The sequence below is a fragment of the Coregonus clupeaformis genome, chromosome 34, assembly GCF_020615455.1.
Source record: "Coregonus clupeaformis isolate EN_2021a chromosome 34, ASM2061545v1, whole genome shotgun sequence".
Lineage (NCBI taxonomy): Eukaryota > Metazoa > Chordata > Actinopteri > Salmoniformes > Salmonidae > Coregonus > Coregonus clupeaformis.
Window position 1 is genome coordinate 19,477,891 of NC_059225.1, and position 72,089 is coordinate 19,549,979.

General features: G+C 44.6%; 3 protein-coding genes and 1 pseudogene across 7 annotated transcripts; 3 read left to right on the forward strand and 1 right to left on the reverse strand.

The window, feature by feature from the left end:
- Positions 1–211: 211 nt before the first annotated feature.
- On the reverse strand, positions 212–17,302 carry LOC121549754 (myotubularin-related protein 6). The gene is given in 15 exon segments (XM_041861617.2): positions 212–831; positions 833–865; positions 3,984–4,110; positions 5,631–5,765; positions 5,843–5,949; positions 6,067–6,210; positions 6,332–6,457; positions 9,895–10,004; positions 10,096–10,228; positions 10,337–10,471; positions 11,031–11,159; positions 11,256–11,413; positions 11,969–12,131; positions 14,998–15,126; positions 16,838–17,302. Coding segments are annotated over 15 exon segments (1,935 nt in total). The 5' UTR covers positions 16,862–17,302; the 3' UTR covers positions 212–549.
- Positions 17,303–18,791: 1,489 nt separating this feature from the next.
- On the forward strand, positions 18,792–30,222 carry LOC121549753 (nucleoporin p58/p45-like). 5 transcript variants are annotated; one of them, XM_045210497.1, is made up of 15 exons: positions 18,792–19,226; positions 19,668–19,825; positions 19,993–20,025; positions 20,221–20,487; positions 20,747–20,788; positions 20,876–21,035; positions 22,557–22,622; positions 22,757–22,931; positions 23,048–23,127; positions 24,482–24,600; positions 24,703–24,785; positions 24,901–25,102; positions 28,445–28,528; positions 28,970–29,068; positions 29,300–30,222. In XM_045210497.1, the coding sequence occupies exons 1-15, from the start codon at positions 19,147–19,149 to the stop codon at positions 29,467–29,469; spliced, it is 1,818 nt and encodes a 605-aa protein (XP_045066432.1). In that variant the 5' UTR covers positions 18,792–19,146; the 3' UTR covers positions 29,470–30,222. The 5 variants fall into 5 exon arrangements, with proteins under 5 accessions (XP_045066432.1, XP_045066433.1, XP_041717550.2 ...); XM_045210498.1 differs by lacking the exon at positions 28,445–28,528; XM_041861616.2 differs by lacking the exon at positions 20,747–20,788.
- A 501-nt stretch (positions 30,223–30,723) lies between these two features.
- LOC121549454 lies at positions 30,724–33,646 on the forward strand (annotated as a pseudogene).
- Positions 33,647–41,436: 7,790 nt separating this feature from the next.
- On the forward strand, positions 41,437–52,564 carry LOC121549752 (ankyrin repeat domain-containing protein 33B-like). Its single transcript, XM_041861615.2, has 6 exons — positions 41,437–42,724; positions 49,952–50,081; positions 50,215–50,355; positions 50,557–50,698; positions 51,175–51,373; positions 51,514–52,564. Exons 1-6 carry the CDS (start codon positions 42,299–42,301, stop codon positions 52,063–52,065), a joined length of 1,590 nt encoding a protein of 529 aa, XP_041717549.2. The 5' UTR covers positions 41,437–42,298; the 3' UTR covers positions 52,066–52,564.
- The last annotated feature ends 19,525 nt before the right edge of the window (positions 52,565–72,089 follow it).

The window sequence follows — 72,089 nt, forward strand, 5'->3', positions numbered from 1 at the left end:
CCCTGTTTGGAGGATCTCAATATTGAGAACATTAAATATGGGATGTTCATAACGAAATCGGCTAGATGTTGGATTAAGGGGAACATCTGATGGTTTGAACATCAAGAGATCAGAGCAGATAGTCTGATGATGTCTGAAACTGGAACTGTCCTGTTTTCACAAATACAGTTGTATTGAGTTGAATAACATAGGCAGACAGAACACGCAGATCTTCATGATTCATAGTCATTTATTCTCTTTAGTGCTTTTCAACATTCATAAAAACAAGACTTTAAGTGCAGTAAATGCCGCTTTCCACAAAGATTTACAATACAGACATACAGTACCCCTTCATCTGCCTACATAGGAATAGGCTAAACACAACACACACACGCTTTCACACCTACACACATTCACACCAACACACACAAACGCACGCACGCAGGCACACACACACACACACTCACACACTCACTCATCCTTTAGTGACCCCATCTCTCACCCTCTTTCCATCCCTCCTCCCTCCATTCCAGTCCAATCACCCCTCCTCCTCCAGTATCCCACAATGCCTCAGCAGGTCATGCGGGCCACTCCAAACTCCAGGCTGACCACAGCTGGCTCGGCCTTGGCCCCGTATGTCCCCTGCAGGTCGCCGTAGCTCTCCTTGCGCTCTGTACCGCTGCTGCCCTCTACTGTCCGCTCTGTGTCACTGCAGCACTCGGTCACCTCCTCTCCCACCTCCTCCTGCTGCGGTCGCTGCACCTCCTTCCGGCTGAGGGGGGCTCCCAGGATGAGGGAGTGGGGGCGTGTGGGGAGGGTGCGTTGGTCTCTAGGGGGGGCCTGGGGGTCCGGGGGTGGGGGGGCTGATGCCATGCTTCTGTAGCCTCTGGAGGAACACAGAGAAGGACACATATGGTTAGATTTAGTAACGAGAGAAAGAGGGAGAGAGAACCCCACCCATAAACACACATTGCGTACCACCACTACCTCCACACAATCACCTGTTGATTTAGGAATCCTGTTGTGCTGACTGATGTCATGTGTTGTTTCAATACAATCCACCACATTACAACCGTACCGCTAACCCCTCCTCTCCAGCCATAGACAGCCCCCTGAGCCACCATACCTCCTGAAACGTTGCCACAGTTAATCATTTTATTAAATTCAAACCTAAGGCCCGGTTCGTCCTAGTTAGCCATATGGCCAACTTGGCCTGGCCAAACAAACAGTTCAGCAAAACACATTTTACCTTTTCACTACTTGAATAGCTCAGCCCCATCACAAAAGACAGTAACAGCATTATCCTGGCACACACAGAAAAAACATGATGAACAGTCTCAGTCACTGCACAAAACGGATACCCCTCCCCAACTCCGGGTCAACCCTATAGCTATTGGTGGCAAGGGCTCCATGTAATACCCTCCACTGGAGGTCCTCTGACCTTTTTGGCACTGGGAGTTTATAGAGCACCCTCAAACCTATACCCTACCATGCTCTCGGACCCCACAACTCCCTGCCACTGATGCCCCTTCACTCAGAGTAAGCTCCTGATGGGCCCAACCTTGGCACTGAGGGTGTACAGTACCTTACCCCCCACCTCCGCAAACTCCCACAGGCTCAGAGTGCTAAATGTCAGTACATTCTCTGGACCCTCCTGCCAGTCCCCAGTCTCTGCTGTCACTTGCAGTGGTGGAAACAGTGGTGGCCCCTCCTCCAGAGGCTGCTCCAGCCCCCTCCTCACTGGCTCAGGCAGAGCCTCCTGGACCTCCCCATGACTCTCTCCAGCAACTTAAGAGACGTTAGTCCAGCCTGTTGTGCCAACTCTAGAGGGGTTTTAACCTCCAGCCCTCCTCAACAGAGCACATGCTGGTTCCCTCCAGCCCTCCTCAACAGAGCACATGCTGCTTCCCTCCAGCCCTCCTCAACAGAACACATGCTGGTTCCCTCCAGCCCTCCTCAACAGAACACATGCTGGTTCCCTCCAGCCCTCCTCAACAGAGCACATGCTGGTACCCTCCAGCCCTCCTCAACAGAGCACATGCTGGTTCCCTCCAGCTAACATCAGTGTGCTATAGTAGCCTCTGTGCTGCTTTGAGTCAGCCTGCTCTCCGAATCTTGCGTCCATGAGCTTGCGCTGGGGGGGGGGGGTTTGAGAACATCTCCCTCATCGCCCATCAGACAACGTAAACAATGGATTTTCTTGGTTTCCCCACTCTGTTTTTCCAACCCAAAGAAGAAAGAGCTGTGAGCATCCATCTCTCTCAACATGGAAAATCAGGCTCTTACCAGTGCTCCTTTCGCTTTGATCAGATAAGGAGCCCCATGTCCCAGTGTAGTTGAGATAGATTATCTTGCAGCCCCCACCCTACCCTGCCGCACCAACCTCCCCAAGTACTCTCCTGGACTCTGAAGAGGAAAAAGCTGTATACTGCTGACTGAAAACCCCAATCTGGGCTTTTCCTACGTCCCACCACTGACTGAGAGACTCAAACTCCCATTTCTGCTGTCCCCACCTCTCCCAAAAGCCTTGGAAGCTTGAGCAAAAAGTGGCATCTTGTAAGAGCTTTACATTTAATTTCCAATAGGACACCTGGCAGGGCCCTGGTGAAACAGAGAACTGAGCCATGGCAATATGGCTCAATAACACTCTAGTCACCCAAGTCATAGACTGTTCTCTCTGCTACTGCACGGCAAGCGGTACCGGAGCGCCAAGTCTAGGACCAAAAGGCTCCTTAACAGCTTCTTCCCCCAAGCCATAAGACTGCTGAGCAATGAATCAAATGGCCATCCGGACTATTTACATTAACTCTATTTCTTGATCTGCATTGTTGGTTAAGGACTTCTAAGTAAGCATTTCACGGTAAGGTCTACACCTGTTGTATTCGGCACATGTGACAAATAACATTTGATTTCATTTGATATGGTGGTCTGAAAACCCAACTGGGAGAATGGAGGCCCTCACTAGCCTATTGCTCAGATTCTTGAATGTATAGATCAGCACCTGCGCCCCCTTCCACCAGACCCCCAATCCACTTCAATCTTCACATCACTGCGTGTCTCTTGTAAAAAAAAATGTTTTGTTTTGTTTTACATGCTCCTCTCCCCCCAGTCTCTGCCGTGTTCATGTTAAGGGAGCCTTACTGTAAAATATCCAGGTGGGGGGGAAAACACCACAATCAGAAACCAGTAGAGAAGCCCATAAAGCCGCCGTGCCAGAAAATACCTATCCATTTACACAGAGTCTGTAGACATGCCCTTACACACCGATGTGACCCACTTTCTTAGCCTATACTGCTTCCTGGGTGAGGACACTAAACCCCTCATTCTTCATCACGTGTTGTACTGACCTTACAAACCTTTCAGAAGCAGGAAAATAACACTCCAGCGGAACCTTCTTTTCCCCTTTAGTCTCCCTCAGGAAGCTAGACCGTATGTATAGGGCCCTCCGCCTGACAGCTCTGGATCCATTAAGCAGTCTGAAAACAAGGCCTCCTCGTCCTCCTTTCCCTCTGACTCACCCCCCTCTTCCTCCTCCATTGGCACGGTAACGTCCTCCCCCGTCTGCCCACCCTGCACCTCCCGTCCTCCCCAATGACAGTTGAGCCCACCATGCCCAGCCCCCCTCTTTTCTTCTTCTGTGTGGCAGCTTCCTCAGCCCCACCAGCATGCTTGCCGTTCCCCACAGACCCACTACTCACCTCCTCCACCATCAGAGTCTCCGTTGCTATAGCAACCTGCCTCTGCTCATTTTGCCCATTTATACCTCCCTCCCTCCCTCCCTCCCTGCTTCTTCTCCACTTGGCTGAGACCACCATGCTGCCCAACCCCCAAACCAACTTCACCTACTCCCCCCCCAATAAATAAACAATGCGTTAACCCTGCACCATGGAAAAATATAATAAATAAAAGAAAATAAGCAAGAAACAAAATTAAAGGACAGAAAAAGGATAGTAGCCCTCAACACAACCCATCAACCCAGTCCCCAGCAAGAGAGAAGTACTCACAGCCTCCAGTTCTTTTATTGTGTCTTCCAGTTGGCAGTTGCTCTCCTTCAAGGTGAGAACATTCTTCAGGACAGACTGACGGGGGTGCATGGACCGATCAAACTGGTGGTACATATTCCTCCAAAACCTGACACACACAGAGAATTAGGGAAAAGAAGGAATAACAGGGTAGGGTTGATGAGAGATAGAGGGACGGAGAGGATGAGGAGAGAGAGAGAGAGATCAAAATAAAATTGTATTTGTCACGTTTCGTAAACAACAGGTGTAAACTAACAGTGAAATGCTTAATTACGGAACCTTCCAAACAATGCAGAGAATTTATTTATTTTTAACGTTTATTTTTTGTAAATATAGAAAAATTATAACACAATAAATAAATACACAATGAGTAACGATAACTTGGCTATATACACGGGGTACCAGTACCGAGTCGATGTGCAGTGGTATGAGGTAATTGAGGTAGATATGTACATATAGGTAGAGATAAAGGGACTAGGCAACAGGATAGATAATAAAACAGTAACAGCAGCGTATGTGATGAGTCAAAAGAAAATAGTGCAAAAAGGGTTGATACAGATATTCCAGATAGCTATTGGTTAACTATTTAGCGGTCTTATGGCTTGGGGGAAGAAGCTGTTCAGGGTCCTGTTAGTTCCAGACTTGGTGCATTGGTACCTCTTGCCGTGCGGTAGCAGAGAGAACAGTCCATGACTTGGGTGGCTGAAGTCTTTGACAATTTTTAGGGTCTTCCTCTGACACCGCCTGGTATAGAGGTCCTGGATGGCAGGGAGCTTGGCCCCAGTGATGTACTGGGCCGTACGCACTACCCTCTGTAGTTCCTTGCGGTCGGAGGCCGAGCAGTTGCCATACCAAGCGGTGATACAGCCAGTCAAGATGCTCTCAATGGTGCAACTGTAGAACTTTGAGGAGCCGAGGGCCAATGCCAAATCTTTTCAGCCTCCTGAGGGGGAAGAGGCGTTGTCGTGCCCTCTTCAAGACTGTGTTGATGTGTGGACCATGATAGTTCCTTTGTGATGTGGACACCAAGGAACTTGAAGCTCTAGACCTGCTCCACAACAGCCCTGTCGATGTGGATGGGGGAGTGCTCGGCCCTCCATTTCCTGTAGTCCACGATCAGCTCCTTTGTCTTACTCACGTTGAGGGAGAGGTTGTTGTCCTGGCACCACACTGCCAGGTCTCTGACCTCCTCCCTATAGGCTGTCTCATCGTCGTCGGTGATCAGGCCTACCACCGTCTGCAGACTTAATGATGGTGTTGGAGTCGTGCGCGGCCACGCAGCCATGGGTGAACAGGAGGGGACTAAGCACGTATCCCCGAGGGGCCCCTGTGTTGAGGGTCAGCGTGGCGGATGTGTTGTTGCAGAGGGAGGTGTTTAATACCAGGGTCCTTAGCTTAGTGATGAGCTTGGAGGTCACTATGGTGTTGAACGCAGAGCTGTAGTCAATGAACAGCACTCTCACCTAAGTGTTCCTTTTGTCCAGGTGGGAAAGGGCAGTGTGGCGTGAAATAGAGATTAGGAAGATGAGGAAAGGATAGAGAAAAGATATGAGTAAATCTTAGAGTAGAGTGGATGAGGGGTGGAGAGGAGAGAGAGAGAGAGAGATGAGGTAAAGGACTAGTTCTTACTTGAAGTGGCAGGGCAGGGTGGAGGGTTCGAGGACGGGGTGTGTCTCTGCATAAGCGGGGCAGTAGGCGGGGTTTAGGTAGTTCTGCTGCTCACTCAACAGAAACGCCCACAGAGAGTGAGTTCTGTCTCTAAGTCTGGCAGGAGAGAGAGAGAAGATCGAGTGAGTGAGAGGGAGAGAGTTGGAAAGCGTGCATGTTTGTGTTTTACTCACTGCAGCTCTTCTCTCAGTCTCTGGTTGTTAGCCAGGAAGTTTCCGTACTGACAGGAGTGAACATGTTCATGGATCTGCAGCAGCAGCCACTCACTGAACTCAAATGCCTAAGGAAGAGTAGGTATCATCACTGTCATCATCCTCACAATCAATCCTCAGTCTTCCACTGTAATGGCTGCTATGTGGTGAGTATAGTGGAAACACGCAGATGCGCGCAGACACACCTGGGGAAACTGCTCGGTGAGCTGCCACACACACTCCAGGAACTGTGTGAAGACGGGGGACACCTCCTTGGGGTCTCCATCCAACTGGTCACACCTGTCTGCAAACTTGTGTCCAAATGAGATCCAGTCTTTCTCTATGAGGACCTGAAACACAGAGAGAGCAGAGTTTCCTTTCCTCTACGTATGTCTACAGGCATAGGGAAGTTGTGTTGTGTCCTACCATGAAGCCTTTTGATGGTGCGGTAGTACACACACACAGCCTTACCATGAAGCCTTTGATGGTGCGGTAGTAGGGGTCCATGAGCAGGGCTCCCAGAGAGCAGACTTGGGCTGTCCGATCCCAGCCGTCTGAACAGTGGACCAGCACACTGGCTCCTTCTACTGTCACTGCCTATGGAGGAGGGGGACTGAAGTTAAATCGCTGCCATTGCTATTATTATAACTTGTAAATAATGTTTTTATTGTCACACACACCGGAAAGGTGCAGTGAAATGTGTTGTTTTACAGGGTCAACCATGGAAGTATGTCACCCCTGAAGCAAATTAGGATTTAAGTGCCTTGCTCAAGGGCACAGACAGATTTTTCGGCTCGGGTAGTCAAACCAGCGACCTTTCAGTTACTGCCCCAATGCTCTAAGTGCTAGGCTACCTGCCGCCCTAACAGTTGTTGGGTGAAGTCTGCTTTAGACATGACTGTCTGTAGGGATGTGACAAATGGGGAAAAAAAATCACCATTTAAACTGCAAAATATTTTTTACCATTAAAACACTAAGAATTTCATACAATTCCAGCTGCACGGCTGCCAGCAACGGTTTGGGTGTCAAGGTGCGTCCCTTTCAGATGGTTAAGCAAATGGTACTACCATTTCTGTACCTCAATTCCACCTGGCAAAATGTGCATTTCCTTCTCATTTAACTTCTTAAAGTATTGCCATACAGGACTTCACTGCTGTCACTTGCCTTTCTCTGACATTTTTCCAACTGTTACCGACAGTGACGTAGTGGTGGAGAGTCGACTCCAAAATAATTGATTCCTCGACTCCTTGCACGTCGACTCCCGGCGTCGACTCCCATTTATGAATGTCAAGATTAGATTCCGCTTGGAATCAACTCCGCTTGGAACGGAGGAGACTGATTAGTTGCCGTACTTCCGAGAACACAAACACTTTTTCATAGCGAGCTAGCGAGGGACGGAGAGAGAGGGGAGGGGCACAGTATAGGCAGGTCTGCCACCAAGCAGACAGTCAGAACCATGCACTAGACCCATCTATCAGTATAGGCAGGTCTGCCACCAGGCAGACAGTCAGAACCATGCACTAGACCCATCTATCAGTATAGGCAGGTCTGCCACCAGGCAGACAGTCAGAACCATGCACTAGACCCATCTATCAGTATAGGCAGGTCTGCCACCAGGCAGACAGTCAGAACCATGCACTAGACCCATCTATCAGTATAGGCAGGTCTGCCACCAAGCAGACAGTCAGAACTGTGCACTAGACCCATCTATCAGTATAGGCAGGTCTGCCACCAAGCAGACAGTCAGAACTGTGCACTAGACCCATCTATCAGTATAGGCAGGTCTGCCACCAGGCAGACAGTCAGAACCGTACACTAGGCCTACAGTGGGGAAAAAAAGTATTTAGTCAGCCACCAATTGTGCAAGTTCTCCCACATTAAAAAGATGAGAGAGGCCTGTAATTTTCATCATAGGTACACGTCAACTATGACAGACAAAATGAGGAAAAGAAATCCAGAAAATCACATTGTAGGATTTTTAATGAATTTATTTGCAAATTATGGTGGAAAATAAGTATTTGGTCAATAACAAAAGTTTCTCAATACTTTGTTATATACCCTTTGTTGGCAATGACACAGGTCAAACGTTTTCTGTAAGTCTTCACAAGGTTTTCACGCACTGTTGCTGGTATTTTGGCCCATTCCTCCATGCATATATCCTCTAGAGCAGTGATGTTTTGGGGCTGTCGCTGGGCAACACAGACTTTCAACTCCCTCCAAAGATGTTCTATGGGGTTGAGATCTGGAGACTGGCTAGGCCACTCCAGGACCTTGAAATGCTTCTTACGAAGCCACTCCTTCGTTGCCCGGGCTGTGTGTTTGGGATCATTGTCATGCTGAAAGACCCAGCCACGTTTCATCTTCAATGCCCTTGCTGATGGAAGGAGGTTTTCACTCAAAATCTCACGATACATGGCCCCATTCATTCTTTTCCTTTACACGGATCAGTCGTCCTGGTCCCTTTGCAGAAAAACAGCCCCAAAGCATGATGTTTCCACCCCCATGCTTCACAGTAGGTATGGTGTTCTTTGGATGCAACTCAGCATTCTTTGTCCTCCAAACACGACGAGTTGAGTTTTTACCAAAAAGTTCTATTTTGGTTTCATCTGACCATATGACATTCTCCCAATCCTCTTCTGGATCATCCAAATGCACTCTAGCAAACTTCAGACGGGCCTGGACATGTACTGGCTTAAGCAGGGGGACACGTCTGGCACTGCAGGATTTGAGTCCCTGACGGCGTAGTGTGTTACTGATGGTAGGCTTTGTTACTTTGGTCCCAGCTCTCTGCAGGTCATTCACTAGGTCCCCCCATGTGGTTCTGGGATTTTTGCTCACCGTTCTTGTGATCATTTTGACCCCACGGGGTGAGATCTTGCGTGGAGCCCCAGATCGAGGGAGATTATCAGTGGTCTTGTATGTCTTCCATTTCCTAATAATTGCTCCCACAGTTGATTTCTTCAAACCAAGCTGCTTACCTATTGCAGATTCAGTCTTCCCAGCCTGGTGCAGGTCTACAATTTTGTTTCTGGTGTCCTTTGACAGCTCTTTGGTCTTGGCCATAGTGGAGTTTATAGTGTGACTGTTTGAGGTTGTGGACAGGTGTCTTTTATACTGATAACAAGTTCAAACAGGTGCCATTAATACAGGTAACGAGTGGAGGACAGAGGAGCCTCTTAAAGAAGAAGTTACAGGTCTGTGAGAGCCAGACATCTTGCTTGTTTGTAGGTGACCAAATACTTATTTTCCACCATAATTTGCAAATAAATTCATTAAAAATCCTACAATGTCATTTTCTGGAAAGAATATTCTCAATTTGTCTGTCATAGTTGACGTGTACCTATGATGAAAATTACAGGCCTCTCTCATCTTTTTAAGTGGGAGAACTTGCACAATAGGTGGCTGACTAAATACTTTTCTTCCCCACTGTATCTATCGACAATCAAAAGCTGTATCTCGCAATGGAATGCTGTATCTCACAATTTCTTTCCTTGCAATGTCTCGCAACTTCAGTAAAGCAGGGCCTATTATCAATGAATAGGCTAGGATATTCTACACGCAACAGACCGAAGACACACTCGGTGTTATGATCATTAGGTCAAATGAAGCGAAGCGTTTTGCAACTAAAACGAGAGATTCTATGGACAAATGCAGGTAGGTCTCTCCCCGTTTTGTCCGTTTAAGAAACATTTTGCAACAGAATCCGCGGAATGAATACGCCCCAGGCGAGCCAGCGTGAGGGAGAGAGGAGGGGGTAGGCTCAAGTTCGCCTCTTCCTCTCTGGTTTTATTTAAATGACACAACTTTCCCCAGACCTTTATAGCCTATCGTCTAGTTAGGCTATAACATGGAAAATAATGTTGTGATAACTGCACTGCTACATTGTTTTTCGGTTTGGGATTTTTCTTGAAACGTTAAGGATCCCAATTTTGTTTTAACGTTTAAAACGTTCATACCCCTAACTGTCTGCAATCACATTGTGACTATACTGAAGTAGAAAGCAGAAAGGGATTGGAGAAGGGACATGGCCTTACCTTGGTGAGGAAGATGGCTGCATCTACCACAGCTTTGACGTGCCGTAGCCAACCACAGCTCTCCAAGCCCAGCAGGTAGTCATTCACTGACAGAAAACGACTTCCCACCACTGAGAGAGATGGAGGGAGAGAAGTAAATAGTGCATGTGTGATGTACATGTGTGATGTACATGTGTGAGTGAGTGAGTGTGCCCGTCTGACCTTCCAGTAGTTTCTGTAGGCTGGTCCTCATCACGTGGATGTTCTCAATGCCCACAAACTGGAAGCGGATGTTGGAGTAGTTATCTTCATTCTCATAGCCTTTACCTGCTGCTCTGTTAGCCATGGCATTCAACTGGAGAGAGGGAGGGAGATAAACAGATAGAAAAAGAAAGAGAAGGAAGGGACTGAGAATGTCCACATTCTGTGGGAAGAGCTAGCTCACTGTGTTGTGATTGGGTACCTTGGGCCTGGTATCCATGACATAGACAAATCGGCTGTTGTGATTGGCTTTGCTGATGGCCTGCAACATGCTCTCGTCCTCCAGGCATCGTGCACTGAACCCAGAGAGAGGCTGGCTGCACCGACATACTGCTGCCTGCAGGGGACAGGGACGAGCACAGAGCACACGGATTAGGCCACATATACCTAACCTGACGATTTACAGAGACTTGTTAGGTTAGGAATATTGCATTGGGGTGAAATGGTAGAGGTAAAGGTACAGGTTAGGTTTAGATTATGACTGTTGTTGGGATCAGTGGTAAAATGTTAGGGCAGGGATCATCAACTAGATTCAGCTGCAGACAGATTTTCTCTTGAGCGGATGGTCGGGTGGCCGGAACATAATTACAAATAATTTGTAGACTGCAAATTGACTGCAAGAAGCCCAAACAGATATAATATTTGACTAGCGCATAATCATTTCAAACCTTAAGTATGTTTACGATCATTTATCTCTATATTATGTGTGGGAATACCTGGGAACATATTACTTAAATTAAAATCACTTGGAGATGATTTCCTGGTGTTTTTATCGTCTTTTATGTCCAACAATTAAAATTCAAAAAAAAAAGGATCGGTTTTGGTTAGGATGAAGCTGGGTAAGGTATGTGTTAATCGTTAAGATGAAGATAGGTAAGGGTGGGGTAAGGTGTTACCTTCTTCTCCTGGTAGAAGTATGTGAGGACAGGAAAGCGTCCTTTGCTCCTGAACTTGGAGCTGCCAACGATGATGGGCTTACTGGCTGTAATGGGCACATACAGGTCCCTGGGATACGTCTCACATATCTACAACAGGAAACATTGCATCATGGTAATTGTTGCCAAATACTGAACCAATCTTATTCCATTACATCCTGAATCCTATTGGAATGCTCTGCCCACCTTGTAGTCCCTGTTGACGTCAGTGAGCTGCCATCGGTCGCAGGGTACGCCCATCCTCTCAAACTCCGCCCCCAGATCGATGAGCTGCCAGCCCTCCTCTCGCTGCTGCTCGTTCTGCTTGGGGTTGTAGGAGAACGCATAGAGCTCCTCATAGGATACTAGGGTGGGAGAGATGGAGAGAGAGACGGAGAAGAGAGAGGGAGAGAATGTCAACATTCTTTTGAAACTTCACTCGACTCAAGCGTCCTGCACACACTCAAAGTAGGGCTCAATCATCTAACCGACGATTATGAATGAAGACTGTCATGAAAATAAAAGAACAGTCATAACTGTTTTGTTTTTGTTTTTTGGGGGGTGGAACGAACGGCTGACTGAAGACGGGACAGCAGAGCATTCTTGCGGTTGAGTCCAATTCCACAGTAACATAGACTCTTTACAATGTGATGAAACTGTTGCTCTTTGCTGAAACAAGCAAGGTGGTGTAGCAAACAAGTCTTTGGTTGCCTCGGCAACACCCCCTCCCTGCAGCAGCAGCACATGCAGTCAGGAGCGGAGGAGAGGAGAAAATGTGTGTCTTAAAGAAAATACACAAAAATGCTATTCTAACGATTATAACAGTGACCACGGTCATTTGGCTGACCAATAACCATCACCAAAATTCCATGACCGTCCCAGCCCTAACTCAAAGACACACACACAGGTACAGTAGGTACCTGGTCGTAGCAATCTGAGCAGTGAGCTGTAGACGTCGTGACAGTCTCTCTCTCTCTGGACTACAAAGTGGACCACTCTGAAGTTACGACACTGGATGACCAGAGGACAACCGCTGGTGGTCAACGACAGCTTCTCCACTGACGCTATGTGGTGGTGTAGGATCTGGAGTGGAACACAAAACAGTCATGACATATTTTCTTAATATGACACTACAGGACATACTGTAGGGGAAGCAGGTAGCTTAGCGGTTAGAGATAAGAGCCAGCAACGGGAGGTTGCCAGTTTGAATCCCGGGTCTGACGGGGAAAATATGTTGGGAAGTGAGCTGGCAACCGGAGAGTCGCTGGTATCAAATCCTAGATGCGATTGCCTGCCTTTGTGCCCTTGAGCAAGGCACTTAAACTCCCACAACAACTGTTTCACGGGTGCCCAGTGTAGCAGCCCCCTGCTCCAACTTATGTACAGTTGAAGTCGGAAGTTTACATACAACTTAGACAAATACATTTAAGCTCAGTTTCACAATTCCTGACCTTTAATCCTAGTAAAAATTCCCTGTCTTAGGTCAGTTAGGATCACCACTTTATTTTAAGAATGTGAAATGTCACAGAAATGGCTTCTTCCTTGCTGAGCGGCCTTTCAGGTTTTGTCGATATAGGACTCGTTTTACTGTGGATATAGATACTTTTGTACCTGTTTCCTCCAGCATCTTCACAAGGTCCTTTGCTGTTGTTCTGGGATTTATTTGCACTTTTCACACCAAGGTACGTTAATCTCTAGGAGACAGAACACGTCTCCTTCCTGAGCGGTATGATGGCTGCGTGGTCCCATGGTGTTTATACTTGCGTACTATTGTTTGTACAGATGAACGTTTGGAAATTGCTCCCAAGGATGAACCAGACTTGTGGAGGTCTACCATTTTTTTTCTGGGATCTTGGCTGATTTCTTTTGATTTTCCCAAAATGTCAAGCAAAGAGGCACTGAGTTTGAAGGTAGGCCTTGAAATACATCCACAGGTACACCTCCAATTGAGTCAAATGATGTCAATTAGCCTATCAGAAGCTTCTAAAGCCATGACATCAATTTCTGGAATTTTCCAAGCTGTTTAAAGGCACCGTCAACTTAGTGTATGTAAACTTCTGACCCACTGGAATTGTGATACAGTGAATTATAAGTGAAATAATCTGTCTGTAAACATTTGTTTGAAAAATTACTTGTGTCATGCACAAAGTAGATGTCCTAACCGACTTGTCAAAACTATAGTTTTTAATAAGAAATTTGTGGAGTGGTTAAAAAACGAGTTAATGAATCCAACCTAAGTGTATGTAAACTTTCGACTTCAACTGTATGTGTGTCTTTCGGAGGGGTTGGGATAAAAGCGGAATTCAAATTTCGGTTGGACCTTTGGTACAATTGACAAATAAAGTGATCTTAATCTAGAGGTACAGAAAAAAAAAAATCACCATCTATCAAACATTTAACACAGGGAGATAACGTGCACTCACACACACACACGCTCATTGCAATCATCATACCTCATCACATCTTTCTATCTGCCAGGAGTGTGTGAATGAGGTTAACAATTCATTAAAGCATTTTCATGACCATCAAAACAGAAAGAAAGAAAGAAAGAAAGAAAGAAAGAAAGAAAGAAAGAAAGAAAGAAAGAAAGAAAGAAAGAAAGAAAGAAAGAAAGAAAGAAAGAAAGAAAGAAAGAAAGAAAGAAAGAAAGAAAGAAAGAAAGAAAGAAAGAAAGAAAGAAAGAAAGAAAGAAAGAAAGAAAGAAAGAAAGAAAGAAAGAAAGAAAGAAAGAAAGAAAGAAAGAAAGAAAGAAAGAAAGAAAGAAAGAAAGAAAACACACTTAAAATGCTGATCTCTTAATGACTTGGAGAAGATCTGCAAAGAGGAGTGGGACAAAATCCCTCCTGAGATGCGTGCAAACCTGGTGGCCAACTACAAGAAACGTCTGACCTCTGTGATTGCCAACAAGGGTTTTGCCACCAAGTACTAAGTCATGTTTTGCAGAGGGGTCAAATACTTATTTCCCTCATTAAAATGCAAATCAATTTATAACATTTTTTACATGCGTTTTTCTGGATTTTTTTGTTGTTATTCTGTCTCTCACTGTTCAAATAAACCTACCATTAAAATTATAGACTGATCATTTCTTTGTCAGTGGGCAAACTTACAAAATCAGCAGGGTACTTTTTTCCCCTCACTGTAACTATTAAGTTAACTGTCAAAATGTGCTAAATGCTCTGCAGTTGTGCATTTTGTTTGCTAATTTAGTAGCTAGTTAGCGATCTAATTAAGTGGTTAGCTTGGTAACAGAAGAATCCCCTCTGGATCAAGAGCCTTGCTGTCTAATGTTTGTTTTGTGTGTGCAGCAAACTGTGAGTAGCATTTTGGAGTTACTTGTATACCTTTATGAGCGGTATGTCTGTCCTGCAAATGCTTTAGGTCAGAGACTGTATAAAATATTCCCAATGACGTCGTTAACATTTAGTTAGCATTGTCTATGGGATTTTACATGTACTTGTTAGCATTGCTAACCTTCGGAGTAGAATAGCGCACCTTGTGTTCTGTACCGGATTTACCGAATATCCCGGTATTATGCCCTGGAGGCACATTTTGCCTGTCTACACACACTCAGACTCTCTGACTGAGTGCTAGCTACCAAATGTAGACACACTTTTCCCCGTGCTCAGCAGTAGGAGAAGGAAGGAAGTGTGTAGGAAGCCTGGCAGCAGTGTCTTTGTTAAAATCACACTGTAGACTAACTCCATAAACCAGAGATCTGACTCCAACCCTGGCCCTGGAGCTACACAGTTTACAGATTTCTGTTACAGACTCCAGCTCAGCCAGCACTAACTAACACACCTGATTCAGCTTATCAAGTCAAGTAGGCCTAATAAGAGCTTACTCTCTTCCCTCATTCCTACTCATTAAAGAACACTAATGGGGTGTCAGGCATTAGCTGAAGCAAGTCCTACATTCTGAATTTAGAGTGCTGTATAGAGGTACTCCTTACCCAGATCTCCTGTGCAGTGTTGGTGGCAGCGGCATTGCTCTCCACAAAGATGAGATGTGTGGCGGTCAGGTGCAGCGTCCCGCTGGTGGACTTGTTACTGAAGCGGTCCAACAGACGCACCTGCTCCACCTGCACAGGTACAATTATGATTACGGTGACACCTGTCAAACCTGTCTCCTAGCAACATTATGTAAAGATATTTGGACTACCTCTCTCCCTCTCCCCCCCTCTCTTTCCCTTGTTCACTCAAACAAGCACAAAAACACACAGATCACATGTAGTGAAAAGGTTTTGCCCTACTACCATGTCCTCACTAACACTGCCACATACTGACTGCCACAGCATGAATGTCAGTAGAACATTGACCGAGTCCGTGGAACCAGAGTTGATCATTTCCTGACTGGATGTTGTTTTGACACATTCCTGGTTCACTGACTCTCACCTTCGTCTTCACACCCTGTAGGTTTTATCACTTTAATGACATTTAGAACACTTGACTGAATAGACTTCATCTGCACTTTTCTAATCTGTGATTAACAAATAGGCTAGCCTATTCTCTCTATTTGAAAGAGTCTCTCTCTGTCTCCCAGCAACCAGTGTGGTGCTAGGCAACTCCACAGGATGGCGATCAGTGAGCTCAGTCAAGGCCTGGCAGCGTACTGAAGAGTGTGTGTGTGTGTAGACTGACACACACACACACACACAGAGGAGGAAGGAAGAGGTTGCTGACGGGCCTTAAGTCAAGCTGATGACTGTCCTGTTTGCCAACTGCATTGCAGTTCCACAGTCCCTAGGCCTATTTCCCTGATCCGGTTTGGATATTGGCATGATCCAGTTTAGTGCACCCATGGCCACTGCAAATATCAGGAGTTGACTGTCTGTATGTTTAAATTAAGAGTTCAAACAGGGTCCTGGGGGCAGAGCCTAAAATACTGCAGATGTGTAACACCCTTTCTTTCACATGAACAAAACAAAACACACACTACAAGTGTCAGTTACACAGACACACTCCTTCAGGCGGCACTTCACTGATAACAAAATTACAAAAGGACTTTGAGGTGGCTCTTCAAACCGGCTTTTTAAGCTATACCAGAAATACCCTTTGACTGCAGTGCCACCAACATGAAAGCTTTGAGCCTTCTGAGAAAACAGTGGCTGTGATGACGTCTGTCACTCACTATAGCGAATAATTGTATAACTAGCTCATTGTTCTATCTGCGACTATAGCATGAATAAAAAATAATCCACTTTGCTCCTTTGACGTAGTGGTGTCCCCATGATCTGTCACACTAAATGCATTATCAGGAAACATCCAGCTAGTCTCCTAAATCTAATATCGTGTTTGTGCCAAGGAGGACAAGCAGCTAGCGAGAAAAACAGGTCACTTGCACACAGCACATCAGGCTACACCAAGAAGGCAGTCGCCACCTATATTATGTGATAGTGTCTTATCTAGCTAGCTATGTCCACAGTGGCTTCCCCGAGTCTCTCGCTCTATCATGTTCTAAATCACCACCCAAAGCGAGAGCCAACTTGCCCATTCTAAATGGCCATTCATACAGCCGTGCAGCAGAATCCGCTTCTCTTGGAACCAAAACAAGAATGAGCATATTAACAAGTTAGCTAACTAATTGGCCCTGTATTTAGCAGGCCTAACGTTAGCTTTTGGGGCACCATTGTCAACGCACCAGACGTTGTTGTAATTGCATAGCAAGTTATTATAGTTAGCTAGTTAACTAGCTAGCTACATTACATGCATTTGAAATGTTTTGCTGGGTGGTAAAAAAAGAAAAAGAAAAAAAAAAGCAGCGACGTGAATGGCGCTAGCTAGCTTTCTTACCTTTGGCGTTCGGATATGTTCCATTTCGCTGACAGCTGTCAGTGCATGCAACGATTCAACCGGTTGGCAGGTGATGTGGCTCGCACATCGATTATCAAGGTGAAGCAAGCTGACGTTATTTGATCGCTTGTTTTACTTTGGTACCGACATTAGTTGAGCGTTCACGATTGTGTATTTTTTTCAGTAGATGCTCGCTAGCTATCAGTCGTTCACTGTCGTCAGCACAGCCACAAAGTCATAAACCCCACCCATTTCTAAAAAGTATCTTCTTAATGTGATTTTAAACCTAACCTTAACCACACTACTAACTTGATGACTAACCTTAAATTAAGACCAAAAATCTAATTTTAGTTTTCAAGAATTTCTACGATATAGCCCATTTTGACTTTGTGGCTGTGGTAACTAGTGGAAACTGTAATCCACTACACTACATCGCTTCCCGCTTGGGCGACGTCAATGGGCGTACTACCTACCTCTCCGCCACGTACTTCTTCTTCTGTGGGGTTTATCGGCGGTTGGCATCCAACGTTATGGTGCATTACCGCCACCTACTGTACCGGAGTGTGGGCCAGAGACAGGGAGAAACGAAGTCCTACCTGCCAGCCCCATTGCTCTTAAAAAAGATAACAAAATATTTGAGACTATATCTAATGACGTTCTACTCAATATACTCTTTAAACTAATTTCCTGTATCCCCTTCTCCCTCATACTAGATCTCATCCTCTCTTTCCCTCTGATACTGCCCACACTGAAGCAATACATGCTCCACGGTCTCTGTTTCCTGACAATAATCATACTTTCCTGTTGGATGCTTTCCTATCACATTTAATGTCTTATTCAACTGGCTGTGTCCCACCCTTAATCTTGTAAAAATAGCCTCCTCTCTTCTGTCCCTTCCTGCCATCCTCCCCGACTTTCCTCTGTACTTGAAATAAATGCCTTCCCTTATTATCTCTATTCCACTGCTCCTGCCATCTCTGCACCATCACTGTATATATCAGTATTTTTGCCTCTGCCTTGCTCATTGAAACTTCAACGTCAACATCCCCACTACTAAGTGCTTGTTTAGCCAGTTAATCTACTGCCTCGTTCCCCTCCACCCCCACATGGGCTGGGACCCAAGTAAATCTTATCTGTTTACCCATCTGTTTAATCCTGCCATGGGTTTGTAGCACCTCATAAAGCATGTCTTGTCTGCTACGTGAGCTAAAGGACTGGAGACTCATTAACACTGCACATGAATCTGAGCAAATAACTACTCTGTCTTGTTTGACTTCCTCCACCCACTGCAAGGCCAACAGTATGGCCATCAGCTCCGGTGTATATACAGCCAGATGATCTGTAATACGTTTCCTGACTTCCACCCCACATTCCTGCACTACAAATGCTAACTCAGTACGTCCTGTCCTTGGATCTTTTGAACCATCTGTGTAAATGGCCACAAAATCCTGATACACAGTATCCATACATCTCTTAAAGAAATCAGATGGATTAACACCCTCCCTATCTTTTTGTAGTCTCTCCAACACTTCTAGATCAACTACTGGAGGCGGGAGTAGCCATGGTGGATTTACAGGAATAACTGTCTTCGCTCATACTCCCAACATGACTGTAAAATCCCTTTCACAGGATGAGACACCCCATGTCCTTGTAGGTTGACCCTCTGCCACATACTACAGCTTTCAGGCATTATGGGACATGTTTCAACCCACAAATCAGTCATTGAATTCAAGTCAGAGTAGAGGATATTCTTGTTAGGCATTACTTCACCACCTATTACTATTTCCACATATTCTGTAATCTTTCCATCCTGACACATGCATGTATTTAAAACCCGTTCTCAAACTGACAAATAATCAAAACACCTTTTTACTTCTTCAACAACGTGATAGCAACCGCTAGATGTCCCCATATGACGGTCCAATCTGCCAAGTCCTCCAGTATCCCAGCAGGCCACAATAACCGAAAAATACATTGGGGGTAAAGCGCGGATTCAGAAAAACAGTTTTGAGAAGGAAGTTAACATTTTAGTGCTGTTTAACTATATGCATAACGGATTACTTACGTTTCAGATCTCTGTAAAGGTGTATACGTTACTAAGCGTGTGAGTTTAAATAAGTAGTATGTTGTTTTTATTTTCTTTCACGTTACCATGATTTCTTAGCAACAGTGTTAGAGTCACACTGGCCTCCACGCGGGCGTTCTTATCTTTCAAAGCTAGCTAGCTAGTTGCTAGCTGACAGCTAGCGAACAGTCTGTTAGATAACGTTTGATTAACTAGAAACGTGGTTGTTTGTTGCTGTTAAAATATGTCAGGCTTTAATTTCGGATCCGGGGCTATTGGTTCCACCAACACTGGCGGAGGGTTTTCGTTTGGAGCCGCTGCCAGGTAAGAATTGTACGGCTGACGTACGTTAACTTTATCTCGCGGATATGTCGATACAGTGCGGTTTACCCAGGATGTATTGTAGCCAACTAACTAACTAGCTATCTAAATATCGATGTAGAAGTAATCATGCAAACAGCTCTATGGTGTAAGTGTGTCAAACTGCTAATATATTATGGGTGTGTCAACTACTTGTTGTGTTTCTCGTGGGTGTGAGGCAGGGAGAGAAAGAAAGAAGTGTGTAATTGTTTATAATCAATATGGGTTTTAGACTTCGGGCTTACCATTTCTATGTCATAGCTAGTTACTGTTCGTATTCAACAGATATACATTGTAATTGTGACAGTGGCATACGTCTGTAAATATGGTGAGGCATACTGCAAAGTCATGTAATGTTTTGTACTTCTCTATCTCCCCCTCTCTTTCTCTCACTCCTTTCTCTAGTACCCCAGCTGCAGCAGGTACAGGTGGGTTTACTCTGAGTGGAGCTCTGGGCACTACAGCCCTAGCCACCACCACCACCACCTCTTCTCTGGGGCTGGGGGGGTCCCTGTTCTCTCAGAAACCTACTGGGGGGTTCTCCTTTAACACTCCTGCCTCAGGTAGGTACACACGTTTTCAACATTGCCTGTCGGTCTCTCTCCCTCTGCAGACCTGCCTCATGCTTGTTGTTTCCTACCCCGAAGCACAAATAAATATACAGACACCACATAGATTTAGGTGTAGGTGATTATTGTAGTTATGGAGTTGTGTTCTTGTTTTGCTACAGGAGCTGTTGCACCCACCCAAGGCCTTACATTAGGTGAGCTTTCCATCAATGTAGCTACACATCAGTCAAGACTTCCACTGCTACCATTGGCTCATCCCAATCTGAGCCTTCACATGACGATACAATAGTGCCAGTCTTGGCAGATTAATTTATTGTTAATGTCTGTGGGTGAAGATGTCATATGGTTGAGTCTAGCTTTAACCCTGCTCTACCTGCTGTCTCTCCCAGGTGCCCCAGCAGCCTCTACAGCCCCCACCACGGGCTTCAGTATGGCCTTCAATAAACCCTCTGCCTCGGCCCAACCCTTCTCCCTCACTGCAGCCTCCTCAGCCCCCACAGGGGCAGGACTGACACTAGGCTCCGTCCTCACCTCCACCGCGCCACAGCAAGGAGCCTCAGGATTCTCTCTCAACCTAGGGGGTGTGGCTGCAAGTACAGCCCCATCCACAGGTCTATCGCTGGGTTCCAGTATGTTCTCTAACATGGCTACTACTGGTTAGTTAACTACATATCTCTCTCTGTTCTCTAGCATGGCTCCTACTGGTTAGTTAATTACACACATCTCTCTCTCTGGGTCTCTCATCATACCTCTATCTTTTTCCATTTCTAGCTCTTATCTCTGTCTTTTCACTACAATCCTTATTTGGAGGTAGTGAATGATCCGTCTCTGCTCTTTCTTACACTGTTGGATAGTGTGTGTGTGTGTGTGTGTGAGTGAGTGACTAACATCTTTTTGATTATGTGTTGATCTTAGGTCTGGGCCAGTCCACTCTTGGAGGACTGGGGTTTGCGTTAGGTTTGTATGGGTGTCAGACTAACATTTGCATGGTTGTGTGTGTTTGTGGGTGTCAGTGTGTTTGTGTTAATGCTTGTATGTTTTCAGGTTTGGGCCAGACCACTCTTGGATCAGGGGGGTTGACGTTGGGTTCCCTGGTCTCTACCTCCGCGGCGGTCTCAGCGGCCCCCAGCCTTGGACTGGGTGGAGTCGACTTCAGCACCTCCTCAGAGAAGAAAAGCGACAAATCATCAGGGGCCAGCCCACAGTGAGTCCCACTGACTGACAACCGTCTGGACCAATGAGAGTCCACAGTGTCATTTCTTGACCAACCATTGTTTGTTATGATCATCATAATAGGTCATACACTTCCGGTCAAACATTTTAGATCACCTACTCATTGAAGGGTTTTTCTTTATTTGTACTATTTTCTACATTGTTGAATAATAGTGAAGACATCAAAACTATGAAATAACACATTTGGAATCATGTAGTAACCAAAAAAGTGTTAAACAAATCAAAATATATTTGAGATTCTTCAAATAGCTACCCTTTGCCTTGATGACAGCTTTGCACACTCTTGGCATTCTCTCAACCAGCTTCACCTGGAATGCTTTTCCAACAGTCTTGAAGGAGTTCCCACATATGCTGAGCACTTGTTGGCTGCTTTTCCTTAACTCTGCGTTCCGACTCATCCCAAACCATCTCAATTTGGTGGAGGCCAGGTCATCTGATGCAGCACTCCATCCCTGTGCTTCTTGGTAAAATAGCCCTTACACCGCCGGGAAGTGTGTTGAGTCATTGTCCTGTTGAAAAACAAATGATAGTCCCGCTAAGCCCAAACCAGATGGGATGGTGTATCGCTGCAGAATGCTGTGGTAGCCATGCTGGTTAAGTGTGCCTTGAATTCTAAATAAATCACAGACAGTGTCACCAGCAAAGCACCCCCACACCATAATACCTCCTCCTCCATGCTTTATGGTGGGAAATATTCATGCAGAGATCATCCGTTCACCCACACCGCGTATCACAAAGACACGGCAGTTGGAACAAAAATAATCTCAAATTTGGACTCTAGACCAACGGACAAATTTCCACTGAGGCTGGTAACTCTAATGAATTTATCCTCTGCAGCAGAGGTAACTCTGGGTCTTCCATTCCTGTGGCGGTCCTCATGAGAGCCAGTTTCATCATAGCGCTTGATGATTTTTGCGACTGCACTTGAAGAAACTTTCGAAGTTCTTGAAATTGTCCATGTTGACTGACCTGCATGTCTTAAAGTAATAATACTGTCGTTTCACTTTGCTTATTTGAGCTGTTCTTGCCATAATATGGTCTTGGTCTTTTACCAAATAGGGCTATCTTCTGTATACCACCCCTACCTTGTCACAACACAACTGATTGTCTCAAATGCATTAAGAAGGAAAGACATTCCACAAATTAACTTTTAACAAGGCACACCTGTTAATTGAAATGCATTCCAGGTGACTACCTCATGAAGCTGGTTTAGAGAATGCCAAGAGTGTGCAAAGCTGTCATCAAGGCAAAGGGTGGCTATTTGAAGAATCTCGAATATAAAATATATTTTGATTTGTTGAACACTTTTTTGGTTACTACATGATTCCATATGTGTTATTTCATAGTTTTGATGTCTTCACTATTATTCTACAATGTAGAAAATAGTACAAATAAAGAAAAACCCTTGAATGAGTAGGTGTTCTAAAACGTTTGACCGGTAGTGTATATCTGACTCTTGTCCCTGTTTATTTTTCTTTCCTCTCACTCTCAGGGACAGTAAAGCTTTGAAAGATGAACATTTGCCTCCAGTCATCTGTCAGGATGTAGACAACTTCCAGTACGTAAAGCAGTACTTTTCTTCAACTACACCCCATGTTAGTGTGTGTGTGTGGCTATAACAGTACTGTTTGCACATCTTTGGTCATGAAGATGCATTGCATTGTGTTGATGTGTGAATTGTCCGTCCTGTAGGAAGTTTGTGAAGGAGCAAAAGCAAGTTCACGAGGAGATCAGCAGGATGTCTTCTAAAGCCATGCTGAAGGTTCAGGATGACATCAAGAGTCTCAAACAGCTGCTGTCTGTCAGCGCCTCGGGACTACAGAGAAACGCCCTGGCTATAGACAAACTGAAGATGGAGACCGCACAGGTACACACTCACACTGATGTCACACTGTCTTTTGAGGAATTAAGGCTCAACATACACATGCCCTTACTGTTGCTGGACATCATAGTCCCTCTCTCTCTCTTTCCCTCCTCGTCTAGGAGTTGAAGAATGCAGACATAGCTCTGCGGACTCAGAAGACTCCCCCTGGACTCCAACACGACAACACAGCTCCCTATGAGTGAGTACTCCCATCACCATCATTGTTATATCCCCCTGAACTTACACTACATGACCAAAAGTATGTGGACACCTGCTCGTCGATTATCTCATTCATAATTCATGGGCATTAATATAGAGTTGGTCCCCCCTTTGCTGCTATAACAGCCTCCACTCTTCTGGGAAGGCTTTCCACTAGATGTTGGAACATTGCTGCGGGGACTTGCTTCCATTCAGCCACAAGAGCATTAGTGAGGTCGGGCACTGATGTTGGCGATTAGGCCTGGCTCACAGTCGGCGTTCCAATTCATCCCAAAGGTGTTCGATGGGGTTGAGGTCAGGGCTCTGTGCAGGCCAGTCAAGTTCTTCCACACCGATCTCGACAAACCATTTCTGTATGGACCTCGCTTTGTGCACGGGAGCATTGTCATGCTGAAACAGGAAAGGGCCTTCCCCAAACTGTTGCCACAAAGTTGGAAGCATAGAATCGTCTATAATGTCATTGTATGCTGTAGCGTTAAGATTTCCCTTCACTGGAACTAAGGGGCCTAGCCCGAACCATGAAAAACAGCCCAAACCATTTTTCCTCCTCCGCCAAACTTTACAGTTGGCACTAGGCATTGGGGCAGGTAGCGTTCTCCTGGCTTCCGCCAAACCCAGATTCGTCCGTTGGACTGCCAGATAGTGAAGCGTGATTCATCACTCCAGAGAACACATTTCCACTGCTCTAGAGTCCAATGGCGGCGAGCTTTACACCACTCCAGCCGACGCTTGGCATTGCGCATGGTGATCTTAGGCTTGTGTGCGGCTGGTCGGCCATGGAAACCCTTTACATGAAGCTCCCGATGAACAGTTCTTGTGCTGAAGTTGCTTCCAGAGGCAGTTTGGAACTCGGTAGTGAGTGTTGCAACCGACGACAGACAATGTTTACGCGCTTCAGCAGTCGGCGGTCCCGTTCTGAGCTTTTGTGGCCTACCACTTCGCGGCTGAGCCGTTGACGTTTCCACTTCACAATAACAGCACTTACAGTTGACGGGCAGCTCTAGCAGAGCAGAAATTTGACTAACTGACTTGTTGGAAAGGTGGCATCCTATGACGGTGTCACGTTGAAAGTCACTGAGCTCTTCAGTAAGGCCATTCTAGTGCCAATGTTTTGTCTATGGAGATTGCATGGCTGTGTGCTCGAGTTAATACACCTGTCAGCAATGGGTGTGGCTGAAATAGCTGAATCCACTAATTTGAAGGGTTTTACACATACTTTTGTGTAAATATATAGTTTACCATACCCCTTTTTGCTTTTGGAACGACATAGATTGTACTGCATTTTACCCGCAATAAGTTGAATCCTGTCTGTCTCTTTCTCTCTGTCTGTGTAGTTATTTCCGGTGTTTAGTGGAACAGTTTGAGGTCCAGCTGCAGCAGTACAGACAGCAGATAGAGGAACTGGAGAATCACCTCACTACACAGGGCAGTGGATCACACATCACACCACAGGGTAACATGCATAGAATACATGCATACATACACACAGACTCATGACTTTCTTCATACTCTTTATGTATGTGTTTCTGTGTCTCACTCGATATTGTGTGTGTAGATCTTTCACTGGCCATGCAGAAGTTGTACCAGACGTTTGTGGCTCTGGCTGCTCAGCTCCAGTCAGTACACGAGAACGTCAAGGTAATTCCTACAGACATCACTGTTGACTGTTCTATGACAAATCACCTTGTTACAAGAAATAAAGATTGAGTGTTTTGAATGAAGTGATTAAGGTTCTTCCTCTGGGTATCTGTAGACCCTGAAGCAGCAGTACCTGGGGTACCGCCGGGCCTTCCTGGAGGACTCCACGGACGTCTTCGAGTCCAAGAGGGTGGCCAGTAAGACGTGGCAGAGCGCCCCACGCATCACCACCGGCCCCGCCCCCTTCAGCAGCGTCCCCAATGCGGCGGCGGTCGCCATGGCAGCCACGCTGAGCCAGCAGCAGCAGCCCGGCCCAGGTCTGACCTCCGCCTTCAAGTTCTAGAACCCTGACCCCCTCACCTTTTGACCTTTCACCTTACCACCCCTCAGTCTGAGAGAGGAAGGGGGGAGGAGAGATACTGAGATGTAGGGGGAGAGAAGGAAAGAGGGACAGAATAAAAATGTAGCCAGTGACAAACTTTTTGTTTAGTTTGTCTTTTCTTTTGCCGGAAAGAGGGAGAGAAATGGAGGGAAGGAGAAAGAGGAGATTGTAAAAGCAACATAGTAAGTTCCAAACCGTGTTCAGTTTCTTTCTCCAGTGGTTCTGCTTGATACGTGTGAGAATACCCTTTCCTCACGGGCATTGGACCCAAAGCAATCTTTCTGAGGCAGTGTTGGAAATGCCTGTTCATGAACCTAGCAGGGGCCATTACTCAGCTCTATGCTTTTCTCCTCATCTCTCCCTCTCTCCACCCCTCCTCTCTTCCCCCTCCCCTCCTCTCTTCCCCCTCCTCTCTCTTCTCCTCTCTCTCTCTCCCCCGCCATAAGAGAAGCACTTCCTCTAGTGGGAAAAATAATGGATGGGACCTAAGATTAATGAAAAGGTGTAGAGTGCTCAGATCACTGGAGATGAAACTGGAAAGCAGGACTCGTATCTCTGGGTATTCATTCACAGCTCTCAAATCTGTCCCAGACAGACTCTAGACTAAAATTATTTGAATGCCAGGAGGCTGCATTCTCTTTGGGTTCAGTCTCTTAATTTATATTGAATGGGTTCTTGAATATCTATATTTAATGAAGGTGCTTTTTTGTGAAGCTGAACTGCTTTGATTTTATTGAGAATAAAATATCTTAGGTAGTTAGTCTGGAGATTAGGACGCAAGTGTCCAAATCGGTTTAGTTCGGAAATTGGGTCTCAACCTTTTTTTAAATTAGGAATTTCCTGTACAAACTGGTTTAGATTAGGGCACAGTTGTGTCTGTGTGTTTTTATAAAGCAGTAATGTAGCTTTCACTGTGTGGTAGCAGTCTTGATAAGCACTTAAATCACACTCACTCACACGCACACACCAGCCTTAGACCACCTGATCTCCATTCCCAACTAGGTTGTATGTAATGAATCATCATCTGTATTTTTTCTCAGCATCTGTCATTTTGTCTTTGATTGACATGCTTCAGCTATATTTCAGGATTACATTTAAAAAGTTGACTATCTGACAGTGTATAGCCTAGTGTTTAAAGACGATATTGTCATTTACTGTGCAGGTCATAGATCAAAAGGGTGTTTTGTGTTTTAATTTCAGTGAAAGATCGTTGAAGATATGCATTCCTTTTTGTAACCACGGCAGCGTCTTTAGTTGTAATAGCAATAACAGCAGGCTCTGGTTGCTGAAGTGGCCAGGTGTGCATGTGTCTGTCTGTGTATTTGCATTGTAGACAGGACATTGACTGCCTCAGCCGGTAATGATCATTGTACAGTAATCTAAACACACACAGACAAGACACCCACTTCTACTTGACAGTCCATATCACTTTGAATCCATCACTATGCATTCTACAATAACCTTTTGACTAAGATAATGATTGTGATTTCTCAGTACTTCCTACACACACTACTTAACACTGGCGGGTGGTCTACCATGCAGGTTTACCTCATTCCAGGATATAGATGCCAGAGGGGCTGATGTAAGACGGAACAGTCTGTCTGTAAGACGGAACCTAGTTCTCTTTAGTTTCATAATCCATTCTATTTAATAGAAGGGATACGGTGTTACATCACTCACTAGTTTAGCAGGGGAGAGATGGAGTGAACTTGCTGCTTGTATCGACTGCCTTGGGAAGGCCAGTTGGATCATTAGTGCCAAAAATCAGTATTTTTCTCTATTCTGAGTCGGCCATTTTGTGCTCCAATATTAACCAACTGCTGCTCTGGACTGACCCGTCTGTCCGCCATCTCACTCTAACATTCCGGAACCACTCTGAAACTTTGATTGTTCTAGAATGAGTAGCTAAGTAGTTGTGGAACTGGAACACAGATTAGTTCTGGAACTCTGTGATTGGTTCTGGAACTCGTGGTCTGCTCTAGATAGCAGACTCCTGTTAGTGTGACAGGGCTGGCTAACAGGACTATGATGAATGTCTTGGGGCTTTAAGAGGGGTTCTATGAGGTCAGAAGACTGCTAGTAGAAGACTAGTTGTGGTTGGAGTGACTGGCTGAGAGACTGTCCGTCCACTCAGACAGTGTTCAGACTCAGAGGAATAGCTAGATGGAGCCAGCGATGTGCTGGGATGTATGTAGAACACTGGTATTGGCTGGGAAATGTATTTTCCCTACTGGATCAAACACAGATGCCAATTCTGTGGCCTGTTCAGGAGGGTGTGACGTTACAGAACGTTCAGATAGAAATGTGTTGCGTAAAACAGATGTGATTGTCTGTCATGTAGAATAGGGAATCATATCAGCTCTATTCATTACATTTCTATCTCTAACGTACAGAACGTGTCACATCCCTGAACACTGATTCAGAGTGCTTTTGTTTAGAACAGCGTGTTTAATCTAAATATAACCAATGCTTGTTGTTGACGATTATGCATATATCTGATACTATATAATATTGTGTGCCTTTGAAACTAGACATATATTAATAGTAATAATTTTGCGATGCATTTTTTCTGGCACATGCTAGTTCCTTCACTCTTGGAATCTTGAATAGTTTTGGAAAACTTGTGAAATGCAATATAGCCGCTAGGAATTAACAATCGGTTGTGTCCTTTAACTGTGTCTGTTTTATGGAAGTGGAATTGCTTTAAATTGACAATAAATGCGTTTTTAAAGGAGCAACCTTGTCTTTGTTTCTTTTTGAGTGGTAAATTACTGATTTTTTTTTTTTTGAACACCCAATTGGATTTAAGAGAATTAACGATTACAATTTGGATAAAGCTACAAACCTAGCTGAGTTTGCATCTCTAGAATCCAATTTGAGAAACGATACAGGTGCACTGAGGTTCTGAGTGAAGGAACTAGTAGACATGTTTCTACCACAGTAACATTTATTTGACCATTTTATCTGTGAAAATCAATCCACAGTCGCTTATGTATTTGTGGAAATGTGTAGTGATTATCTCAAGGGGAACAACTTCGATGTGGCAGTAAGGTTAGTGTTGGGGTGAGACAGGTTGTGCTTAGAAGACTAGTGTAGTCTGGTGGAATGTTATATAGAACCACTGATCCACAGGGTCCTGAGATGTTGCTCTATTCACACACGCAGCCTATATCACCACTGAACGTTGCAGAGGAGAGGGGGAACTTGACTTCAGTAACACACACAAACAGACACTCCCTAGTCCAGAGGAGTAAGCTGTGTGCTCTCTCTGTCTCAGGGAGCCAGGCGTCCCTGGGGTCTGGCTTGGGAAACCCCTTTGCCTTGGGAGTGGGGTCTAGCTTGGGCACCTCAGGCCTTGGAGGTACATCTAGTCTTCTCTTTCTCTTCCCCATCCATCTCTACTATGGATCTTTCTCACTGTCTCTGTTGATCTCACTCTACCTCCCATTTCTCCCCCATCCTTGTGTGTGTGGAAGACTGGTGGCAGTGTAAGGAATGTATGTGGTGTGAGTTAAGCTCTTCACTATCTAGGGCAGAAACAGTCTGCCTGTAGCTGTGGTATGGCGTGGGTGTCTATGCTTTACTCTCTTCATTGGATACAGTCCACTTTCAGTATACCATGTTTGTGAGTGAGTCATTACAGAGGCTTAGCTACTGTGCTTTCTCTGACTCTTGCAGTAGCTGTGTGTGTGTGTGTGTGTGTCCATGAAGCTAAGCTCCCTCCTCTCCCTCTCGTAGTAGCAGCATTGTGTGTGTGTGTGTGTTACTAAAGCTTGGCTCCCTCAATCTCTCTCTCCTGCAGTGTTTGGTGGGGGTCCAGGTTTCGGGGGGGTAGCGACGGGGGGCTCCTCATTTGGTTTCTCTTCTGCCAGCAAGCCCTCGGGAGGGAGCCTGAGTGCAGGTACACTCACACACACACACACACACACCTTACCTCCTTGTGCAAGCTCTCTGGAGGGCGTTTTATCAGACACACGCACACTCCCTGTGAGCAGACTCACACACACTCCCTGTGAGCAGACTCACACACACTCCCCTGTGAGCAGACTCACACACACTCCCTGTGAGCAGACACATTATGTTAATAACTCATGTTCTCTTTCTTCTGTTCCTCCTATCTTCCTCTCTCCAGGTTTTGGTAGCAGCAGTAGTTCAGGGTTTAACTTCAGTAACCCCGGCCTCAACGCGTCTGCAGGCCTGACGTTTGGCGTGTCCAACCCTCCCGCAACAGGCTTCGGCACGGGAGGTCCACTGCTGCAGCTCAAGAAGCCCCCAGTGGGAAACAAGAGGGGCAAGAGATAGAGCACCGGCGGGGCAAATGGAATGGGTCAGGATTTGGGGAGGGTAAGCTGATCCTAGATCTGTGACTTCCAGAACTGTCCAAGGTTGTATAATGGGTTAATGGGTCACAGTCCATGTAGATGGATTTGGGGAGGGTACGTTTATTCTAGACCTGTGCCTAAGGGCGACTTCTAGAGCTGTCCAGGGGAGGTGGGGTGTAACAGTCTGTCCCAGAGCTCTATTTTTATATCAAGACAGGGAGCAGAGGGTTTGAGGGAGGGGGGTGATGTAGGAGCAGGGTGGATGGACTGAGGAGAGAGATAACTAGCAGAAAAAACTGTTGGAACAGATCAGCACATTTGGATAAGTTTCATAACCTGTGTTTCGTTCTTTTTAAACATCCTCATTATCGTTTCATCATGATTGCTTTGTTTTTGTTGAGGGTTTTTTATACTCTTTGCAAGTGTTTGTTACACAGCCCTCTGTACAAGTAAGAACCTGAACGGGTACCAGAACACACCAAATATGCACACACACAAACACATATGTACATTTCCTGTCAAGTGTGAATTTATGGAGTGTGTGTGTCAGACCGTGGTCTTGTTTTAGGGCGGGTGGATCATGAGCATATTACTGTCTGTGCTTTTCAGTTGTCTGTTCTGATTCTCTCTGTTACTAAATCGTGATGTCATCCTCTTTTCTATTCATCTGAGTTGATAAGTGTAAACCTGTATTTTCAATTTAATAATAAAAGTCCTGATGTTGATGATTGTTTTCCTTTGTATGTCTGTTTTTGTTGAAATGTTTCTCATATGAGCAGACAGAGGCCATGTATCAAGTGTTCGGAAAGATGCTCTGCTGTTTGCCTTTGTTTACAATGCCACCTGGCGGTTGAACAAATATTTTGCAGCAAATCACGTCATCTTTCTAGTCCAATCAGCGACACTTACTTTTACTATGTGACGTTGACGGCAAACATTAGGGTTACTATGCAATGAAAATGAGGTTGTCCGGTCCCTAAACCAAATCAACTTTTTATGTAATTTAGCAACTAATCTATAGTTTTTTGTCACCGAGCAAGTTATTCGATTCAGTATTAAGGTAAGAATCTTTGTAGCTAGTAACTAAACTGATGACATGACTTTGTCAGCCATATTTTATGTATGCTCAAAGTAGCTAGCTAAGACAGTGCTCTGGGTATAGTTAATACAATTTAAACTAGCTAATATATTGATTATCACACCTTGAATAACATTTCCACTATATTTCCCAGCAATGCCTTCTCCAGATACTACTATGTACTGTGCCCAGCAAATCAACATCCCCCACTGAACTAACTACCAGACATCCTCAAACAGTTCACCAAAGCTGCCATCAGAACCCAACCTCGGGATGTACTAGCTACAGTGGTTTGCAGTGTTAAGTACAGCCTCCCTGGATGTGACTATACAACCAAGAGAGCCGGTCTTTTATGGTACAGGTGGTAGTACAATGGCTGTGTAACTACCCAGTATCTGAGCAGGGTAAGATGAAATTATTGTTTTGTTAAAGTGTATCTGTTATTGTTATATCAGGTACTTCTCTACCCTGTCCAAAGGAGACCGTCTACCAACCAAGGAGGGGCTGGAGAGGCCTGTCGCCACACAGAAGACCGATACCGGACTAACTCCAGGCCTGCTCAAGGTCCTACACAAACAGGTACTCAGTAACCCACAGAATGACACCAGGCCTCCTCTCTCCTATTTGGTACTCTAGCTTGCCCCTATTATAACTGTCCAGGGTACATTTTACATTTTAGTTAGAAACCTTGAGAGGAACCAAGCTAATTGAACCCCTGTTCGCCCTTCTCTTTCCATGTGTGTTTCTAGGCAATTCCTAAGGAGACGATCAGTATGGAGGAGCTGCAGCAGAAGTAGAAGGGTCTATGTCAGCCCTCAGAGCAGCTGGACACTGCTGGCCCTGGGGAACTTCAGCGCCAACATCTACTAGATGCAGTTCTTCGCTCTGTGAGGGGTGAGTGACTGGCTCCCAAATGTCAGTCAGTCTCCAGAGAGAAACTGTGGTGTAGTTCTTAAAAGTACCACATGAAAGCAGTATTGCACTGTCTTGATGGCCAGGGCTTTGCTGACTTTTCTGTGTGTGTTCAGACCATCATCAGTGCCCTGAGGTATGCGTGTGAAATCCTGACGAAGAGTGAGGAGGGTGGAGCGGCGACGATCCCCTTTGATACGTTCGCAGGGCTGTACACCTACCTGGCCCACCTGGACGGAGTGATCCCCCAGGACCAGATAGACCAATTCCTAACCAGACTGCAGGAGCCTGTCAGAGTACACTACCCTACACACACACTCTCTCTCTCTCTCTCTCTCTCTCTCTCTCTCTCTCTCTCTCTCTCTCTCTCTCTCTCTCTCTCTCTCTCTCTCTCTCTCTCTCTCTCTCTCTCTCTCTCTCTCTCTCTCTCTCTCTCTCTCTCTCTCTCTCTCTCTCTCTCTCTCTCTCTCTCTCTCTCTCTCTCTCTCTCTCTCTCTCTCTCTCTCTCTCTCTCTCTGCCATATAGGCATAGTACAGTAATCTCATTGGCTTACAGGGAGAGAAAATACCTGTAGTATTCACAGTATACCTGTACTGTGGATGGGACATTACATTACAAAGGCAGTCAATACCCTCTCAAATGTCCTAACCCTTATTCTATTGGCTATCATTGCGTTGATTACGTTATCAAACACTGCTTAAGGCGATTGGGAATACACCCTCAGATGATAGAGATACTGTAGTTGTTATAATCATAGATGTGATAGTAAGCGGAATGAAATGGTTCTAAAACGATGCATTAAAGTTTCTCGTGCTTTACACCACCAAACAGAATGGCATGATTCGGGTGGCTAACTTCTACAGCAGTAAAAAGTGAGAGAATAGGAGGGAGAGATATGACAGGGAAGAGGAGAAAGAAGAAACTGAGCGTAGCAGGAAACAAGGGTTTACTACTTACTCTACAAATACATTCTCTAAATCAAGATGAAATCAGGATCAGTGATTTTGTTCTCTATTAATGCTCAGATTTGGACAATAATAACAGCCAGTGCTTGAATTATATCCCAAATAGAATGCTCTCAAGGCAATTGAGTTTGGTCCATATCTTATTGAGAGTTGGTGTGACATTAAATGGAAGGCTACTGTATGTAAGTTAGTATCACTGGTTCCAATAACACCCACTCCTGTCCTGACAGGTTAGTCGATAGTTAATTTGTCATGCTCATGGCTTATCAGTCAAGTACCTGTTGCATTCTCTTTCCACTTGGCATATTCATTTAGCCTGTGAGAGGGTCTGAGAGAGAGATTGTCAGCTCTTGTGAAATGGAGATAAAGTGTTTGTATCAGTGGTCCTCTCATCAGTACAACAGACACTGATAAGGCTAGTGAGTGAGAGCTCCGAACAGATGCTCTGGGTGCTAGCATATACACACACACACACACACACACACTAGTACACAGTAACACATGATGTATTACACAGTGGATTGCCTGTCTGATAGTGAAAGCCAGAGAACACATCACTGCAGTGGTGGAACACAGGAAACAAAACAGACTAATCTCTCTGTCTCTTTCTCATACAGTCATCATGTATGATAAGGAAATATTACTATGAATTTACATCTCTCAGTTTGACAGTGTATCGAACTCTGTCATTACACATATACCGATTGACTTTGCCTGCTTGCAGCATAGTAAAATAATCTCTCTAGCATGAAGCAGCCTAGGTAGGTATTACAGTGGGGGTTTCTTGAATCTGTGCCAGGGTTTCATTGGATTAATCTAGTTCACTGGCTAGCCTGTCACTGATGGGAATGTGCAATAAACTCCTTTACCTCACAACACCCTGTCATCCCATTGGCTGTTGGCAGCGCTGCTTAATAAGCCCTGTGATCTGAATTGCTCCTGGCAGCGCTTGATGAGCTCTGTAATCTGATTGGCTCCTTGCAGAGATTGGTTAGGCAATCCTGTGATTTAATTGGCTGCTGGCTGTTTTAGGTAAAGGAGTCCTTTGATTGAATTGGCGCTTGGCAGTGATGGAGTGAGGGAGAAGAAAAGGGTATTGGTAAAGATTACCCCTATTGGTTAGGATTTGGGGATAGGGTAATCTGGTTCTACATCTGTGGTTCTGACCTCCAGATGCTGGTTTATGGAGAGGTTTGGGTAAGCGTGCTGTTTATAAACACCACATCATGATGCCAAAGTCACACACACTGCAAATCTCATGGGGAACACACACACACCTTGAGGCTGGTGAAGTGAGGGCTGGCTGGCTGGGTGCTGTGAGACAGACTGCAGCATGATGCCAAACCTGAAGAGCAGACAACTCACTGAGAGGGAATCTCTTAATCCCTAACACATGCACTGCAACTCTGAGTACACACACGCACACACAAACCTCTGACAGGGAACAATTACACAAACACACACACACACACTAGCACAGGTAGGACAAAGTTTAGCAGAGTAGAATTTTCCTCATTATCTTCCCAAATGAAGAGATGTAACCATATTACACAATAGTATACAGTGGCAAGAAAAAGTATGTGAACCCTTTGGAATTACCTGGATAAGTCACAACAATAGGCAAACACAGTCTGCTTAAACTAATAACACACACACAATGATACGTTTTCATGGCTTTATTGAACACACCGTGTAAACATTCACAGTGCAGGGTGGAAAAAGTATGTGAACCCTTGGATTTATTAACCGGTTGGCCCTCCTTTGGCAGCAATAAACTGAACCAAACATTTTCTGTAGTTGCAGATCAGACCTGCACAACGGTCAGGAGGAATTTTAGACCATTCCTCTTTACAAAACTGTTTCAGTTCAGCAATATTCTTGGGATGTCTGGTGTGAACCGCTCTCTTGAGGTCATGCCATAGCATCTGAATCGGGTTGAGGTCAGGACTCTGACTGGGCCACTCCAGAAGGCGTATTTTCTTCTGTTGAAGCCATTCTGTTGTTGATTTATTTCTGTGTTTTGGGTCGTTGTCCTGTTGCATCACCCAACTTCTGTTGAGCTTCAATTGGCAGACAGATAGCCTTACATTCTCCTGCAAAATGTCTTGATAAACTTGGGAATTCATTTTTCCGTTGATGATAGCAAGCTGTCCAGGCCCTGAGGCAGCCGCAAACCATGATGCTCCCTCCACCATACTTTACAGTTGGGATGAGGTTTTGATGTTGGTGTGCTATGCCTTTTTTTCTTCACACATAGTGTTGTGTGTTCCTTCCAAACAACTCAACGTTAGTTTTATCTGTCCACAGAATATTTTTGCCAGTAGCGCTGTGGAACATCCAGGTGCTCTTTTGCGAACTTCAGACGTGCAGCAATGTTTTTTTTGGACAGCAGTGGCTTCTTCCGTGGTGTTCTCCCATGCACACCATTCTTGTTTAGTATTTTACGTATCGTAGACTCGTCAACAGAGATGTTCCAGAGATTTCTGTAAGTCTTTAGCTGACACTCTAGGATTCTTCTTAACCTCATTTTGCATTCTGCGCTGTGCTCTTGCAGTCATCTTTGCAGGATGGCCACTCCTAGGGAGAGTAGCAACAGTGCTGAACTTTCTCCATTTATAGACAATTTGTCTTACCATGGACTGATGAACATCAAGGCTTTTAGAGATACTTTTGTAACCCTATCCAGCTTTATGCAAGTCAACAATTCTTAATCTTAGGTCTTCTGAGAACTCTTTTGTACGAGGCATGGTTCATATCAGGCAATGCTTCTTGTGAATAGCAAACTCAAATTTTGTGAGTTTTTTTATAGGGCAGGGCAGCTCTAACCAACATGTCCAATCTCGTCTCATTGATTGGATTCCAGGTTAGCTGAATCCAGCCTAGGGGTTCACATACTAGGGGTTCACATACTTTTCCAACCTACACTGTGAATGTTTAAATGATGTATTCAATATAGACAAGAAAAATACAATAATTTGTGTGTTGTTAGTTTAAGCAGACTTTTTGTCTATTGTTGTGACTTGGATGAAGATCAGATCAAATTTTATGACCAATTTATGCAGAAATCCAGGTAATTCCAAAGGGTTCACATACTTGTTATTGCCACTGTAGGTCCTAATCAGCAGTAGTGTGTAACCCTGGCTAGATACAGTTATAAAACATGAGGTTGCCATGCTGTGAGTGTGGAGCGATCCAGCCAAGTTACAAGCCAGGTCAGGAAATAAGATCAGGGGGATTTTGTTTCCTGGAGTGTTTAGCAGCAGGCTAGAGGGGGCCGGAAGAGGACACATCAGCACCCCTCCTCTTCGAACTACCCCCCTCTAGTCTGGGGTCCAGGCCAGGACTGGGGGCCACAGAAAGTTGTACACGTTTTCTTGTGACCAGGTTTTTTTTAATTTTTTTATTTTATTGGACTGGTAACCCACTTTTCCCTTTTATGCTGTGCAGGGCCCGTATCCACAAAGCATCTCAGTGTAGAAGTCCTGATCTAGGATCTGTCCATATAATCTTATGCATTATGATCTAAAAGGCAACACTGATCCTGGATCAGCACTCCTACTCTGAGATGCTGTGTGGATTCGGGCCCTGGTCTCTTTATTGCTCCTTAGGTAGCTTACGACTGAAGCTTGTGCACAAGACACCATAGACCTCAGTTACAGTCTGTGTGTAGCTGTGTAGAGTTAGTGGGCTGTGGTCCTGGAGAATAATTTGTTGCACAACAGCAGCCTCTACTTTACTGCAGCCTGGCTCTGGGAAATAACATTTCGAGGGAGGTGACGCTATCACAGAATAGTGTGAAGGAAGGAGGGAGGGCGGGCGGGAGGGAGAGAAAGAGAGAGAACGAGTGGCCAGTGCCAGAGAGAACTCAAAGACCTCAGTGAGGAGAGTTCCACCTCTTTCTCTTTCCCTCCCTCCTTTAGTGTCTACCCGGTGTCCTCTGCTCTGGCCAATTAACTTATACCTGTTGGTCAAAGAGCTACTAATCAACCTATTAATACTCAGCAGATTGGTGCTTTACGGGAAAAGGGGAAACAACTCAGAGACCTGTATAAACCTACACAGAGGCCAGAGTGTGTCTGAGTAGAGTCATAAGAGGGCTTTTGTACACTACAGCACAGGGTATTCCAGGCGAGGGGATGGCTCGTTAAATGTAGTAACCAAAAAAGTGTTAAACAAATCAAAATATATTTTATATTTCAGTTTCTTCAAATAGCCACCCTTTGCCTTGATGACAGCTTTGCACACTCTTTGCATTCTCTCAACCAGCTTCACCTGGAATGCTTTTCCAACAGTCTTGAAGGCTGAGCACTTGTTGGCTGCTTTTCCTTCACTCTGTGCTCCGACTCATCCCAAACCATCTCAATTTGGTTGAGTTTGGGGGGTTGTGGAGGCCAGGTCATCTGATGCAGCACTTCATCACTCTCCTTCTTGGTAAAATAGCCCTTACACAGCCTGAAGGTGTGTTGGGTCATCGTCCTATTGAAGAATAAATGATAGTCCCACTAAGCCCAAACCAGATGGGATGGCGTATCGCTGCAGAATGCTGTGATAGCCATGCTGGTTAAATTCTAAATAAATCACAGACAGTGTCACCAGCAAAGCACCCCCACACCATAACACCTCCTCCATGCTTTATGGTCGGAAATACACATGTGGAGATCATCTGTTCACCCACACCGCGTCTCACAAAGACATAGCGGTTGGAATCAAAAATATCAAATTTGGACTCCAGACCAAAGGACAAATTTCCACTGGTCTAATGTCCATTGCTAGTGTTTCTTGGCCCAAGCAAGTCTCTTCTTATTATTGTTGACCTCCCGAGTGGCGCAGTGGTCTAAGGCACTGCATCGCAGTGCTAGCTGTGCCACTAGAGATCCTGGTTCGAATCCAGGCTCTGTCGTAGCCGGCCGCGACTGGGAGACCCATGGGGATGCGCACAATTGGCCCAGCGTCGTCTAGGGTAGGGGAGGGAATGGCCGGCAGGGCATGTAGCTCAGTTTGTAGAGCATGGCGTTTGCAATGCCAGGGTTGTGGGTTCGATTCCCACAGGGGTATGAAATTTTAAAAAATAAAAAAATAAATAAAGTGATGTATGCACTAACTGTAAGTCGCTCTGGATAAGAGCGTCTGCTAAATGACTTTAAAAATAAATAAATAAAAAATAGTAGTGGTTTCTTTGCAGCAAATCGACCATGAAGGTCTGATTCACACAGTCTCCTCTGAACAGTTGATGTTGAAATGTGTCTGTTACTTGAACTCTGTGAGGCATTTATTTGGGCTGCAATTTCTGAGGCTGGTAACTCTAATGAACTTATCCTCTGCAGCAGAGGTAACTCTGGGTCTTCCATTCCTGTGGCGGTCCTCATGAGAGCCAGTTTCATCATAGCGCTTGATGGTTTTTGCGACTGCACTTGAAGAAACGTTCAAAGTTCTTGAAATGTTCCGTATTGACTGACCTTCATGTCTTAAAGTAATGATGGACTGTCGTTTCTCTTTGCTTATTTGAGCTGTTCTTGCCATAATATGGACTTGGTCTTTTACCAAATAGGGCTATCTTCTGTATACCAACCCTACCTTGTCACAACACAACTGATTGCTCAAACAAATGAAGAAGGAAAGAAATTCCACAAATTAACTTTTAAGAAGGCACAACTGTTAATTGAAATTCATTCCAGGTGACTACCTCATGAAGCTGGTTGAGAGAATGCCAAGAGTGTGCAAAGCTGTCATCAAGGCAAAGGGTGGCTATTTGAAGAATCTGAAATGTAAAATATATTTTTATTTGTTTAACACTTTTTTGGTTACTACATGATTCCATATGTGTTATTTCATAGTTTGATGTCTTCACTATTTTTCTACAATGTAGAAAATAGTAAAAATAAAGAAAAACCCTTGAATGAGTAGGTGTGTTAAAACTTTTGACCAGTAGTGTGTATATACAGTGGGGGAAAAAAGTATTTAGTCAGCCACCAATTGTGCAAGTTCTCCCACTTAAAAAGATGAGAGAGGCCTGTAATTTTCATCATAGGTACATGTCAACTATGACAGACAAATTGAGAGAGAAAAAATCCAGAAAATCACATTGTAGGATTTTTAATGAATTTATTTGCAAATTATGGTGGAAAATAAGTATTTGGTCACCTACAAATAAGCAAGATTTCTGGCTCTCACAGACCTGTAACTTCTTCTTTAAGAGGCTCCTCTGTCCTCCACTCATTACCTGTATTAATGGCACCTGTTTGAACTTGTTATCAGTATAAAAGAGACCTGTCCACAACCTCAAACAGTCACACTCCAAACTCCACTATGGCCAAGACCAAAGAGCTGTCAAAGGACACCAGAAACAAAATTGTAGACCTGCACCAGGCTGGGAAGACTGAATCTGCAATAGGAATAGGAAATGGAAGACATACAAGACCACTGATAATCTCCCTCGATCTGGGGCTCCACGCAAGATCTCACCCCGTGGGGTCAAAATGATCACAAGAACGGTGAGCAAAAATCCCAGAACCACACGGGGGGGACCTAGTGAATGACCTGCAGAGAGCTGGGACCAAAGTAACAAAGCCTACCATCAGTAACACACTATGCCGCCAGGGACTCAAATCCTGCAGTGCCAGATGTGTCCCCGTTGCTTAAGCCAGTACATGTCCAGGCCCGTCTGAAGTTTGCTAGAGTGCATTTGGATGATCCAGAAGAGGATTGGGAGAATGTCATATGGTCAGATGAAATCAAAATATAACTTTTTGGTAAAAACTCAACTCGTCGTGTTTGGAGGACAAAGAATGCTGAGTTGCATCCTAAGAACACCATACCTACTGTGAAGCATGGGGGTGGAAACATCATGCTTTGGGGCTGTTTTTCTGCAAAGGGACCAGGACGACTGATCCGTGTAAAGGAAAGAATGAATGGGGCCATGTATCGTGAGATTTTGAGTGAAAACCTCCTTCCATCAGCAAGGGCATTGAAGATGAAACGTGGCTGGGTCTTTCAGCATGACAATGATCCCAAACACACCGCCCGGGCAACGAAGGAGTGGCTTCGTAAAAAGCATTTCAAGGTCCTGGAGTGGCCTAGCCAGTCTCCAGATCTCAACCCCATAGAAAATCTTTGGAGGGAGTTGAAAGTCTGTGTTGCCCAGCGACAGCCCCAAAACATCAATGCTCTAGAGGAGATCTGCATGGAGGAATGGGCCAAAATACCAGCAACAATGTGTGAAAACCTTGTGAAGACTTACAGAAAACGTTTGACCTGTGTCATTGCCAACAAAGGGTATATAACAAAGTATTGAGAAACTTTTGTTATTGACCAAATACTTATTTTCCACCATAATTTGCAAATAAATTCATTGAAAATCCTACAATATGATTTTCTGGAGAAAAAAAATCTCATTTTGTCTGTCATAGTTGACGTGTACCTATGATGAAAATTACAGGCCTCTCTCATCTTTTTAAGTGGGAGAACTTGCACAATTGGTGGCTGACTAAAGACTTTTTTTCCCCACTGTGTGTGTGTGTGTGTGTATGTATGTATATATATATATATATATATATATATATATATATATATATATATATATAAAAATTACAGACATTTTCCGACCTCCAAAGTAGGACCACTTTTGAGGTCTGAAAACATCAGAACTTTGGGCGGATCTATGCCTTTAAGGTGTTTTGTAGGCTCTGTGGTTAAGGAAATTAATTGAGAGGTCTGTAGGGAGAGAGAGCATGTATAGACATGTTTAAATCCCAGGTAAGATGTTGTTGTTGTGTTGAGGAATACTGACAGATGAAGAATGTAGGCTGTATGACATAGTAGTTGTCAGTCAGTTTATAATAATAATATGGCATTTAGCAGACACTTTTATCCAAAGCGACTTACAGTCATGCGTGCATAAATTTTTTGTGTATGGGTGGTCCCGGGGATCGAACCCACTACCCTGGCGTTACAAGCGCCGTGCTCTACCAGTTGAGCTACAGAGAACCACTTTATCTACATTTAAAGGCACGATCTTCATGGAAAACACATTTTCTTCAATGGATGATTATCATTTATAGAGCATTGACACAGGCCCACAGAAAATGGTTAGCAGCAAAGTTTTGGGTGCTGATCTTTGGAGTGACACCCCTTTCTCTGTCACACACCTGTCACCCTCAGAACATAGGCTGTGGGTCCCGACGTTTACCTGTCATTTACCCCCCAGGGGATGAACTCTGATTGGCTGTCTGGGGATTCCAGGTGCGGCTCACAAGTCCAGATGAGATCAGGTGGGTCAAAATCACAGAGGACATGGAGGGATAGATCTTTAAGGGCTTTACATATGAAGTTACATGGCAGGAACCAGGCAGATTCTTCTTCATTGTCTCGCTCACACACACACACACACACACACACACACACCTAAACTGCAGCCAGGGCCATGGCTAAAGAGCATTGGATGTGTGTCTGCATTAGGCCTTTGACTACATCAGGAGGACCATGAGAAAACAGGCCTGTTGAACACTAAACAGCCTTGCCATTCACTCCTGTTGGATCTGATTAGCTATGTGCTGATACACTGCAGACCGACTGAGAGGCTGCATAGCGCTCGGGCGGCTAGGACAGCTGGGACCGGGGCCAGGAACAGATTGGGGTCAGATACACAGAGAGAGGAAAGAGTCCCTCCAGCTAGCAGATGCACAGATCCAAAGGCCATTTAACAAGCACAATACCACTGTCTGGGACTGGCATCATGAGGTGGGACCATATTAAACATTGATAGGTCAGTGAATCAATAGTACCTTTAAGCCTACTTTAACTTGGCTTGTTCTGCAAGTGTACAAATTTGAAAAGTGGCTGTATATCAAGGAAGGATATTGGTTGAACTGTTGTAACTGTTACTGAACGGCTGAGTCATTCAGCAACACAGTGAGAACTGGGAAAGGTAAATTAGGGGGATTCCCTGCCAGATTTCACATCATCCAAGAAACAGAAAGTGTATGTTTTCTCTACATTTTAAACAGCAGAATGACTGCTCAGAAGTTTTCCCTTTTCTTTTGCAGTATGAATCATTCTAAAAATGACATGCCAATACTGCACGAAACAATCGAGTGTGAAAAGGATGTTTGCCGTTAGGAAATGGTCGCAATGGGTTTGCCCCATTTAGCTAAAATCATAATCTCAAAGTATTCCTGATGTCAACATTTCAGACAGAGCGGAATTAATCTGCTCAAACAAAATGAGAAGGAGGGAGAGAGAGAGCGATGGAGAGGAGGGGGCAATCGGCTACGAAACTAATCGGATTATGAGACTACAGTTTATCGAGCGCCTGTTTCTCTACGCGTTAGCTGGGTGAGTGTGTGTCTACTGTTTTCTGTCCTGATGAGGAACGCAATTTTCGTACGAATGATGACCTAACAAGAGTTGGCGGGACTCTCGGTTTACTTCGCGTCGGCAAGGGGGGATTTTGACTGTTGAATTTCACTTTGAATCACATGCATTTCATGTTCTCACTGCTCCGGACGTGATGGAAAATTTTTCTGCGTTTTATAAAATGAACAAAAACAATCAACTTCTGACTTCGGAAGTAAGCTACAACCCGGTGTAGCCTAGGTTGGTATTCCAAGGACAGCGCAGCGATATGATTTGATGTTAATTTCTCACGGAACGTGGGATGCTGGAGTTTAACTATTATCTGGGGAATATTCCTTAACATCAAAACGAGTTGCCAAACCTTCACTGTCATTCCATTTCCAGGCTCTTTGCAAAGTTCAACTCATACTCCGTGTTGATGTTGGAAAAAACGTCCAAGTGCTCTTCGTCCCACATCTACCTGTTCTTCCCCTCAGAGGAGGACAGCCACCTACGGGGTTAGATGGTGCTGATCACGGATGAGAGAGACGGGGGTGGCTCCTCTACTACGGCCCGAGTCAAACAGCAGCAGCAGAACCCCAAAGGCGCCAGCGGCATCGCCCAGGTCCATCCGACCATAACCAAGGAATCGCTGTCCTTATCAGACGATGACTCATACCTCGGGTCCTGTGAGTCAGAGGGGGATGATGACTACGAGGAATACGACGATTTCTCGTTATTACCGGACACTAAAAGTATCGCCTCGGACGACTCGTTCTACCCACCGGACGATGTGTTCGCGGACATCGAGCGGACCCCCTCTCCGCAGAGTCCCGAGCCGCTGACGTTCTTCCAGGCGTGCTGTACCAACAACGCCACGATAGTCCGGATCATGATCCGACAAGGTGTGAGGGAGGAGGAGGTGAGGGAGACGGATAAAAACAACAGGGTAAGTCGGGTTAAATGTGCCCATATGTTCAGTGTCAAATATTTTTCTCGGAAAGTGTTCTGTTCTAATGCATTTCAATCCAGTGGCTTCGCTTCCTGTCGTGGGTTTGGAGATTAGGAAGAATTAGGTAGTTTGGCTCTGCCTTGGACACAATGGTGCGTGCGGTGTGAACTCACCTGTGCGTAATTACGCATGGTCAAAGTGCATATCCAAAGTGATCAACTGTTGTATATCTGTTGGAGTAGGTCAACTGTCAGGTATTTCGCACACTTATATCAGTGTGTCACAAGTGAGGGGTTAAACATGTCACTTATGAACATTTTTGAACATCTTGGCATGGTTCTGTTATAATCTCCACCCGGCACAGCCAGAAGAGGACTGGCCACCCCTCATAGCCTGGTTCCTCTCTAGGTTTCTTCCTAGGTTTTGCCTTTCTAGGGAGTTTTTCCTAGCCACCGTGCTTCTACACCTGCATTACTAGCTGTTTGGGGTTTTAGGCTGGGTTTCTGTACAGCACTTCGAGATATTAGCTGATGTAAGAAGGGCTATATAAAATAAAATTGATTGATTGATTGATTAAACATACCATTTTGTATAAGTTTTAAGAACATGTCAGCCACTACAACAGTAATCAGATTATTCATATAATTTGACCATTGAAGCAGATATTCAAACTTTGAGAGTCATGAACATTATATCTCAAAGTTAAACCTATCCTTCATATCCAAGCTGAGCCTAGTTGCTAAAGTAGTTTGTTTGACAGTAGAATCAGAACCAGGGAAGAGAGACTGCTGTGTTTCCCTTGGTGCCTTGTGCTGGAGCACTGCAGAGTTCTGTTTTGTTATTACACTTGTTTCCTCTTAATAGAAAGCCTTAAACAATACATTGGCATACTGTATATTACCCAGTTCCATGTTCTATTACATGTATTTGATATAGCGCCCATATTGGTTTCATTTCCTCTCACGTGTGTGTCTGCCCAGGATTTATTGGTCTAGCGAGAGGAGCCTGAAGCTCTGCTAGTGATAATTACAGCAACAGGAAAACACTGACTCTCACAGTCAGCAGAACAGCCAGCCCTGTGAGTGTGTGTGTGTGTGTGTGTGTGTTTTACTGTTTGTGGATGGATTTAGGGTACCTGTGAGAGAGTCGGTGTAATATAGGTTTGCTAACTGACTTTCGAATATGAATCTCTCCACTGTCAATTGAAGGGCATATACTGTTAAGACAGTATTTTACAGAGACTCATGAGAAGAGGATTCTCATTTAGGCCTACAGGATGTCCAGAGACGCATTACAAGTCAGTAACTGCTTTATAAATATCATAGTAATAATGTATGTTTGATTTGACAATGCAAAGAGGCAGCTGGCATACTAAGCAGTTCATAAATGCTGTCATTTGGGTGTGGCTGTGAATCAATGATGTAAATAAACCCTGGATTGCTGATGCTATGTAATGGCCATTGAGAGGCTTTGAAGCCACCGTTCATCCATATTGGCACTCCCCAGTAGGAGCAGTCCTCCATAGGAATGAATGGAATTCTACAGTATTTAAATTAAGGATAAAATTACATGTATTTAATTATTTGTTGTTGCTGTAGTGGGGACAGTAACATTAGTAATCTCAAAGCTACTAAAGACCAACTCACCTTTGAGTCATCGTGCCTCTGTATGTTTTGTTTTTCAATGCAAAGAACAGTTGCATATACATACGCACACACACTCACTCACTCGTTCTGGCAGTGCTCAGGATCGGGCCTTTATCAGATTGTACAGTGAAGTGTTCATGCAGTCCTCTCTCTGTGTGTAATCAATGATTAGGTCACAGGGCCTGAGGGAGGAAGAGCGGGAACTACATCATCAGAATTGGAATGGCATGATGCCGACAGGATGTCCCTCACTGCGTGGCCCTGTGACTGCTGCTCATCTGCCCCCATGCTGCAGCATTCCTCATCAACACTCCCAGTGTGTGTTGGTGGCTTTGAGCCTGCATTCCTCATCAACGCTGCATGTCGAGGAATTCTTATGAGAATGATGGGCGTATGGGAGGAGAGGCGTGTGTGTGGATATCCTCAGTTGGGGGAGAGAGAGAGAGAAGAGAGGGAGATGGAGGGAGGAAGAGAGTCCTTCGTTTTAAGAGTGTATAATACAACTCAGTACTCTGGGGCACGGTCCTGTCTCCTGCCTGCTGTTCATTACACTGGGACACAGTCCTGTCTCCTGCCTGCTGTTCATTACACTGGGACACGTTCCTGTCTCCTGCCTGCTGTTCATTACACTGGGACACGGTCCTGTCGCCTGCCTGCTGTTCATTACACTGGGACACAGTCCTGTCTCCTGCCTGCTGTTCATTACACTGGGACACGGTCCTGTCTCCTGCCTGCTGTTCATTACACTGGGACACGGTCCTGTCTCCTGCCTGCTGTTCATTACACTGGGACACAGTCCTGTCTCCTGCCTGCTGTTCATTACACTGGGACACAGTCCTGTCTCCTGCCTGCTGTTCATTACACTGGGACACAGTCCTGTCCCCTGCCTCGTGTTCTGTAAAACACACATACTAGGCTTCCTGTTTCTGTCAAACTCATGTTGTAAAATGGTTGTGATGCAACTTATGTTTTTGTGATATAATGGAGAGAATGTATGCACAAATATTTTTACACAACTATTGTGCGGTGTCTGCACAACGCTTGTATTATTATTTATGTGCATAGAAACTCTCTGTTGTATCACAATGGTTGTGCCAAATGCGTTGTACATCAGTTGTACAGTTCGAGTGTGTACGGGGCAAAAGAGGAATTAGAGGTTAGGGTTTGAGATGTGTTTTCAGTTTGCTTAGCCATAGAAACAAGGGACAATGTTTTCATCTGTGAAATTACCTGTTGGATCAGGAATGACAACCTTAGCTCTCTGTCAAACTGTCAACAAAGCTCTGTTTTGGGTTTGTGTCTCTCGGGGTGACGCACATCCTATCTAATGTCCTCTGGTGTCACCGAGGCCAGAGTGAGACTCTCAACTACATCTGGCTCTAATATACACCCCAAAAAAGTTTTCAACTTGTTGAAATATTAAAGGAATGAGTTACACACATATAATTCTGTTTGCGATTGCTATAGTTTAGAAGTTGTGAAATTAAACAATGGGATATGGCCAGCTAAAGGCAAAGAACAATAAACAGGCTACACATGGTATAGTAATATGGTACCATACAGTAACAGTACACAGACATAGTCAACATCCTGTCTAGGGGGTTAAAGGTCATCCTCTGGACTGGACACAACCCTGATGACAGAAATAACCTCTGACTCTAGAGAGGATGTTCAGCCTACACATTGACTGGAGGGACAATGGGACAATGCTGTTTATTTACAGTCAACATAACACGTTTTCTTTCATGAGGTTTATTTATTTTTAGAAATTGTTAAATGTTGAACATATCTTCAACACAAACACAGCGCTCTCTCGGTGACCTGTGGATGTTTCTTGACAGAGTAGTGTCGTGCATGCGTGTTTGTGTGTCAGCACCAGCAGTTCCTCTCTCCTTCTGTTGGTTAAGTCTCACCTCTCTTACATCACATCTCTCTCTCTCTCTCTCTCTCTCTCTCTCTCTCTCTCTCTCTCTCTCTCTCTCTCTCTCTCTCTCTCTCTCTCTCTCTCTCTCTCTCTCTCTCTCTCTCTCTCTCTCTCTCTCTCTCTCTCTCTCTCTCTCTCTCTCTCTCTCTCTCTCTCTCTCTCTCTCTCTCTCTCTCTCTCTCTCTCTCTCTCTCTCTCTCTCTCTCTCTCTCTCTCTGTCCCTGCTACTTCATTTCTCTCTGCTCTGTCAATGCAGGGCAGTGTGTGTACCAGGTCGGCCAGACAACACAACAATAAACAGGCAGACGAGAGAGAGGGGAAAAAGAGATGTGGTCTAGGAAGCAAGGAGGGTGCTGGTAAACAACAGAGGCATGACTATAGTGCCATGTTAGATTACCAGAAAGACACTGTGCTGTGCTTGGTACTGACCAAGTTGATACAACAATGAAATGGGACATAACAAGGTCTACTGTCAGTGTGCTGCTGGCAGGTTTTTAGGGCGGCAGGTAGCTTAGTGGGTAAGAGCGTTGTGCCAGTAACCGAAAGGTCGCTGGTTCTAATCCCCGAGCCGACTAGGTGAAAAATCTGTCGATGTGCCCTTGAGCAAGGCACTTAACCCTAATTGCTCCTGTAAGTCGCTCTTGATAAGAGCGTCTGCTAAATGACTAAAATGTAAATGTAAAAATGTTAACATTGCTCTCTCTCTCTCACACCCACTTTCACTCTCTCACACTTTCACTCTCTCTCTCTCACATACATATATATATATATAATCTCAGCGTCCTGGGTTTGTGGGGGCTGAGAGCAGAGTAGTTTCACCCAGTGACCCTATTGTCCTTATGGACCTCCACCTACATATCAACCTGCTGTCCTGGTATTTTGGCCACATGTCCTTTTTTGTTGTAGGGAATTAATTATTAGACATTTTGTTTCAACCACTGCTCATCAAATAGATGTTATCCATCCTAAAAATAGCTAAAATGTGTCAGTTGTATAACAATTAGGGTTTACTGCAGGGAATATACTTTATGTTTCCACAAAAAAAAAAAAAAGGTCATTTAGCAGACGCTCTTATCCAGAGCGACTTACAGGAGCAATTAGGGTTAAGTGCCTTGCTCAAGGACACATCGACAGATTTTTCACCTAGTCGGCTCAGGGATTAGAACCAGCGACCTTTCGGTTACTGGTACAACGCTCTTAACCACTAAGCTACCTGCCGCCCTAGACCACAACAAGGTTGGGATGCAGACGTTGCTCCAGGCAAAACATGTCCAGACTGCTGTCTTTGAATCAACACATATCTTAGAAAAGACCCAATTTAGATCTTGAATTTGTTCTGTGGATAAAGGTTTTGGGCTGTTGCTAACAAGTATAGCCAAATCGTACAGAATGTAAAACATGATCCAAAAACCTTCGATTCTATGCATTGCATAGAATAACATCATACACATGAATGGAACTTTTTTCACATAAACATTTTATTATTTTAATTCATAACAGTTTCAAGTGCAAATGCATGTATTTTTCTTATATTATATTTGAAACTGGAGAATTTGAAACATTCAGATCGGTTTGAAGCTGCTATGCAGTTATGCAGAAAATAGTGCTAGGGTTGAGGGCAACTTCAATCCACTACAGAACAGATTAGGATTTAGGGAGGACAAACAAGTTCATCTACCCTTAAGAATAATGGTTTAACAACAAGCCTGCTCTTTTACCCTACATTCAAAACATGAAAAACTTCAGCGCAGCTATTGTTATGGCGAGGTACAGTATGAGCAAAGGCAATTTTTCACACACACATCCATTGTCTCACGTTGAATTTAGACACCAATGAACAATTTCAGTGAGCTTTTCCAGGAATTCCTGATTATACACCACACAAATCACTTAAGTCAGTCACACACACACACACATACACAAACACACACACTCCGTCTGTCCCTGGAAGTACCTCTCAGGCTGATTGTTTCAGTAGGGTTGAGCCTGCTGAGTGTCGGGTGTTATTTGTAGTCTCTATAGGCTTGTGTGTGTCATTCACACTCTACTAGCTAGAACCAAAGAAAACCAGGAAGAAAGAAAGAAGGACACAGACAGACACGTGGGTTGCGCAATCAGTTGAGTGGCATAGAGTAGAAGAGTTTGTATCCCAAGCTTGTTAAAGCCACTCTGACAGCCTGTACACACACACACACACACACTACACACTTAACAGCCTACGAGTTTGAACCGTCAGCTCCCATTAACAGTACTGCTATCTTAATACACACACACACACACACACACACACACACACAGATACACATATGCTCAACCTGTTGCTTTAAACCATCACCTCTCATTAACTTTGACTGCAGGTTAATACAGGCTAACACACACTCCATCTCAGTCAGGATTAACACTCTTAGGGGAGCTGCACTCCTGGTTTTCTTTTCTACTGTAGTCTAATATAACCATTTTACTAATTGGCCCACTTGAAAGAATAACCCAAGTTTGCTGTATCTATGGTGCTGTCCTTTATGTCCAATACCTCTCCTATCCTTTTATTTTCTCTGTCTCCTCTCTCCCCCTCTCTCCCCCGCTCTCCTCCTCTCTCTTCCTCTCTCCCGCTCTCTCTCCTCTCTCCTCCTCTCTCCCCCGCTCTCCTCCCCTCTCTTCCTCTCTCCCGCTCTCTCCTCTCTCCTCCACTCTCCCCACTCACCTCCTCTCTCCCCCTCTCTCCTCCTCTCTCTCCCTCTCTCTCCCTCTCTCTCCTCTCTCCTCCACTCTCCCCTCTCTCCTCCTCTCTCTCCCTCTCTCTCCCTCTCTCTCCCTCTCTCTTCCTCTCTCCCCCTCTCTCCCCCTCTCTCCTCCTCTCTCTCCCTCTCTCCCCCTCTCTCTTCCTCTCTCCCCCTCTCTCCTCCTCTCTCCTCCTCTCTCCCCCTCTCTCTTCCTCTCTCCCCCTCTCTCTCTGGCAGTAAAGTTGTTTGTTTTGGCTGATGAAGTGTTGGCCTTCCGGAAAACACTGGGACTTTTACAGGAGATTCCAAGCTGTGTACACATACACACACATTGCACTGGCATTCCAAAAACACGGCACGACAGAAAGTGATAGGAGTTTTCCATAAGGATCAAAATTCTGTTTTAATAGCGAACAAAACTGATTTAATATTTACTGAATGATATTGGTTTTGGACCGTACATACAGGCCTCCTGTTGTCGTCTAACCTCAATGACACTGGCTTGGATATCATATGTTTCCCAGTTATGCATCAGAACTGAACTTCTCATTCAGCCATCTTCATACATCTCATAGTGTGTGGCTGATTTTGGCTCTGTCAACTAGATGGGCCTATTCATCAACTAACTTTCACATGCAGACTGACATGGAGGCACACACACTGTGGCCTTCCCGGAAAAGGAGTAGTCACCTTAGTGCTACAGGTAGAGAGGGTAGGAGGGAGAAACAGAGCTGTATTCAGTAGAAGACAGAACAGTGAGACACTTGTGTTTCCCGTATCTGAGGTAACCTCTCTTTCTCTCTCTCTCTCTCAATTCAGTTTCAATTTAAGGGGCTTTATTGACATGGGAAACATATCTCTCTCTTTTTCTTTCTCTTTGCCCCTCTCTCCCCCTATCTCTCTCTCTCTCCATCTCACTCTTTCTCTCGCTCAGACAGGGCTGATGGTGGCGTGTTACCAGGGTTATGTTGATGTTGTCATAGCGTTGGCTCAGTGTCCTCACCTGGATATCAACTGGCAGGACAAGGAGGGGAACACTGCCCTCATCACCGCTGCACAGGCAGGTAGGACACACGCACACACACAGACCCAATCAAACACCTACACACTCATCCGCATGTGCGCACACAGTTCAAAAAGGTTCACAGCCCTCTCTTTATCTCTCTCTATTTCCCTCCTTCCCCTCCCTTCCTCCAGGTCACATAATGATCAGTAACTACCTGTTGAACTACTTCCCTGGTCTGGACATAGAGAGGAGGAACTGCCATGGCTTCACTGCTCTGATGAAGGCGGCTATGCAGGGCAGGGTGGAGTGTGTACGAGCCCTGATGCTAGCAGGTACTTACACAGAAGGACACAAACAAATTACTTTACTTTAACTTTAATATTTAACTTAAAACAGTAACTTATAGCATGAATAACATCTACTACCACCAGTAGGGTGCAATGTGATATCTTAAGAATATCGTCATACATTTTTCTCCTCACTCCTTTCCTTCTTCTCCTCTCTCCTCCTTCTCCTCCTCTCTCCTCTGTAAGGAGCCGACATGGAGACGAGAGACTTTGGTCGTAAGCTGACCTCCAGAGAGTGGGCGTTCTTCACGGGACGCTACGACACCGCCTGGGCTATGACACGCCTCCACTCCCGACCCTGTCCTTATCAACTGTGTGACGCATACAGGTAGACTAACCTTTATGAGTGATGTTGATGATGGTGGTGGTGAGGGTGGTGATGATGATGATGATAATGATCATGATGATGATGTTGTTGATTGTGATGATAAGGATAATAATGATGATGATGATAGTGAGGATGATGATGATGGCGGTGAGGATGATAATGATGATGATGATGGTAGTGAGGATGATGATGATGGTGATGATGGTAATGATGAGGATGTTGTTGATGATGATAATGGTGGTGGTGGTGATGATTCTTATTATCATTATACAATATCATTGATATAATTTAATATTGTTATTCTTCCAATCGTATTATTTCCTAATCTGATATTATTGTTATGGTCCCGAGTGGCCCCAGCTGGTTTCTCTAATAGCTAATGCCCCGGAGTCTGTGTGGAGTTAGACATACTTCATACAGTACTACTACTATTACGAGCTAAGTCATTATATTCATGTAATTGTATTATATTCCAGTCCAGAGTGGCCTCAGCTGGCTTCTCTAGTATCTAAGGCCCGGGAGCCTCGAGGCTGTATGCAGCGTATATCAGACACCATACGGAACGCTCTGACATTCGCTAACATCACAGAGCCTGACGATGAAGGAGTCTTAGATCACCTAGTCGCCGTGACAACAGCCCTAGGGAGCCCCTTTGTGGCGGTAGCGTGTTCCACCGTGAGTTTTTCATTCCTCTCTTCCTCTTTTTCATTTTCTTCTATTTAACCTTTCTCTCTGTCTTTGTCTCTCTCTCTGTCTTTATGTTCTCATTGCTCCCTCCCTCTCCTTATGTATGCCTGTTTGTTCTTACTATCCAGGTGTGTCCGTCAAGCCCGCCCTGCGTGGGTAAACGTTGCTACTCCGTCCCAGAGATCATCCGACGCCAACGGGCCAAAGAACTGAAAACCCAGAACCCTGAGAGGCTCGACGACCACCGCAAACTCTTCCAGAACTCACGGGTCACTCTGGTGCCTAAACCTCCAAAGGACCGGCGGTCCAGCCTCCCGCCACAGAACAAAAGCCCCACCACGGCTAACCCTAACCTGGGTACGGTGTCTGGGGCTGGGGCCGTTTACTCTGTGGCCCTGCGTAGAGCTAGCCTGCTGCCCCTGGGTATGGTGAGGCGTAGCAGTGTGCGGCCGGGGCTGTCCATTCCCAAGGTGAGAATCACTAAGGCCCCAACGCCGACCTATGAACCTGAGAGAGTCCGCAGGAAGAGCAGCTTCAAAGACGGTGGGGGCAACTTCCTGCAGCTCCCAAAGTGGAGGTATAAAGAACTGAAGGAGGAGAGGAAAAGAGCGGAGGAGGCGGAGAGGAGGAGGGTGGAGGCGGCCACGAGACGGCACATGGCTGTCGGGAAGAGGAAATGATACCACAGGAGGAAGTGATGTCACTCCACCCTTTCCTCCACTGTTGCCAGGTCAGTAGATAGTGTTCAGAGTGGGTTGGATACTTGAAATGTTTGATGTTAACTTATTTTCGTATTTATTCGCTTTCTTTGGAGTAAAAGTGAAAGCACTTTATTTTGTAATGCATTTAATTCACAAAATCAGCAGTATTTTAATATGGTGATTTCTGTATTACCTGGCACAAACCCATATGACCTGACTGAGTACAGATAATGTTTCACTGATATATCTGACGCATCCCAAATGGAAACTTAATTGGCTAAAATGATGACAAAATAAGCTTTGGGGAAGGGTTTGAATGGGACAAATAAAAAGGGTTACAATAGCCTATAAAACCACTGAGTAAGCCTACCAGCATGTAAAACTGACTTACCGCCAAACCTAAACATATGATAAGCTTTATTTTACACTGCCTTCGGAAAGTATTCAGACCCCTTGACTTTTTCCACATTTTGTTACGTTACAGCCTTATTCTAAAATGGATTTTTAAAATTAATAATCCTCAGCAATCTACACACAATACCCCATAATGACAAAGCAAAAACAGTTTTTTAGAAATGTTTGCAAATGTATATAAAAAAAAAAAACTGAAATACCTTATTTACATAAGTATTCAGACCCTTTGCTATGAGACTCAAAATTGAGCTCAGGTGCATCCTGTTTCCATTGATCATCCTTGAGATGTTTCTACAACTTGATTGGAGTTCACCTTTGGTAAATTCAATTGATTGGAAATTATTTGGAAAGACACACCTCTCTATATAAGGTCCCACAGTTGACAGTGCATGTCAGAGCAAAAACCAAGCCGTGAGGTCGAAGGAATTGTCCGTGGAGCACCGAGACAGGATTGTGTCGAGGCACAGATCTGGGGAAGGGTACCCAAAAATATCTGCAGCATTGAAGGTCCCCAAGAACACAGTGACCTCCATCATTCTTAAATGGAAGAAGTTTGGAACCACATAGGCTCTTCCTAGAGCTGGCCGCCCGGCCAAACATAGCAATCGGGGGAGAAGGGCCTTGGTCAGAGAGGTGACCAAGAACCCGATGGTCACTCTGACAGAGCTCTAGAGTTCCTCTGTGGAGATGGGAGAAACTTCCAGAAGGACAACCATCTCTGCAGCACTCCACCAATCAGACCTTTATGGTAGAGTGGCCAGACGGAAGCCACTCCTCAGTAAAAGGCACATGACAGCCCACTTGGAGTTTGCCAAAAGGCACCTAAAGACTCTCAGACCATGAGAAACAAGATTCTCTGGTCTGATGAAGCCAAGATTGAACTCTTTGGCCTGAATGCCAAGCGTCACGTCTGGAGGAAACCTGGCACAATCCCTACGGTGAAGCATGGTGGTGGCAGCATCATGCTGTGGGGATGTTTTTCAGTGGGAGGGACTGGGAGACTAGTCAGGATCGAGGCAAAGATGAACGGAGCAAAGTACAGAGAGATCCTTGATGAAAACCTGCTCCAGAGCGCTCAGGACCTCAGACTGGGGCGAAGGTTCACCTTCCAACAGGACAAAGATCCTAAGCACACAGCCAAGACAATGCAGGAGTGGTTTTGGGACAAGTCTCTGAATGTCCTTGAGTGGCCCAGCCAGAGCCCGGACTTGAACCCGATCTAACATCTCTGGAGAGACCTGAAAATAGCTGTGCAGCAACGCTCCCCATCCAACCTGACAGAGCTTGAGCGGATCTGCAGAGAAGAATAGGAGAAACTCCCCAAATACAGGTGTGCCAAGCTTGTAGCGTCATACCCAAGAAAACTCAATGCTGTAATCGCTGCCAAAGGTGCTTCAACCAAGTACTGAGTAAAGGGTCTGAATACTTAAGTAAATGTGATATTTCTGTTTTTTATTTGTAATAAATGTGCAAAAATTTCTACAAACCTGTTTTTGCTTTGTCATTATGGGTTATTGTATGTAGATTGATGTGGGAAAAAAACTATTTAATCAATTTTAGAATAAGGCTGTAACGTAACAAAATGTGGAAAAAGTCAAGGGGTCTGAATACTTTCCGAAAGCACTGTATAAGCAATGGCATTTGTCTGAGCAACAATAGTTTATTTTTTTAGATAGGCACTGTGCTTTGATATGTTTATATTGGCTTTTTTAATTATGTGAATGTATTTTGCATATAGATTGTACCTCATCAGGTATTTTTAATTAGAGATATAAAGTTGGCTTTTTTTCTAAAATTTTATTTTCTACTAAAGTAGGCATATTAAGAGAATGTGAATAAAATAGTTTTCCATGCCTGAAGGCAATATCCCAACACTACACTGTTGTAATGTGACACTGTTATGGGCTCTAGTTAATCTGTATCGCTGAAGCATTACGGATTGTGCAATAGACATTTTAAGGTAATTTCCGATTGAGCCGACATATGCAGTGTTTACCGTGAATGCAGTCTCCGCTAATGCGGGAACATTGCTTTTACATTTCAATCACGCTGTAGTGCTGAACTTCCATGATACGGATTGAATAGAGCACATTATCTATCATATGGGAGAAAACTGGAGCAATATCCTGAAATGTTTACATGTTATGAATGAGATCTACATATTGCTACACTGACCTCAGATCAGAGTCTAGGAGCACCTTCATCTTGTGCTCATTACAAACCTATGTGTATTTTGATGACAGTAAGACAGAACAGATGTCATAAGGGTATTCCATTTAACTTGATTCAGACATTGAATAGAAAATAATGGATTAAAATAGCTGGAGGTATGAACATAAACAGCAACTGGAAAGCACTGATATAATATTATTATGGTAGGGATTGAAGAGACGATCATTTCACGGTGATAACCCCAAGGACAGGACATGAGGCTTTAAGTCCCATCTTTAAGTGTGTCTAATAGCCATGGTGATGAGTTGCTATGTAGTTACCAGGGGGCAGTGGTTGGCCAAATAATAATTTCTGTAAATAAATGGAGCTGGCTATGCAGGAGTGTAACACTGAAATGCTTCCCGAAGGAAGGTCATCTTAACTTGAAAATGATGAAGTGCATATTTCCACTTGCCTCCAGACATATCGCAAACACTCTAGCCCAATTCTGTGTCTGCCCCATCTCCCCAAAGTGTGCACTGGTTCGCTTCCCCTTATGGATTTCAAAGGAATGGACTGAATATGGTGTAAACTCTCTGCTTATATATTTAGTTGATGTGTGAGCAGGTGTACACTTCTCTCAGGAAGCCACACTGTTGTACGGATTCACAAAATGTTTACAACACTGTTTGTTGGTTTATTGTTTGTTTGAGTGGTGATGGAACCACAAGGGGACCCAAAATATCCAGGCCATATATTCTACAGCATTCTTGTTTTATGGTGAATAAAAACAAAATTGGTTTACAAGCTCTACTGTTTGTGTGTCTGTGAGGGACTTTTTCTGAAACCCCCCAAAAAGGTATCACATAGTTTCCTGATAAGTACCAGGAAACAGTAATGTAAAACCCATCGTTATGAAGGGATAGGCTGTAGACAGAGCTCTATCGGATAATATTGAGGTCACTCATATGAGCAGCTGCTGTCTGAGATGGTCACCTGAGATTGTAAACCCTGAGATGTGGTCAGCACTTCTGTCAGCCTGGAAAATCTCCCTCTGCAAATCCACCTCCTAACCACAGATTTAAAATCAGATTAGCCAAAACCCAATCCTATCCATAAACAAATGCACAGCAGGGCATGGAAACTCAGATTGGCACACTCTGCTGGAGGACAGGGGTATTGCAGGCCACACTCATGGTTTGCAGACCAGGCTCAATTCACTCACTATGAAAATAGAGACATATGATCAGTGATTTAGAAAATGAGCAAGATAAGCATTTAGAAACAAGCATAACATCTATTTTATATGGTCTTTAGTCCTTGAGTATCAGTGCTCATGAAGGAAGGGAAAGAAGTGAGGACCGCTTGTAGAGTATTAGGACATAGTATCAGTATCAGAGTAGATGTCTATGTCAGTGTGACTGTGCGAGCTCACCTGCAGTCCTGTCCACCCTATCAGATGTCAGATATAGCCCTGTGTTTGTGAAAAGAAACATGCAGGCCTTGACCAGAGATACTGTTGCAATCTCTTTCAAGGCAAGATTCACAGACAAGGTTAGGGTTGGAACTAGGGTTAGGGTTGAACCATGATGTGGCCATGAAGCAAGGGTTAGGGTTGAACTGGGATGTGGACATAAAGCTAGGGTGAGGTTTGAACCTTGATATGAACTTGAAGCTAGCGTTATGGTTGAGGCTAAGGTTAGGATTGAACCGGGATGTGGCCTTGAAGTTAGGGTTGTGGTTGAGGCTAGGGTTAGCATTGAACCGAGATGTGGACATGAAGCTATGGTTGTGGTTGAGCCTAGGGTTAGGGTTGAACCCGGATGTGGGCATGAAGTTAGGGTTATGGTTGTGTTTGGGTTGAACAGGGATGTGGACATGAAGCTAGGGTTGTGGTTGAGAAGGCTAGGGTTAGGGTTGAACCAGGATGTAGCCTTGAAGCTAGGGTTAGGGTTGTGGTTGAGGAGGGTTAGGGTTGAACCGGGATGTGGACATGGAGCTAGGGTTAGGGTTGAACCGGGATTTAGCCTTGAAGCTAGGGTTAGGGTTGTGGTTGAGGAGGCTAGGGTTAGCATTGAACCGAGATGTGGACATGAAGCTAGGGTTTAGGGTTGAGGCTAGGGTTAGGGTTGAACCCGGATATGGGGATGAAGCTAGGGTTAGGGTTGTGGTTGAGGGTAAGGGTTGAACCGGGATGTGTATATGAAGCGAGGGTTATGGTTGTGGTTGAACCGGGATGTGGACATGAGGCTAGGGTTAGTTTTGGCTAGGGTTAGGGCTGAACCCAGATGTGGGCATGAAGCTAGGGTTAGGAATGTGGTTGAGGGTTGAGCTGGGATGTGTCGTAGTAAATATATTATGTTATAGCTTGGTCTGACTAAAATCTTGTGCATGACCCATCTTGTGTTGGGCCTTTGGATTTAATACAATGCACAAAGACTTCTATCTTGTCGGCCTAATCAGCAGGTGGCTATGGACAACACCCACGCCATAGGTCTCTCAGTTCTCCCAACTCACGAGTTATTGCTCTGAGGACATACACACACACACCCCCACACACACACACACATACACACACACACACACACACACATCATCATTGTTAAACATACACACATACACACACACACACATACACACACATACACACACATACACACACACACACATACACACACACACACACACACACACACATACACACACGCACACACACACACACACACACATCATCATTGTTAAGCACACACACACAAAAACCCCCTTCTCTTAGGCTGAACATCTGAAGACAGAGAACCCGACTCAGAGCCAATGCAATGGAAGTGACCTCGACCAACTCATCAGGACCAATCAGAAGATCAGAACTACTAGAATCAACCTACTTTATTTTATTGTATAAAATGTCAGCACACAATGTTTAGGGGCTCGCTCTCTCAGATATCTCCCTACGAGGTTGACGAACGGGTCCGTGCACGCTATTTACAGATATCTTTACCTCTGAATAAACTGCCTTATATTATACAATTATCCACCTTGTCCGAAAGTCTCTACTTGGTCTCCGTTCTCCAGTAAACTTGTGATCATCAACAAACTTGGTAGCAGAGGGTGGTTTTCTAACTCTGAATTCGGTCCATAAAAGTTGATAGAGACAGGAGACAAGTAAGAGACGGATCTGAAAGGACGGGTGACCTGTCCGCAGGAGCAGCCGGGAATCCAGCTCGCCTCAGGAAACTGATCTAGACGGCCGTCAATACAAAGGTAAGCAGAACCTGTTAAAACAAAATCTGCATATTGTATTGTAGGATAAACCCAAATTATGATCAGTAGTACTGGGCGTGAGTATGGATTACTGATAAATTTATAACATATCTATTATGACTCAAAAGGCACATATGTAAAGATATCTGAATTCTTTAGGTTTTTACTGTTGAAATGTGACTCTCTAGGGGAGGAGTCTAGTTACAGAGGTTGTGGTTCACGAGAGACGGACCCTTTTATTTTTTGCTGTTGATATCTGAAATCTTAGGTTTTTACTGTTGAAATGTGACTCTCTAGGGGAGGAGTCTAGTTACAGAGGTTGTGGTTCACGAGAGACGGACCCTTCTATTTTTTGCTGTTGATATCTGAAATCTTAGGTTTTTACTGTTGAAATGTGACTCTAAGAGAAGAAGTCTAGTTACAGTGGTTTTATTTCCTGTTGAATTGCGGCGTTCTAGTGAGAAGCCTATTACAGTTTTTGGTTCACAAGCGATGGACCCTTTTATTTGATCCACAAGAGAAGGATCTGGTGACTTGATAAAAAGATTCAGATAGTCGGGTTGAGTTAATTCCGTGAGAATCCAAGTCCAGAAAAGGTTCTCCCGACTAGACGCCAGTTGAATGGTTTAAACGACTGGGAGTCTCCTTGAGGAGAATCAAAAAAAATAAAAATAAAAAAATACAAGTTCAGATAGTCGGGCAATTGGTTGACGTGGCACTCAACTATATGTACTGTGAGGAACTTAAACTGAATTCGTGTGTTGATGCTGATATGTAATGAAAATGTAATTGTTGAAATGATAACCTGAATGTTGTGTAAGATTGGCCGTTTCATGAGACTAACTAGTGGATAACTTTTAAGAGGACCACTGAGTCCTATTTTGCCTGTTATGTAGCCGCTGCGCTAAAAGCTGACTTGAACTTTTTCCCTCTTGTGGTGTTGGTATTTTCATAATTCCTAAAATTAGATTGATAATTATTTTGGGGAGCGCTCGAGTTTGCTAATATATTGTTCCAAAAGGGCGATTCTGATACCTTTTGGGAAAATATATAATAACTCGAATACCTGAAAAACAATAATAACTTTTGCAAAATAATTCCCAAAATTAAATTGATAATTATTTTAGGAGCGCTCGAGTTTGCTAATATATTCTTCCAAAAGGGCGATTCTGATACCTTTTGGGAAAATATATAATAACTCGAATACCTGAAAAACAATAATAACTTTTGCAAAATAATTCCCAAAATTAAATTGATAATTATTTTAGGAGCGCTCGAGTTTGCTAATATATTCTTCCAAAAGGGCGATTCTGATACCTTTTGGGAAAATATATAATAACTCGAATACCTGAAAAACAATAATAACTTTTGCAAAATAATTCCCAAAATTAAATTGATAATTATTTTAGGAGCGCTCGAGTTTGCTAATATATTCTTCCAAAAGGGCGATTCTGATACCTTTTGGGAAAATATATAATAACTCGAATACCTGAAAAACAATAATAACTTTTGCAAAATAATTCCCAAAATTAAATTGATAATTATTTTAGGAGCGCTCGAGTTTGCTAATATATTCTTCCAAAAGGGCGATGCTGATACCTTTTGGGAAAATATATAATAACTCGAATACCTGAAAAACAATAATAACTTTTGCAAAATAATTCCCAAAATTAAATTGATAATTATTTTAGGAGCGCTCGAGTTTGCTAATATATTCTTCCAAAAGGGCGATTCTGATACCTTTTGGGAAAATATATAATAACTCGAATACCTGAAAAACAATAATAACTTTTGCAAAATAATTCCCAAAATTAAATTGGTAATTATTTTAGGAGCGCTTGGGTTTGTTAATGTATTCTTCCAAAAAGGGCGATTCTGATACCTTTTGGGAAAGTATATACAGTGGGGAAAAAAAGTATTTAGTCAGCCACCAATTGTGCAAGTTCTCCCACTTAAAAAGATGAGAGAGGCCTGTAATTTTCATCATAGGTACATGTCAACTATGACAGACAAATTGAGAAAAAAAATTCCAGAAAATCACATTGTAGGATTTTTTATGAATTTATTTGCAAATTATGGTGGAAAATAAGTATTTGGTCACCTACAAACAAGCAAGATTTCTGGCTCTCACAGACCTGTAACTTCTTCTTTAAGAGGCTCCTCTGTCCTCCACTCGTTACCTGTATTAATGGCACCTGTTTGAACTTGTTATCAGTATAAAAGACACCTGTCCACAACCTCAAACAGTCACACTCCAAACTCCACTATGGCCAAGACCAAAGAGCTGTCAAAGGACACCAGAAACAAAATTGTAGACCTGCACCAGGCTGGGAAGACTGAATCTGCAATAGGTAAGCAGCTTGGTTTGAAGAAAACAACTGTGGGAGCAATTCTTAGGAAATGGAAGACATACAAGACCACTGATAATCTCCCTCGATGTGGGGGCTCCACGCAAGATCTCACCCCGTGGGGTCAAAATGATCACAAGAACGGTGAGCAAAAATCCCAGAACCACATGGGGGGACCTAGTGAATGACCTGCAGAGAGCCGGGACCAAAGTAACAAAGCCTACCATCAGTAACACACTACACCGCCAGGGACTGAAATCCTGCAGTGCCAGACGTGTCCCCCTGCTTAAGCCAGTACATGTCCAGGCCCGTCTGAAGTTTGCTAGAGTGCATTTGGATGATCCAGAAGAGGATTGGGAGAATGTTATATGGTCAGATGAAACCAAAATATAACTTTTTGGTAAAAACTCAACTCGTCGTGTTTGGAGGACAAAGAATGCTGAGTTGCATCCAAAGAGCACCATACCTACTGTGAAGCATGGGGGTGGAAAATTCATGCTTTGGGGCTGTTTTCCTGCAAAGGGACCAGGACGACTGATCCGTGTAAAGGAAAGAATGAATGGGGCCATGTATCGTGAGATTTTGAGTGAAAACCTCCTTCCATCAGCAAGGGCATTGAAGATGAAACGTGGCTGGGTCTTTCAGCATGATAATGATCCCAAACACACCGCCCGGGCAACGAAGGAGTGGCTTCGTAAGAAGCATTTCAAGGTCCTGGAGTGGCCTAGCCAGTCTCCAGATCTCAACCCCATAGAAAATATTTGGAGGGAGTTGAAAGTCCGTGTTGCCCAGCGACAGCCCCAAAACATCACTGCACTAGAGGAGATCTGCATGGAGGAATGGGCCAAAATACCAGCAACAGTGTGTGAAAACCTTGTGAACACTTACAGAAAACGTTTGACCTGTGTCATTGCCAACAAAGGGTATATAACAAAGTATTGAGAAACTTTTGTTATTGACCAAATACTTATTTTCCACCATAATTTGGAAATAAATTCATGAAAAATCCTACAATGTGATTTTCTGGATTTTTTTTTCTCATTTTGTCTGTCATAGTTGACGTGTACCTATGATGAAAATTACAGGCCTCTCTCATCTTTTTAAGTGGGAGAACTTGCACAATTGGTGGCTGACTAAATACTTTTTTTCCCCACTGTAATAGCTCGAGTGCCTGAAAGACAATAATAACTTTTGCAAAATAATTCCTGGGATTAAATTGATGATTGTTTTGGGAGCGCTCGGGTTTGTTAATATATTGTTCCAAAAGGGCGGTTCTGATACCTTTTGGGAAAATATATAATAATTAGAATAATTGAAAAACAATAATACCTTTTGCAAAATAATTCCTAATAATAAAGCATTGAACATTTTTTGTGTACGAGGGTGGGACATCAGAGATAAATCTCAGTCAGCGCCAAGAATACATTGCTGGATTCGGCCAGTGACGGGCTAAGAGCACCAAGATAGTCTAATAAACTGTATAACCATGGCAACCACTACCGTCCCAAAACTCAAATTTAATGAATATCTAGATCAAAAAATACAGGATAGAGCGGGAGGGAAAGAACAGTATAAGACCGTGAAGAAAGTGTGGGAGGGAGTGAAACTCAAATGGACACAGGCAGGTTACTTTAGCGGGGGTGCCCCGTCTAAAGGGCAACTCACCTTTATGAAGAAAGGACTAGAGGTGGCAGTTGAGAAAGCCGAGGAAGAGCTGAGAATAGGGACATGGAGAATAGGGACATGGGCAATAGTGGAGAGCAGGAGGGTGCAACCAAAGAAAACAGATACGATGTGTGTGGCCACTGAAGCAGCTTCCCCAGAGGCCAGTGCCAGCACCACTCCTGGCCCCACCTCACTATACAGCCTAACAGGCACCATGACTTTTGGCCCACAACCACGACCATGGCCTCAGCAGGGCACCCCATTAGGTCCTCCAAGAGGAGGGAACTACCTGTGTTACAATTGTGGAGGAGCTGGACATTTTAGGCGTGATTGTAAGGAACACCCACAATTTAACCATCAACCCCAATGGAGGGGAAGAGGCAGAGGTACACCACAATGGAGAGGTAGAGGAAGGGGAGGACCCCCACAATACCAGACTCAATGGGGACAGCCAAGGACACAAGGTAATGGGGGGGCCTGTTACAATTGTCATCAATATGGACACTCTGTCAGATGGTGTCCATTACCACCTAGTCCGCAACAGCAACACTGGCTGGCAAACAGGGGTAGAGGTTATGCCTTCAGATCAAGAGGAGGCCCAAGACCGATGTACCAGCCACATGCTGCCCTACCAGCATATAACCACCCACAACAAGACCCAAACCAACAGCCTAACCAGCAGCCAGCTCCTACCTTCCAGGGCATGTCAGACGAATATCCTCCCTGGCCCTGAAGCTGCCCACCACCACAGAACGGGAATGGGGGTCAGCATTTTCCACTCCACACTGAACCAACTGTCATGTGTGAAGTGGAGGGAGTTACCCACCAATTTTTGGTAGATACAGGATGTACGTACTCTGCCATAAGATCTCGTCAACCACTCTCTTCGGAATCAATACAGGTGGTGGGGGTATCAGGAACACCCGAAGCACAAAACAAGACCATACCATTGCTCTTCCAATGGGGCCCTTCCAATTTGAAGCATCAATTCCTATATTGTCCCAACTGTCCAATCAACCTATTAGGAAGGGACCTATTGTGCAAACTGAAATGTTCAATCTACCTTACCGAAAAGGGTGTGGAGGTTTCCATTGATCCCATTACCTCCACACCAGTTCATCCAGTTAGGGTGCTGATGCTACCCATCATCCCAACCCCAGTGCTCTCCCTGACCCAAGAAATATACTGGTTGAAGTGCATCAAATCCGGCCAAGGAACCCCTGAGGTTCAATTCAAGTTCAACCAGCTGAGACAACTCATTTACACATTTCACCCATACAAGACTCCTCAAGCTGAAATACACTGTACACTTAATGTGACTGATAATGATGTCAACCCATATACAGATGACTGGGATGAAAACATGATGCACCTGACACCAACAATCAGATGTTGTACCATAGTGTGTGGACAGGAAGGAGTGGCTGCTCCGGTTATCCTACCTTCCCATTTGAAATCCTGGTACCTACTGGGCGAAGAATCTGCTCCCCATGTTACACTGGCAGTTGGAAACGGTTTTGAAGCAAGGAGCCTTGGGCCTATGATGAGAAGAGCATCCAAACTCCAGTGGGAACCCACCCAAACTCCAGGAATAACCAAAGCCACCACTGAGAACATGTGGAGGTTTATGACAGTTGACACAGAGGAACATTGCCTTCCTGAACGTTTGACTCTCCCAAGACACCATGGTAAACCTTACACAGACCACCCCTCATCACAAGCACTGCTTTCCACCATTGATGAAGGCATATGGACACACACCCCATTTGATGTTGGACAACTACAGGTGGCACCAGTCACCATCACCTTACTCAACCCTGATCAAATTCCTATCTACCGAACACAGTACCGTCTGAAACCTGAACAGACCATGGGGGATCAAACCAACCATAGATGGGTTGTTGGGAGCTCGTGTCATATATCGCACTGTGTCTCCATGGAACACACCAATCTTACCAGTCTTGAAAACAGGAGGTGAAACATACCGGATGGTACAAGACTTCCGAGCAGTGAACGACGTCACTGCACCCATTGACCTACCTGTCCCTGACCCTCACATTACACTGAGTAATCTCTCACCAGAACACCAATACTTCACCGTTGTGGATCTGGCTAATGCCTTCTTCAGCATTCCACTGGATGAGGCTTCACAGCCTCTCTTTGCCTTCACATATGAACATCAACAGTATACGTATTCGGTTCTTCCACAGGGTTACAGGTGTTCTCCCGGAATCTTCAATCATATCCTAAAGACACACCTGGCTGAATTGAAAATCCCTGAAGGAGTGATACTCATCCAATATGTAGATGACCTTTTGCTGGGGGCTCCCACATCTGATCTCTGTCTACAAATGACAAAAACCCTACTTGACTTCTTGGCTGTCAAAGGCTACAAGGTCAAAATGAGCAAAGTCCAGTCCTGTCGCAGAACTGTCCTTTTCCTTGGCAGAGAAATCTCAGGAGAAGGTGCTGGTCTCTCGAAATCCCACCGAGATTCCATACTCCATCATCCACGTCCCATCACAGTGTCAGGCATGTTGTCCTTCCTGGGGTTGACAGGGTACAGCCGTACCCACATCCCTGACTACACATCCAGGACTGAACCACTGAGAGAAATAGTGAGAGAAGCAGGACCAAGAAACTTACACTCCTCACTTACCTGGACACCTGAAGCATCAACAGCATTTGCTCTCCTAAAAACCGATCTCTCGGTGGCAGCAGCTCTGACAGCACCCGACTACAAAAACAAATTTCATCTTGATGTTTCTGAAAAGGAGGGGTTCACTTCTTCCATCCTTTTTCAGAAACAAGAGGGGGAGAGAAGAGTACTGATGTATCATTCCTCTAAGTTGGACCATATTGAAGCAGGTCAGACAACATGTTCCAGGTACGTGGCTGCAGTGGCAAAAGCTATTGAAAAAACCCGCCCACCTGGTAATGTGCCACAAATTGGAAATCCATACGCATCATGGGGTTGCAGCATATCTGATGAGCAAGGAATTCACGTTCAGCGCTGAAAGAAAGAACAAAATCCAGAATAAATGCACCCAATCACACATTACTTTTGTCAACACCGACAAAAACATGGCAGACGCACTCAATGCAGAAGAAGGGTTGGCACACTCCTGCGAAGAGAGGGCGGCACAGGAACTGAAACTGCGACCAGACTTGGGAAACGAACCCCTTACCAATCCTGATCTATGGTTGTACACCGATGGATGCTGCTATAGAGGAGAAGAAGGGAACATAGCAGCATATGCAGTGGTACAGCAGCTTCCAGACGGGTCACACGTGACCCTGGAATCAGACATCATCCCACAACCTGCCTCAGCCCAACTAGCCGAGATCATTGGTTTGACTCAAGCCCTGGAAAAGGCTGAAGGAAAGACTGTGAACATCTACACTGACTCAGCATATGCTCATGGAGCAGTCCATACAGATGGACCACAATGGGTCAGACGTAACTTCACCACAACAGGAAACCTTCCGATCAAACACAAGGCACAAATAGAGACTGATAAAAGCAGTCTCACTACCTGAGCAGGTGGCCATCATGAAGTGCAAAGGACATCAGCAACTCAAGAACAAAGTCAGCGAGGGAAATGACGCAGCTGACAAAGCAGCCAAGAAAGCTGGGGGCTACACTCCAAGACAGATGGTGCTGCAGACTCAACCAGCTAGAACAGAACTCACAGACCAACACATAAAGGAACTACAATTCACAGCGGGCCCGTATGAGCACTCGGTATGGGGACAGATGGGAGCCACCAAAGGACCTGATGAACTTTGGAGATGCCATGACGGCAGGTTGGTGGCCCCAGCTAATCTCTGTCCCGAGCTGATACGTGAGGCTCATGGGCCCACCCATGAAGGGAAACTCAAAACTTTACAGAAGGTTTCCCATATTTGGTGGCACCCACACATTAAGGACATGACAGACTTGTTTTGTGATGAGTGCAGCATTTGTGGCAGCCACAACCCAAAGAAACCTTTCCAAACACCCATGGGTTCATACCCAGTACCTAATGCATGTTTTCAGGACATTAGCATAGATTACACTGACATGGGGGCTGATAATGTAACTAATGGGAAAAGGTACTTATTGGTAATGGTAGATCGATTCTCCAAATGGGTTGAGGCAATACCAACAGCACGTGAGGATGCTAGGTCAGTTATTAAGTGGCTGCAGACTGAACTCATACCAAGGTATGGGGTTCCAAGACAAATTCGATCCGACAACGGGTCCCATTTCAGTAACCAACACCTGAGACAGGTGGAGGAGAGGTTCGGCATTGTGCACAAGTTTGGGTCTGTGTACCGGCCGCAATCTCAGGGCCTCGTGGAACGTGCCAATCAAACTTTGAAGGCTAAGATAGCCAAGGTATGTGCAGGTTCAAAGTTGACGTGGGTTGAAGCTCTGCCCCTGGCGTTGATGGCCATGAGAGCCTCTCCAGGAGCAGGCACCCATCTCTCTCCACATGAGATTATGACTGGTAGAGTCATGCCTGGTCCACCAAGGGAGGGAGGTCATATGCCCGCCCTTGATGTACAACAAATTGTAATGTCTGAATATGTGAGAAAACTAACGGAGCTCTCTGCAGCTCTCTCCAAACAGATTCACAAGGTCCAAGAGGGGGAGCTGACGGGAGATCCGGCGCTGCTGAAGGTAAAAGTTGGCGACTGGGTAAGGATCAAGGTTCACAAGAGAAAGTGGCAAGATCCCAGGTGGACTGGACCGTACGAAGTGAAGGAGGTTACTTCACACTCAGTCCAGGTCAAAGGTAAATCAGGCGCACCTTGGCACCACTTGACACATTGTACACCAGCACCAACTCCTTCCAGAACCCTGACTGAAGTCAGAAGTGATTTAATCACATTAAATTCGGATCAAATTCTTGACACCAACACTATCTGAATATGTGGAGGAGACTCCCATCTTCAGATACTGGAGGGGAAAAACAGAGGAGGGACAGACCACCATGGGAGAGACTGGGGTGCTCTGCTCCACTCCTTGTTTTGCTGATTGTAACTATTGGGGTTACTCTAGGAATCATACTCTGGTCAGTACAGCACATGACACAGACACCCATTACACCCACTAGTAAACCTAACGACACATTCAATGCCACAACCATACGTCCAACCAACCTGCACTCCGACACATTGAGCCCAGATCAGAATGTAAGCCACAGCCACCACGTAAATAAACGACAAGTTGTCTCTAACACCCTTTCCTGTGGGCCCAGACAATTGTATAGAAGCACCACATTATGTATACCCTTTAATGTTACCACTACTGCGACAGTGCCGTGGGTAGACTTCAGAGAACTTACCTACTACCGTGACTGGGACTGGTATATGACAGTGGGGGTCACCCATAGCGATTGGACTTGGACAAACTTGGTATGTGAGACTAATTATGACTGGTCCAGTTGCACCTCTACTACATTAGGAAAACAATGGAGGAAACTCTTGACTTTGACAAAAAACTCTAAAGGACTCAAATTTACTATCTATCCTGGTATTGCATTAGGCTGCCAGGACTTTAGACTTGCTCCTTATGTAAGCTGTACCACTGCACCAGTCCATTGGAATGTTCGAATTTGTCATATTAATAACACAAAAGCACAGGCTATTAATGAAAATGGTAATAAGAATAATTCTATTATTTTACTTACCACTCCACCTACTTTGGATGATGCAATCCTGACCGCTACAGGTGTCTCCGGCCTTTCTAACAACTGGCTCTTGTTGACTGAGGAAGCGGCAAAGGTGACTCATCAGAGTTGTGTGGTTTGTATGGGGGCACGGCCATTGCTTCGCATTATCCCTGCCGCCATTACGCCAGAATGCTTCCTGTCTGTCATGAAACATGACAACCCTTCCGCCAATTGTACACTATGGGACGTAGTTCATCCCTTGGTTACTAAAGCAACTAAGAAACCAATTTTTTCCTATCAGGTGGCTAGAGCTAACTTTACCTGTGTTAATCTCACGAAAGGTCTACCATTGTTGGGTATGGTACCTGTTGGATGGTGTCGGTTTATCTATACGCCTAATGCTGAGTTTAAACCTGTTTCCAGGGCTGATGTCTGGTGGTGGTGTGGAGGCGTTCATCTGTTTGATGGACTGCCTGGAAATGCCACAGGCACCTGTGCACTAGTCTCTCTTTTGCTACCAATTTCTGTGTATCCAACAGGTGTTCAGGAGCTGGTGACCCATGTGTCTGACTTAATTCCTACCAGGACCAGGCGCGCTGTGGGCCCTACTCATGGGGACCCAACCTACATTGATGCAATTGGGGTCCCTAGGGGGTACCAGATGAGTATAAATTGATTGACCAAGTAGCCGCAGGTTTTGAATCTTCATTTTGCTGGTGGTGCACAATTAATAAAAATGTTGACAGAATCAATTATGTCCATTTTAATGTTCAAAAATTAGGCAATTGGACACAACAAGGTTTTGAGGCGGTGCATGGCCAGTTGGCTGCGACCTCTCTCATGGCTTTCCAAAATCGTATTGCTGTCGACATGCTCCTGGCTGAAAAAGGAGGAGTATGTGCTATGTTTGGTGAACAATGTTGTACCTTTATTCCCAACAATACAGCCACAGATGGCAGCTTGACTGTCGCCCTGGAAGGGTTACGAACTCTTAATGGCAAAATGAAGAGCCACTCAGGGGTGGATACTTCAATGTGGGACTCTTGGATGGATGCGTTTGGTAAATATAAAACGCTTGTTTCTTCTATACTTGTATCCATCTCTGTTTTTGCTGCAATTCTAGTGCTTTGTGGATGCTGTTGCATTCCATGCATACGGACGCTGACAACCAGGATTATAACCACCGCTATTGATCCACATCCTGCAGATAACGGTCAGATGTTTCCTTTGCTTGCTATTGACGATGCTGACCAAGGATATCTGGATGATGAATAGCATTTAAGCTTTTGTCACGTCTCTTGTGAGACGTGAAGAGGGGGAATGTAAAACTTTATCCTCTGATAAAGTTTTCCCTATTTTGCCAATTGCAGCATTTAAGCTTTTGTCACGTCTCTTGTGAGACGTGAAGAGGGGGGAATGTAAAACTTTATCTTCTGATAAAGTTTTCCCTATTTTGCCAATTGCAGCATTTAAGCTTTATGTCACGTCTCTTGTGAGACGTGAAGAGGGGGAATGTAAAACTTTATCTTCTGATAAAGTTTTCCCTATTTTGCCAAATTGCAGCATTTAAGCTTTATGTCACGTCTCTTGTGAGACGTGAAGAGGGGGAATGTAAAACTTTATCTTCTGATAAAGTTTTCCCTATTTTGCCAATTACACTGTTAGCTTGTGTCACGTCTTAAGTTTTCCTTCTTTACTGTTACTTGGTCACGTCTCTGGGGAGACGTGAAGAGAGGGATTTGTCGTAGTAAATATATTATGTTATAGCTTGGTCTGACTAAAATCTTGTGCATGACCCATCTTGTGTTGGGCCTTTGGATTTAATACAATGCACAAAGACTTCTATCTTGTCGGCCTTATCAGCAGGTGGCTATGGACAACACCCACGCCATAGGTCTCTCAGTTCTCCCAACTCACGAGTTATTGCTCTGAGGACATACACACACACACCCCCACACACACACACACATACACACACACACACACACACACATCATCATTGTTAAACATACACACATACACACACACACACATACACACACACACACACACATACACACACACACACGCACACACACACATCATCATTGTTAAGCACACACACACAAAAACCCCCTTCTCTTAGGCTGAACATCTGAAGACAGAGAACCCGACTCAGAGCCAATGCAATGGAAGTGACCTCGACCAACTCATCAGGACCAATCAGAAGATCAGAACTACTAGAATCAACCTACTTTATTTTATTGTATAAAATGTCAGCACACAATGTTTAGGGGCTCGCTCTCTCAGATATCTCCCTACGAGGTTGACGAACGGGTCCGTGCACGCTATTTACAGATATCTTTACCTCTGAATAAACTGCCTCATATTATACAATTATCCACCTTGTCCGAAAGTCTCTACTTGGTCTCCGTTCTCCAGTAAACTTGTGATCATCAACAGATGTGGACATGAAGCTAGGGTTAGGGTTGAACCGGGATTTAGCCTTGAAGCTAGGGTTAGGGTTAGGGTTGTGCTTGAGGAGGCTAGGGTTAGCATTGAACCGAGATGTGGACATGAAGCTAGGGTTTAGGGTTGAGGCTAGGGTTAGGGTTGAACCCAGATGTGGGCATGAAGCTAGGGTTAGGGTTGTGGTTGAGGGTTTTGTCAGGATGTGGACATACAGCTAGGGTTATGGTTGTGGCTAGGGTTGAACCGGGAAGTGGGCATGAAGCTAGGGTCAGGGATGTGGTTGAGGGTTAAGCCGGGATGTGGACATGAAGCTAGGATTAACAGAGGGAAGTCTGATGCATCCTGCAGTTTTGGAAATGCATTTACCAAGAATATGCTTGCTTGGACAGACATGATGGTTTGGACCTTCAGAGGATCACAAGACCTGTGTATTTGTGATTACCTGATGCGTGTGTGTACCTGACTAGAGATCCCATGCACAGGCAGATGCTAATGATATTGTTCCTGGTCAGAGAAGCTAACACTAATACTGTAAACTGACATACAGCCTGGAGGGCTGATGGTAAAGCTAACTTTAACAACATAACAAACAATGTGACTCAATCAAAAGTAGGGAATTATTGTTGAAATCAATACAGGCACTCAATCCTCATAAACCCTACAAGGACGTCAAAACACATATTTGAAATGTATTATTTGGAGAATGATTATAGGACAGCTGGTCTGATAGGGAATGATTTTGCTATCTTGTGTATCGTACTGTAGCGATCCTCGCTATATGAGCCACGTTACAATTCACATCAAGTGGGTTAACCCTATTGGCGCGATGCGTTGGGCGTTTTGAATTTCACGCTACAGTATCTTCCCAGGGCTATAGTGAGCTAACGCTATCTGACACAACAGGTATGAGCGGTGCTACAGTATGTGTGGTATCACCTGGTCTAGTTACAGTGAGCGGCCATGGGGGAGGGAGCTAGAACAAACACAAAACTGCACCCCTTTCCCGCTCTTCTTTTCCTGTCCTCAATTCCAAAAATCATCCCATAGCCTCTAAGCATCATATGCAGATGTGAAAGGACTGGAAAGGTATAGGGTATCTGGTTGAGGTAAAGTAGGGCAGAGTGGGAGGGGATAGGAGAGGAGAGAGAGGGAGGGGTGTAGCCTGTGTTTCATACCATGTCGTGTAGATAGTATATGTAGCTTGTATTTCATACTGTTGTGTAGATAGTACAGTGCCTTCAGAAAGGATTCACACCCCTTGACTTTTTCGTGTTACAGCCCGAATTTTAAATGGATTAAATAGAGATTTTTTAAACTGGCCTAAACACAGTACCCCATAATGTCAAAGTGGAATTACACTATATATACAAAAGTATGTGGACACCCCTTCAAATTAGTGGATTCTGCTATTTCAGCCACATCCGTTGCTGACAGGTGTATAACATTGAGCCATTCAATCTCCATGGACAAACATTGGCAGTAGAATGTCCTTATTTTGCCACCTTTCCAACAAGTCAGTTCGTCAAATGGTTTGTCAAGATCGGTGTGGAAGAACTTGACTGGCCTGCACAGAGCCCTGACCTCAACCCCATCGAACACCTTTGGGATGAATTGGAATGCCGACTGCGAGCCAGGCCTAATCGCCCAACATCAGTGCCCGACCTCACTAATGCTCGTGTCTGAATGGAAGCAGCAATGTTCCAACATCTAGTGGAAAGCCTTCCCAGAAGAGTGGAGGCTATTATAGCAGCAAAGGGAGGACCAACTCCATAGTAATGCCGATGATTTTGGAATGAGATGTTCGACGAGCAGGTGTCCACATACTTTTGGTCATGTAGTGTATGTTCTTCAACATTTTTACAAATTAACTAAAAATGAAAAGCTGAAATGTCTCGAGTCAATAAGTATTAAACCCCATTGTTAGGGCAAGTCTAAACAAGTTCAGAAGTAAAAATGTACTTAACAAGTCACAATAACTTGTATGGCCTCCCTCTGTGTGCAATAATAGTGTTTAACATGATTTTTGAATGACTACCTAATTTCTGTACCCAACACA

Excerpts from the sequence above, each read along its gene's own strand:
- LOC121549753 (XM_045210497.1), top strand. The coding sequence starts at position 19,147 with ATGTCAGGCTTTAATTTCGGATCCGGGGCTATTGGTTCCACCAACACT. Across the intron at positions 25,103-28,444 it reads GCAGCAGCAGCCCGGCCCAG|GGAGCCAGGCGTCCCTGGGG; the intron begins GTCTGACCTCCG and ends TCTCTGTCTCAG. Across the intron at positions 28,529-28,969 it reads GGGCACCTCAGGCCTTGGAG|TGTTTGGTGGGGGTCCAGGT; the intron begins GTACATCTAGTC and ends TCTCTCCTGCAG.
- LOC121549752 (XM_041861615.2), top strand. The coding sequence starts at position 42,299 with ATGGTGCTGATCACGGATGAGAGAGACGGGGGTGGCTCCTCTACTACG. Across the intron at positions 42,725-49,951 it reads AGACGGATAAAAACAACAGG|ACAGGGCTGATGGTGGCGTG; the intron begins GTAAGTCGGGTT and ends TCTCTCGCTCAG. Across the intron at positions 51,374-51,513 it reads TGGCGGTAGCGTGTTCCACC|GTGTGTCCGTCAAGCCCGCC; the intron begins GTGAGTTTTTCA and ends CTTACTATCCAG.